This window comes from Oncorhynchus gorbuscha, linkage group LG08, assembly GCF_021184085.1.
Source record: "Oncorhynchus gorbuscha isolate QuinsamMale2020 ecotype Even-year linkage group LG08, OgorEven_v1.0, whole genome shotgun sequence".
In the NCBI taxonomy this organism is placed as follows: Eukaryota; Metazoa; Chordata; class Actinopteri; order Salmoniformes; family Salmonidae; genus Oncorhynchus; species Oncorhynchus gorbuscha.
Window position 1 is genome coordinate 70,472,845 of NC_060180.1, and position 72,089 is coordinate 70,544,933.

The 72,089-nt window shown below is 41.9% G+C and overlaps 3 protein-coding genes across 4 annotated transcripts in view; 1 reads left to right on the forward strand and 2 right to left on the reverse strand.

Annotated features, from left to right (window-relative positions):
- The window catches only part of LOC124042141 (probable G-protein coupled receptor 158), a 118,602-nt gene extending 115,133 nt beyond the window's left edge, over positions 1–3,469 (reverse strand). The window contains exon 1 of the mRNA XM_046360515.1: positions 2,200–3,469. Within this exon, the coding sequence (XP_046216471.1) occupies positions 2,200–3,119 (920 nt within the window). The 5' untranslated portion in view covers positions 3,120–3,469. The remainder of the gene's footprint in view (positions 1–2,199) is intronic.
- Positions 3,470–25,896: 22,427 nt separating this feature from the next.
- LOC124042143 (ras-related protein Rab-18-B-like) lies at positions 25,897–33,066 on the forward strand. Its single transcript, XM_046360518.1, has 7 exons — positions 25,897–26,065; positions 26,602–26,657; positions 26,857–26,918; positions 29,533–29,605; positions 29,953–30,074; positions 30,325–30,391; positions 31,312–33,066. Exons 1-7 carry the CDS (start codon positions 25,998–26,000, stop codon positions 31,482–31,484), a joined length of 621 nt encoding a protein of 206 aa, XP_046216474.1. The 5' UTR covers positions 25,897–25,997; the 3' UTR covers positions 31,485–33,066.
- A 3,912-nt stretch (positions 33,067–36,978) lies between these two features.
- On the reverse strand, positions 36,979–54,393 carry LOC124041031 (homeobox protein Mohawk-like). Of its 2 annotated transcripts, none has more exons than XM_046358191.1 (6): positions 54,052–54,393; positions 53,026–53,185; positions 52,334–52,487; positions 45,748–46,062; positions 38,284–38,317; positions 36,979–37,986 (listed from the first exon to the last, which is right to left on the reverse strand). In XM_046358191.1, exons 1-6 carry the CDS (start codon positions 54,210–54,212, stop codon positions 37,749–37,751), a joined length of 1,062 nt encoding a protein of 353 aa, XP_046214147.1. In that variant the 5' UTR covers positions 54,213–54,393; the 3' UTR covers positions 36,979–37,748. The 2 variants fall into 2 exon arrangements, with proteins under 2 accessions (XP_046214147.1, XP_046214146.1); XM_046358190.1 differs by having other exon boundaries at positions 54,046–54,393.
- Between the last annotated feature and the right edge of the window lie 17,696 nt (positions 54,394–72,089).

A 72,089-nucleotide genomic window follows, 5' to 3' on the forward strand; every position in this document is an offset into this window, starting at 1 on the left:
GGTCTGTATTGGTTTATTTAATCCTTGGGGTGAATAGATTGCTTGGGATGTACATCCAAAGATTTGGCCTACAAACTCTCCTAAAAAGGAAGACACGAGACCGTGCAGAGGGATTCTCTTAGATCTTTGACACGTCTGAACTATAATTGTGAAACTGAATCCACAGGCCTATTCTAAAAGTCATACTGCTGCTAATCATTAGACGACGATGCCACATCCATTTGCGGGAATGTCAAATGAGTTTGAATGCGCCCTCGGGACATTCTGACATTCTGAACAGGAACCAGCTCTTTCAAAACCAATGGAAGCAGTTAATTTCGCAGCCAATTAAAGGTCATCTCACTGATGGCTTTTAATACCAATGTCCTCATAAAACGGGTGTCAGAGAGCAAAGTGAACTTTACAAAATAAAGTATATTGGGCTTGAAATCTGATGTCTTCAAAAGCAGCTCCAAGGTCGATGAATGCTTCCCTCTGTGCATGACGTGGATTTGATTATTTGTGATTGAACCTTGATTTTATTAGAGAGTCATACAGAGACCAAGATCTGTTTTACAGATAAGCACTGAATTACATCAATTACAGAAACACACCTCAAATACCAAACGCAAGTAGAAAAAAAGGGTTGATAGCCTTGATTTTTTTTTGCTAAGCTGGAACCGTACAGTAGCTGTCTGCAACAGCAGGGGTCTTTTTGTATTTTCAGGCTGAACCCTAATCCGATGACCTAGAGAAGGGCCTCTGTTTGATCCCCTTCCGTAGCAGATCTAAACTTGACTGGGTAAGTGTGATCAAGCACCATGGAAGATCAGCTCGGTTAAGAGGTTTCAACAAGAGACTAAAGCAAAGTGTAGGTAACCCGGGACATGGAATACCTGGGAGAGCAGGTATGTGCAATTTAGCCAATCACTGATATTCATAAATCAGCTTCGTTGGTGGTCAGTAGTCAGTTGTGGTGCCTGTTTAGAACTAAATGTTGCTGTACCTGCAGCACTCCATAATAGAGCTCCTGGCTTAGTGATATGGGCTTGGGAATTGTTTTTGGATCAGCTGAGGCAACAGCTTTGAGATGATCTTGCATGTATGCTAAAGGCATGACCAAAACAAACTAAACTTACAGTACGTAGTCTTGCCTAAATGAATAAAGCTCAGGGACAAACTAACATGCTGGAATTATTGTGTAGACACAGGACTTGCATTTAAGTGGGAGTAAAGTGGACTTGAAATTCAAAGTGGTCTTTTATAATTCATTCATGACTAAATAGATGTTTGTACTCACTTGGACCTTGAAATGTGACATATTTGTTGTATTTGCTAATGCACAGACCTACTCACACAGCAAAGACAGCTTTTTTAAACCATGCAGGCAAAGGTTGTTTTTTAAAACTTTCTTAAATGTTTTTTTATTTTATTTTTTACAGCAAACACATTCCTCAAAATTGAAGTGTAGAGGCCTACAGTGTGAATACAATAGACATGAGCCGTTTTCGATGGACAGTAGTGTTGGTTACTCGTGGACAGTATTTTTAATAAAACGTTGAGCAAATACAACCATCGACCCTTTCATTGTTGGTAGGCTCCATGCGCATTAGCGCTGAATTGCCAGAGCAACTACAATGTCAACGAGTTAACAGTCGGTGGTTGTAACCTATGTAATTAAAAAAAGTATGGATTTCACCAAACAAAGAAAGGCACGCAACTACAGAGGACAAAAATAGGTAGCCTACAAGGTAAACATTTCATAATAAAGTATTGACCTTGTGCGAATTGATGTAGTCAGAGCTGAGTTCCACCACAAACTCTGCTCTTCTCCGTTTGTGAAGTTCATCAGAAACTTCCTTCACAATGGAGTTGAGTTTAGTCAGCTAGGTCTGTGGAAACTATCCATACGCATCCGAATAGAGGGTAGCTTTAAAGTCACTTATGTAGATCAAAATACAGTACGGTAAACCACACAACTTTGCTGTGGCGAAGCAGCTTTATCCTACTGTTTGTGTTGACAGGATTTATTTGGGCCCTTTTCCATGCACATGGCCTGATTCAAAGCGCGAGAAGTGCACTATCAGGACTGCAACAACCGAGACAGGCCTACAAAAACATGTTTGATTAGATAAATCTGTCAAATGTAAACCAAAAGTGTTCCTTTCAAACAAACAGTCATGAGTCACAGCCAGGTCCCTTGGTCTATAGACTACTCACCTGAACTCGGGCGCGGAATTTGTCTTCAGACCATAGAACCCTGCAGACAAGGTGAGTAGCCAGTGTGGTACGAAACTCCCATGCTCGCATTCCAGGTAAGGCGCAGACCATTTGATTTGACTTTTGTCGAGAATGTAGCCATTTTGAGTGGCTACTGGGTCTCGGCTCGACGCCCTTCTCTGTATGTACGTTTTTTTTCGGTCCCTGAACTCGTTAAACCACTCAGAATCCGGGCTCCTGCTCTTGAGATGGTGGTGAGCGGAGATGGAAAGGTCCTGGAGAACCACTTCCCCTCCAGTTCTTGTCGCTTGAAGGAAAACATGGGGACTCGGCGTCGGACCATCAGTATGGAATGTAACCACTGCCCTGTGAATTTTGGGGTCCCCCTCGAGAATACTCCGAACCAGTGCGTGGTACCAGTGAATATCCCTCCGAAGGCTGTGCTCTCTTGACCTGTTGGCTTGTAAAATCATGTTCAGAAAGTTGGTTGCGTGCGCCATGGTGTCCAGCACGCTATGGAGAAAATAGTGTGAGGCCACATTGGTTCCACCGCGGAGGCTACTCAACTCATACCTCCGAGAACAGTTGACTTGTTCAAGAGCCGACGAGTCTCCCGTGTGCAGGAAAGCTGTTACCACCCTAGGCAGGTCCTCTTCGATTTTGTGCGCCACAATGGTGCGCTCCGTGAAGGGTCCTGGGTAAGAAGTTGGATGGTGCATCGATTCCTTGTTGATATTTTGAGTGCTGTACATAGTGGGGTTCTTCGATCGTATTTCAGCGTCTTTGTCGTTATCCGACCATTCCACATACCCATAATTAGATCCGAAAACGAATCCCATTTGCAGAAGCAGATGCATAAGAAAAAAAGCCATACCGTGACTGCTTTTACCGACAGAGAGAAGAATCAGTTTGCTCTCCATTGAGCATAACAGAAACCAACCACTTGCGCGCAGTGACTAAATTGATAGGCTAATGGACACCTACTAGGAGATGAATTAGTATCATCCCAATTCAATAGCGTAAGGTGCCATTAAACGATACTATCAAAAGATGTAGGCTACTTGCTCACATGCTCGTCCGTGATAGAGAGACGCTTCCTCAACACCCGTTCACGCTCTGCAACCAAGCGTCAGGCAGATGTTTTTACAGTCAACCAATCATCTTACTGCCAAGACAGGCTTAGTTATTGCAGCGGTGAGCTCCGGTGGTCGCTTTACATGGGTGAGTTAACACTCAAGCCGCCAGTTTCAACCCTCCTAGTGCAGGCTGTAGAATTAGAGTGAAAACAGAGGGGAGGCTGGAGCAAATTGTTTTCAGATTCCCATCCCTCCCAATATCGCATAGGGCACATGAGGTGTATTTGGCTTCGTTTAGACAGGCAGCCCAATTCTGATATTATTTTCCACTAATTGGTCATTTGACCAATCAGATCAGCTCTGAAAAATATCTACTGTGAAAAGATCTGATGTAATTGGTCAAAATACCAATTAGTTGTGAAAAAAATGTCAGACTTGGGCTGCCTGTGTGAATGCAGCCGTAGACAGGCGTGTGTGACTGCTGTTGCTGCCAATCGTCTTTGAGAGGTGGGATAATATGGGTTCCGCGAGCTGCCAGGAGCTGTCCGGTTCTGAAAGTAGTGCGTGGGGAGGGGAAAGAACACGGATTTATGCATGACTGCTAAAGTGAAACGTTCAGGGTTTAAATTGGGCTTTTGTAGGTGATGGATTAGTCCCTATTATTTTTGTATTTTCCATGGTAACTGTCCAGTAGCCTAATGTCCCACAGTTTTAATAATGAGAAAAACGCTTAAGCGTGTAGCTCATTTGGTAGAGCATGGTGCATATAACACCAGAGTTGTAGGTTCTATTCCCACGGGCCGCTAGTATGAATATGCGTTCAATTCTGTAAGTCAACCTGGATGACGGAAATGTTATAGTGTCATGCTTTCTCTGTACCCTAAGAGTATGCCTGCTTATTTGTGTTTCTCAATACAGCTGTGCCTCGTTGTTTTGTGGGCTTTATCAAGAGCCAGTTCCAGGAGAGCTGCCTGCCGCCTGGGGTGACGTGCTGTTACCATGGTGACAGAGGTTACGACCGCATTGGCCCCAAATGCACTGGTCCCAGGTTCAGCTCCACCGAGACAGATAGATAGAATGGAGAACATAGTGTAATGCATTGGACTCATGTACTAATAAAAGGTAATTGGTTATGATTAGCATAGAGCAAAGAAAAATATTCAAAGGATTGAAAATGAATCACTTCAGTAATCGTTTCAGATTACTGTTAAAAGAAAGAAAAGATCCAGTTTGTTTCTATGTTCTATTCATTCAATTTCTATGCTGCTGACTGCAGTAAAGACGACAAGTCAGCATCCTCGTTTCTCACCACCTACACCTTTATCCAAATCCTCCTATAATCACAGATTGCTGTACCCTAGTGATATCATATATATCCATTTCATTTCTATACTGACAGTATTTCCCAGTGCATGCAGACTCCTCATGCCCCTCCATGTAATCTTCCTCTCCTGTAAGCACGACAACCTCTTATGGCCTGATGAATATTTCATGGCCGTCGGGTGCATCTTCTACATGCCTTACGACTGGGGTCTTCCTGACAGCAGCAGCAGCAGCGCTACGAGTAAAGCTTTCACCTTCACTCTCTGGGATGTGTCCCAAATGGCACCCTATTTCCTACAAAGTGTACTTATTTTGACCCCCCCCCTAACCCATAGAGTTTTTTTTATTTTTTATTTTATTTTAAAAGGTGAACTATATAGGGAATAGGGTTCCATTTGAGATGCGGACTCTATGTTCCCAAAGGATTATTTAGACCCCCCCACACACACACACACACAAAAAAACTAAAAACTTCACAACAGATTTCATCCACTGGTGACACGGCTGTTTTTTAGAAGAAATAATTGCAGCAGCTAGTTCTGCAGTATTTGGGGTGAGTTACACAACGCAGTGTGAGGCAATCCTACGCTCAATGGAGTGGGTGCTCCTGATTATACACTCTGAAGATGAGATCTTTACATAATGTATGCAATTGATATGTTTTCCGTGTTCATAAATTATAATACATACTTTTGCAATGCTGACGTCAAAACTGAAAAAAGACCAATCTCAGCCTTAAACCACCAGACTAAAGAGACACTCGCTTTCATGATAGAAATAACATTGGAAAGAACAGGACTTACTGGAACTACCTGCCTCTGACCTGTATTCTACAAAAGGTCATTTTTCAACAACGTTTGAATGTAATTAAAATATGTCATTGAACTATTCAAAGTCAAACACTTAAAAATGATCCATTTCAAAAGCAGTTTTAAAAGTAAGTCAGTCTTATCAGTAGTGGAAATATGCCCCGATCACTTGATCTTATGAGAAGAAAATGTTGAGGTTATGCAGGATTACTGTCACGTCAGCCACTGGGTGTCAAAGACAGACACTGTTTTAATTCTAAACCTAGAATTGATAAGGTGTAGGGCTGTAAACACATCGCAGAGCTAGCTTTTACAGCAAAGGAGACGTCATACTGAGCACGACACACATGATGCAAATCTACATGATGCACATCTACATGATGCAAATCCACATGATGCACATCTACATGATGCAAATCTACATGATGCACATCTACATGATGCAAATCTACATGATGCACATCTACATGATGCAAATCTACATGATGCACATCTACATGATGCAAATCCACATGATGCACATCTACATGATGCAAATCTACATGATGCACATCTACATGATGCAAATCTACATGATGCACATCTACAGCGCCTTCGCAAAGTATTCAGACCCCTTCACTTTTCCCACATTTTGTTACATTATAGTCTTATTCTCATTAATCTGCACACTAAACCCCAAAATGAGACAAAATTTTGCAGTTTAAAACAAATTCTATGCATTTTGCCATGGCTAATGCTGTGTTTTAATGCTCAAACATAATAAAAAATTCAATGAATTCATTGTTTCTGGAATGCTCTAATCTCCCTGCCAAGCTTTTATTTTGGCGATTGTTATTTTTTTATTTTACCAGGTAAGTTGACTGAGAAAATATTCTCATTTACAGCAACGACCTGGGAAATAGTTACAAGGGATGAATGAGCCAATTAGAAGCTAGTTAGTTCGTCATCTCTGGATGCTCTGGACCGTGGATCGTCGCAGGAGGCTCCGGACCGTGGATCGTCGCCATCTCAGGAGTTTCCGGACTGTAGACAGTCTCAGGAGGTTCCAGACTGTAGACAGTCTCAGGAGGTTCCGGACTGTAGACAGTCTCAGGAGGTTCCGGACTGTAGACAGTCTCAGGAGGTTCCGGACTGTAGACAGTCTCAGGAGGTTCCGGACTGTAGACAGTCTCAGGAGGTTCCGGACTTTGAAATGTCACTGAAAGTTCTGGACTGGGAACTGTCGCCGGAAGCTCTGGACTTGGAACTGTACAGTTCGGTACAGTTGGCACAGGACACACCTGACTGGAAAAGCGCACTTGAGGGAGAGTGTGAGGAGTTGGCACAGGACATACTGGGTTGTGAAGGTACACTGGAGACCTGGTGTGTATAGCCGGCATCAATTGTTCCGGAACTTTAACACACGTTTCAGGACGAGTACGAGGAACTGGCACAGGTGACATCGGACATCTAACACGCTCGTCATGGCGAATGCCGTGCATACTAAGCCAAAGCAACAACTCTCTCTTTTCACTCTCCTCCAATTTGATCAACAACTCCTCGAAGGTCTCTAAGTCTCCCCTCAGTTCACTCTCCTCCAATTTGTCCAATAACTCCTCGACAGTCTCTGACTCACCCCTCAACTTCGCCGACTGCTCCATGTGCTCCCCCCAAAAAAATTACTGGGGTTTCTGTGGTCTACCTCCCCGAAGTCGTTGCTGTCCTCTCATGCTCCTAGGCGACTCCGGCCAAGGAAGGCGATCCTGTCCTGCCAGGATTTCCTCCCAAGTCCAGGATCCCTTCCCATCCAGGATCTCTTCCCAAGTCCAGGATACTTCCTCCTCTTGGGCACGCTGCTTGGTCCTTTGTTGGTGGGATCTTCTCGTCAAGCTCGTTATAAATGATGAGACCAAGCCGCAGCGTGAATAGAGTTCCACATCATTTTAATAAAGAGAAACTCACTAAACAAAAACAACAAAAGCACAAACGAAACGTGAAGCTACTGGTGTGCACAAATGCAACTTACTGTAGACAGGATCCCACCACACAAAGGAGTAAATGGCTACCTAAATATGATCCCCAATCAGAGACAACGATAAACAGCTGTCTCTGATTGGGAACCATATCAGGCCAACATAGACATACAAAAACCCAAGACATACAAAAACCCTAGACATACAAAACTAGTGTACCCACCCTAGTCACACCCTGACCTAACCAAAATATATAGAAAACAGAGATATCTAAGGTCAGGGCGTGACTTTAGTTTCCAAAGATTCTATTATAAAAATATATATTCAGTTGAAATCGGAAATTTACATACACCTTAGCCAAATACATTTCAACTCAGTTTTTCACAATTCCTGACATTTAAATCCTAGTCACAATTCCCTGATCACCACTTTATTTTAACTTCTTGACGCTACCCATCCCTGTCGCGGGATCATTTTCGTCAGCTGAATAGCATAGCACCACAGTAAAATAATGATACTAAAAAATATTCATATTCATGAAATCACAAGTGCAATATTGCAAAACACAGTTTAGCCTTTTGTTAATCCATCTGTCGTCTCAGATTTTGAAATTATGCTTTACTACGAAAGCAATCCAAGCGTTTGTGTAAGTTTATCGATAGCATCAGGAAGCTTGGTCACGAAAATCAGAAAAGCAATCAAATTAACCGCTTACCTTTGATGATCTTCGGATGTTTTCACTCACGAGACTCCCAGTTACACAAGAAATGTTCCTTTTGTTCCATAAAGATGATTTTTTTCCCAAAATACCTGTTTGTCGCGTTATGTTCAGAAATCCACAGGAAAGAGCGGTCACGACAACGCAGACGGAAATTCCAAATAGTCTCCATAATGTCCACAGAAACGTGTCAAACGTTTTTTATAATCATTCCTCAGGTTGTTTTTGAAATATATATTCGATAATATATCAACCGAGTGTGTAGGTTTTTCAATAACACCGGGTGGAACAATGGCCGCTTTACTCTGTAGCTTAAAAACTCACTCTGAGAGCCCACACCTATCCACTTACGCAATGTGATCTTTCACGCTCATTTTTCAAAATAAAAGTCTTAAACTATGTCTAAAGACTGTTGACACCTTAGGGAAGCCATAGAAAAATGAATCTGGTTGATATCCCTTTAAATGGAGGATAGGCATGCATAGGAACAGAAAGGTTTCAAAATAAGAGGCACTTCCTGATTGGATTTTCATCAGGGTTTCGTCTGCAATATCAGTTCTGTTATACTCACAGACAATATTGTGACAGTTTTGGAAACTTTAGAGTGTTTTCTATCCTAATCCGTCAATTATATGCATATACTAGCATCTAGTCCTGAGAAATAGGCCATTTACTTTGGGAACGTTATTTTTCCAAACATAAAAATAGTGCCACCGAGCTTCAAGAGGTTGATTGTTAAATGTCAGAATAATAGCAGATAGTATGATTTATTTCAGCTTTGATTTATTTTATCACATTCCCAGTGGGTCAGAAGTTTACATACACTCAAATAGTATTTGGTAGCATTGCCTTTAAAATTGTATAACCTGGGTAAAACATTTTGGGTAGCCTTCCACAAGCTTCCCACAATAAGTTGGGTGAATTTGTGCCCATTCCTCCTGACAGAACTGGTGTAACGGAGTCAGGTTTGTAGGCCTCCTTGCTCACACACGCTTTTTCAGTTCTGCCCACAAATGTTCTATGGGATTGAGGTCAGGGCTTTGTGATGGCCACTCCAATACCATGATTTTGTTGTCCTTAAGCCATTTTGCCACAACTTTGGAAGTGGATTTTTGTTTTCGATTCCGTCTCTCACAGTTGAAGTGTACCTATGATAAAAATGACAGACCTTTACATGCTTTGTAAGTATGAAAACCTGCAAAGTCGTCAGTGTATCAAATACTTGTTCTCCCCACTGTGTATATATATATATATATATATATATATATATATATATATATATATATATATATATATATTTTTTTTTTTTTTTTTTTTTCAGGACGGACAAATGCCTTCTGTATAAACTTAAATGACTGAAACCATACATAAAGTAGGTAGTGGACCTATATATAGTTGGACATATGTCTCTAGCTCTCTCCTCGACTCGGCCGACCGCCCCTTGTACCCCCCTCCAAAAAAACCTTGGGGGTTTCCCTTGGGCTCTGTGTGGCCACGGACCCCGGCGTCGTCGCTGTCCTCCATTACTCCTCGGCGACTCCCGCCAAGGAAGGGTCTCGCATCCACCTAATATTTCCTCCCATGTCCAACTCTCCTTTACCACCTGGGCACGCTGCTTGGTCCTTACTTGGTGGGATATTCTGCCACGTCCGTTGAATAAATAAGTGGACCAAGGCGCAGCGTGAGTAGAATTCCACATCTTTATTATTGCGAAACTTCCCAAAACAACGAAGAATAAACGATCGTGCAGCACGTAGCGCATAGGCACAATTACAAAACAACATCCCACATCGCAGGTGGGAAAAGGGACACACTAAGTATGATCCCCAATGAGAGGCAACGGTCATCAGCTGCCTTCATTTGGGAACCATTCTCACTCCAACATAGAAAATAAAACCTAGAAAACCCCCTGGTCACGCCCTGACCTAAAACACCACAGACAACCCCGAGGGCTCTCTATGGTCAGGGTGTGACAAACGTTTGGACACACCTACTCATTCAAGGGTTTTTCTTTATCTTTTATTTTACATTATAGAATAATAGTGAAGACATCAAAACTATGAAACCACTACTAAAGGACACCAATCAGAAGAAGATACTTGCTTGGGCCAAGAAACACGAGCAATGGACATTAGACCAGTGGAAATGTGTCCTTTGGTCTGATGAGTCAGAATTTGAGATTTTTGCTTCCAACTGCCATGACTTTATGAGCCACAGAGTAGGTGAACAGATGATTTCCGAATGTGTAATTCCCACTGTGAAGCATGGAGGAGGAGGGGGTGCTTTGCTGGTGATACTGTCTGTAATTTATTTAGAATTCAAGGCACACTTAACCAGCATGGCTACCAGAGCATACTGCAGCTTACACCATCCCATCTGGTTTGCGCTTAGTGGGACTGTCATTTGTTTTTCAACAGAACAATGACCCAAAACACACCTCCAGGCTGTGTAAGGGCTATTTTACCAAGAAGGAGAGTGATGGAGTGCTGCATCAGATGACATGGTCTCCACAATCACCCGAACTCAGCCCAAATGAGATGGTTTGGGATGTGTTGGACTGCAGAGTGAAGGAAAAGCAGCCAACAAATGCTCAGCATACGTTGGAACTCCTTCAAGACTGTTGGAAAATGTCACGTCTGCTCCTGCTCCTCCCCACCGGCGTATGACCTCGCCAGAATACTACCCACCAGTCCTGGTATTCATCATTACACACACCTGGCACTCATCATTACACGCACCTGGCACTCATCATTACACACACCTGTGAATCATTATGATTCACACCTGGACTCCATTACCTTAATAATTTCCTCCCATTTATATGGCACTCTCCCAGGTTCACTCACCAATTGGTATTGTTGTGTATCAGCGTTCTGCCTTATGTTAGTGTCGTGTTCTTGGTTTTGTTGTTTTATTCAAACGCCCCCCCCCCATCATTACAGAAAAGCATTCCTCATGAAGCTGGTTGAGAGAATACCAAGAGTGTGCAAAGCTGTCATCAAGGCAAAGGGTGGCTACTTTGAAGAATCGAAAATCAAACATTTGTTTAACACCCTTTTGGTTACTACATGATTCAATATGTGTTATTTCATAGTTTTGTTGTCTTCACTATTATTCTACAATGTAGAAAATAGTAAATATAAAGAAAAACCGTGGAATGAGTAGGTACTTCTAAACCGTGGAATGAGTAGTTACTTCTAAACCGTGGAATGAGTAGGTACTTCTAAACCGTGGAATGAGTAGGTACTTCTAAACCGTGGAATGAGTAGGTACTTCTAAACCGTGGAATGAGTAGGTACTTCTAAACCGTGGAATGAGTAGGTACTTCTAAACCGTGGAATGAGTAGGTACTTCTAAACCGTGGAATGAGTAGGTACTTCTAAACCGTGGAATGAGTAGGTACTACTAAACCGTGGAATGAGTAGGTACTTCTAAACCGTGGAATGAGTAGGTACTTCTAAACCGTGGAATGAGTAGGTACTTCTAAACCGTGGAATGAGTAGGTACTTCTAAACCGTGGAATGAGTAGGTACTTCTAAACCGTGGAATGAGTAGGTACTTCTAAACCGTGGAATGAGTAGGTACTTCTAAACCGTGGAATGAGTAGGTACTTCTAAACCGCGGAATGAGTAGGTACTTCTAAACCGTGGAATGAGTAGGTACTTCTAAACCGCGGAATGAGTAGGTACTTCTAAACCGCGGAATGAGTAGGTACTTCTAAACCGCGGAATGAGTAGGTACTTCTAAACCGCGGAATGAGTAGGTACTTCTAAACCGTGGAATGAGTAGGTACTTCTAAACTGTGGAATGAGTAGGTACTTCTAAACCGTGGAATGAGTAGGTACTTCTAAACCGCGGAATGAGTAGGTACTTCTAAACCGTGGAATGAGTAGGTACTTCTAAACCGCGGAATGAGTAGGTACTTCTAAACCGCGGAATGAGTAGGTACTTCTAAGCCGCGGAATGAGTAGGTACTTCTAAACCGCGGAATGAGTAGGTACTTCTAAACCGCGGAATGAGTAGGTACTTCTAAACCGCGGAATGAGTAGGTACTTCTAAACCGTGGAATGAGTAGGTACTTCTAAACCGTGGAATGAGTAGGTACTTCTAAACCGCGGAATGAGTAGGTACTTCTAAACCGTGGAATGAGTAGGTACTTCTAAACCGTGGAATGAGTAGGTACTTCTAAACCGTGGAATGAGTAGGTACTTCTAAACCGCGGAATGAGTAGGTACTTCTAAACCGAGGAATGAGTAGGTACTTCTAAACCGCGGAATGAGTAGGTACTTCTAAACCGCGGAATGAGTAGGTACTTCTAAACCGCGGAATGAGTAGGTACTTCTAAACCGCGGAATGAGTAGGTACTTCTAAACCGTGGAATGAGTAGGTACTTCTAAACCGTGGAATGAGTAGGTACTTCTAAACCGTTGAATGAGTAGGTACTTCTAAACCGTGGAATGAGTAGGTACTTCTAAACCGTGGAATGAGTAGGTACTTCTAAACCGTGGAATGAGTAGGTACTTCTAAACCGTGGAATGAGTAGGTACTTCTAAACCGTGGAATGAGTAGGTACTTCTAAACCGTGGAATGAGTAGGTACTTCTAAACCGTTGAATGAGTAGATACTTCTAAACTTTTGACTGGTACTGACATTTTCTGATCATTTTCTTGTTTTGCCTTGCTTTGTTCTTCCTTTCAAGTGGAAAATTCCTCCACACCATCAGAGATGCAGAAAACCTTAGCAAGAACACCATCTGTCTGTCACGCTATCCCCCCAAGGTGTACCTTGCTTTTAAGCGACTGCTGAATGTGTTCATTGTATTCCCTGGCCACTTGCCTGTCCAAACCATCAAAAGGGTTTTATGGCATTGCAGGTAAACTAACCCCAACCTATGCAAATCAACAATGGTATCTGTTGTCAAAAGTTTATAGCCTCAATGGACATTATTTTGTAGAATTTCCCAGAGACATTGGTGGATTAGAAGGTACCCACTGTCCCACTACCTCCCCTACTGGACTAAATTGAGGCTCCACTTTCACAGAGTAGATGTTCAGGTACACAATGTAGGCTTCTCTACAATTATACAGCATCTTATTAGGCCTTCAATAATAATGCAGAACTCTAGTCTATTTCATGTGGAATGGCTTCATTTGCAAAAGGCCCATTTTTTAAATAATATATAATATAATAAATAATGCCATTTAGCAGACGCTTTTATCCAAAGCGACTTACAGTCATGTGTGCATACATTCTACGTATGGGTGGTCCCGGGGATCGAACCCACTACCCTGGCGTTACAAGCGCCATGCTCTACCAACTGAGCTACAGAAGGACCACAAAAAATAATAATATATATATTTTATTTATTTGTTCTATCCATCGCTATACTTTTCAGATGATCTGTTACCATCAGGGTCTTGTCACTGACATTGAGCCGAAGTGTCCTGTTTCGGTACATGACTCACACATCTTTAGAGAGTATTACCAAAGATTGGAGTAAGGTGATGATAATATTTACCTAAAAGGTACATTATTTATCGCTGGTAAGCAACTGCCTACACACACACACACACACACACACACACACACACACACACACACACACACACACACACACACACACACACACACACACACACACACACACACACACACACACACACACACACACACACACACACACACACACACACACACACACACACACACACACACACAGAGACTCTCACACAGACTCTCACACACACACAGACTCTCACACAGACACACACAAAGACACACACACACCGAAGCCCATGGTCCACATGTTCCAGGAACACCGTTCTTAATGATTCCCTTTCATATCACTGTCAATCAAATGACTCAAGAAATGTGTAATTTTCGTGAGGAGTATGAGAGGAAGAATACAGGTCAGTTGAAAATAGCGGCCCATCTTCCCACAGATGGCTGTGATGTGGAGTGTTGAGAGGTGCAATAGTGACGTGAGCAGTCTGGCTCGACTAACGTGTGAACAGACAGGTATAAAATCACAGTTTGTTGAAGGAGAAAAGGCCTCCTGAGAACTTGGAAGTGCTAGCACAACATCACAACCCACCCCCTTTCACAGCTGTGACAGATTACCTACCACACACACACGCACACGCACACACACAAGTTTGTTTTACTATCATTCTGGGGACCAAAAAATGTATTCACATTCAAAATCCTATTTTCCTTAACCCCTAAACCTAAACATAACCCCAAACCCTAAAACTAAACCAAACCCTAACTTCTAAACCTCACCCCTAAGCCTAAAATAGCCTTCTTCCTTGTGGGGAATGGCTTTTGCGAGTCTTCCTTGTTTTACTATCCTTTTGAGGACTTCTGGTACCCACAAGGATAGTACAACCAAACCGAAACAGACACACAAACTGACACACACGACAGGCTTATACACACAAAAACACATGCGCACTTGCTCTTTTACTATTTAAACCTGTATAGGACACTGGTAAATACAATTGAAATAAATACTGTTTTGATATGTTGTAGGTTTAAATAGCATTTACCTGTGTCCTGTACAGGTTTAAATAGTATTTACCTGTGTCCTGTACAGGTTTAAATAGTATTTACCTGTGTCCTGCACAGGTTTAAATAGCATTTACCTGTGTCCTGCACAGGTTTAAATAGCATTTACCTGTGTGCTATACAGGTTTAAATAGTATTTACCTGTGTCCTGTACAGGTTTAAATAGTATTTACCTGTGTCCTATACAGGTTTAAATAGCATTTACCTGTGTGCTATACAGGTTTAAATAGCATTTACCAGTGTCCTATACAGGTTTAAATAGTATTTACCTGTGTCCTATACAGGTTTAAATAGTATTTACCTGTGTCCTATACAGGTTTAAATAGTATTTACCTGTGTCCTATACAGGTTTAAATAGCATTTACCAGTGTCCTATACAGGTTTAAATAGTATTTACCTGTGTCCCATGTCTCCACAACATGCAGAGCAACAGTCAAGCCTTTGCTGCTCTCTAGTGGTGATTCTGGCTCCACTATCGTACTCCATGTGTCGCCATTTGAATGGTTTCTTATTTATGAAAGACCTTCATTTATTTGCTTGTTTGATTGTCAAAATCAAATAAGTGTTTCTGATCATTGTAAGGGTTGCAAAATCCCTAGAACCTACAATAAATTCACTGGTTTTCTTGAAATCCCGGTTGGAGGATTCATTGAATCAGGAGTGAATAAGCAGGAAATGCCGACTCATCCAACCAGGATTTCTGAAAATCCAGGACATGTGTTTAAAGTTCCTGGATTTTTGCAACCCTAGTCATCATAATGATATTTTGTTTTGCATTATAAATGAACCCCACAGTGTTGCGAGCATTGTGAAGATATGCTTCTAGTTTACAATATACCATATTATGGAGAACACCGCCATAGTTTTTGAAAAGGCTCAGAAAAGGTTATTGTTTTCTGGCCTCCCGAGTAGCACAGCGGTCTAAGGCGCTAGAGGCGTCACTACAGACCCGGGTTTGATCCCAGGGTATGTTGCATCCGGCTGCAACTGGGAGACCCAACGAGGCGACGCACATTTGGCTCAGCGTCGTAAGGGGAGGTTTTGTCCTGCCAGGATGTCCTTGTCCCATTGCGCTCTAGCGACTCCTTGTGGAGGACCGGGCGCATGCACGCTGACTTCAGTTGCCAGCTGTATGGTGTTTTCTTCCGACACATTGGTGTGGCTGCCTTCCAGGTTAAGTGAGCAGTGTGTCAAGAAGCAGTGCGGCTTGGCGGGGTCCGTACGGGAGTTGCAGCAATGGGACAAGACTGTAACTACCAATTGGATATCACGAGAAAGGAGTATTTAATAAATGTAAAAAAGTTATTATTTTCAAGGAAGCGAAGATCCTTTGATGTCTGCCTAAAAATGCTCCATGTGTTACATAACAGTGTTTTGGCTAGTGTCTTGTTCTACAGTATGATCTACTGGTGGTGACATCACAACGGATGATGCTAACAAGTTGAACAAAATCATAAAGAAAGCTGGTTCTACCATCTGCACCCACCAGGACAATCTAGAGCCCATTCTGGATAAGCAGATCTTCAAGATGCTCAATAGCATAGAGACCAACACCAACCATGGTATCTGCTTGGGGCAATGCAGTTCAATGGCAGACAGATTTATATTAGCTATGAGAAAACGGAATGTTTCCGCAGATCCTTTTTACCTTATGCTATGAGGCTTTATAACATTTTTTATTTTTTTTAAATATCCATTGATGATGTCTTGTTTGTGTATTTATTGGTGTTGTACTGTATGTATTAGCTGGTGCAACAACATTTTCCCTTTAAGGGATTATTAAAGTACTATTTTATCTAAACTGACCCTATAGGATCCTTACAGATTAATCACGCAATACTATACCACCAATGGTTAATTATACAACAACAATATTCTTGTAATAAATGCTTTGTTTCACTGTAAGACAGCATTTGTTGAAATGTGGATTTTGCGAACAGATGTTTTTATTTTCAACACAATACCTTATGTGAGGAAACACATTAATACCCAAAGTCACAACCTGGTCTCAGAGCATTTAGTATTATTCTGTACGTCAATCCGAGACACTCCATTTAGGATGAGATGTTACGTTTCGTATGGTATGTATTAATTTGTGGATGTCCATCATCCATTTCATACGATGTACAATATGTAGAATATGTTACAGATTTGCTAAACGTACAATATGTTAAGAATTTGCAAAACATATATGTTATATATATATATATATATATATATATAGCTATGTTAGCTAGGTGGCTAACACTAATATGAGCTAGCTGGCTAATTTGAGCTAGGCTAGGGGTTAGGGATGGAGTTAGGTTAAAGGATTAATGTTAGGGGAAGGTTTAGCTAAAAAGGTTAAGGTTAGGGTCGTGGTTAGCTAACATGCTAAGTAGTTGCAAAGTAGTTAAAATAAGTAAGTAGTTGAAAAGTTGCTAATGACCTGAAATGCTAAAGTTGTACGTGATGAGATTCAAACATGCAAATTTGGGTTACTCGACGTTCACGTTACCCATCCAACCACCCTCTTTCGTTTTTGCCTTCTGTAACCTTCTGTGTTAAGTAACCATCCCAAACGTAGCATATCATACTAATTTGAGTGTCCCGGATTTCCATTTATTATGTTACGTGTAGTCTATGAGACCAGGCTGAAAGACATAGCAAACATATTGTCTCTTTTAACAGGAAAAATCAAACAAGACTATAGGCCTAATGGCCAACAGCTTGCCTCAGTCACTACCACTCTGCTGGTCATTGTCTCTGTCCTTTCATCTGGACTTTCAAGACAAAACAAGCGCTGTGGAGGCCAGGATAGTGACTCTGCTCATAGTTGAACTGGGTCTCCTCCGTTTTGCATATGATACAACTATTGAGACTGTTTTCTACGTTATTAATGCACTGTTGTGTTTTTTTCTTCAGCGGTGCACAATGTCTGCCCAGAAGTTTTGTAAGCAACTTTATTTGGACTGTTGATGTTCACAATGCATTCTGGGAACAAAAAAGAAGTTGACTGACTTTAGCAAGTACAAACATGAACTAGCAAGAATAAGGCAGTGATCTCTGGGATTCCCTTTCAAAATAAAATACCTGCGATGAAACTGGTACAAAATTATACAAATGGTTGAAATGCATACCAAACGTGGAGTGCCATGCTGAACAGAGTTGTTTTTTAGGCAAATTACAATAATTATTGGTCACTGTTTTACCTCCAGGTGATCTCTCATTAAACCTCCAATACAGGCTAAGATCACACGCACTGTGGTTCTAAATTGCAATCATTATAGGCCAACATATTACCGCTCCTGCTTAAGCTAGGTCATGTTAACTTAAAGCTTGCTAGTTGAGCAGACTATTGCAGATTCATCGGGTTGACAATTATTCCATGCAACTAAAATAAAGTATTTCTTTGTTTACTACGACAAATCTACTCTGGCAATTTACCTTACACATTTTAAACATTGAAAACTCATTAGTGATCACCTACAATTTTTAAATGTTTAGTTTATGTAATCCATTCATTACAACTTGGCTTAATGAAAAATGACTATGGTCATTTCTTCCCAAGAGTGAAAAATATATTATTCCTGAACTGCCCACATTTGAAATTTGAAACTGAATCGAGCCATTCAGGATTGTCTTATATTTTGTATTCAAATAAAAACGTAGTCTAATAAAGTTAATTTCAGTGGCAGAAATTATATTATATAAATTAAATTCTAAAATACAAAATAATAGATCTGATATCAATAATGCCACTGATGTTGAGATACTGCAGTGGCTTAGGTTGCCGGGGCGGCAGGGTAGCCTAGTGGTAGCCTAGTGGACTAGTAACCGAAAGGTTCCAAGTTCAAATCCCTGAGCTGACAAGGTAGTCATGACCCTGTAGTTCTGACCCTGAACAGGCAGTTAACCCACTGTTAAAAAAAAAGAATTTGTTCTTAACTGACCTGCCAAGTACAATAAAGATAAATTAAATGTTTGTTTGATATATACTCCATTATTACTATGAGTATTTTAAATTCATTAATTAAAAGTCTTCTTTTCGACGCTCAAATCGGCCGTCATTCATAAAGGCATCACAGAATATGTGAAAAGTCAGAAGTGGGCTTGCTGGATACCACTGTACCCTAAGCCTGTATGTGCACTAAATAATGATTTTATGATTTTATGGTTTAAAAAAAATCTGATTTATTGACAACCAAACATTGACATTTCATTCTTAAGCAGTCAATATAAAAAAATATATGTATTTTTTAAATCACTTGCGCATCTGAGTTGCAGTTGTGTGGGATTAATTTCATTACTTCTAAGAAAAGAGAAACTAACACCCTGATCTTGGTAATGTTGGCAGTTAAGTATCATGTCACAAGGCGACACCCAAATGCAGACACAGGAGGCAGATGGTTGGAGTCTTACAATGTTTATTAATCCAAAGGGTTAGGCAAGAGAATGGTAAAGGACAGGCAAGAGAATGGTAAAGGACAGGCTAGAGAATGGTAAAGGACAGGCTAGAGAATGGTAAAGGACAGGCAAGAGAATGGTAAAGGACAGGCAAGAGAATGGTAAAGGACAGGCAAGAGAATGGTAAAAGAATGGTAAAGGACAGGCAAAAGAATGGTAAAGGACAGGCAAGAGAATGGTAAAGGACAGGCAAGAGAATGGTCCTGGACAGGCAAGAGAATGGTAAAGGACAGGCAAGAGAATGGTAAAGGACAGGCAAGAGAATGGTAAAGGACAGGCAAGAGAATGGTAAAGGACAGGCAAGAGAATGGTAAAGGACAGGCAAGAGAATGGTAAAGGACAGGCAAAAGGTCAAAACCGGATCAGAGTCCAAGAGGTACAGAAGGGGGAGGCAGTGTAGCCTAGTGGTTAGAGCATTGGACAAGGACCCGAAAGGTTGCAAGCTCAAATCCCCGAGCAGACAAGGTACAAATCTGTCATTCTACCCCTGAACAAGCTATTAACCCACTGTTCCTAGGCCATCATTGAACAAATATAGTTAAATAAAGGTAAAATAGAGTGGCAGGCAGGTGGTAACAGATTCCAGAACAGGCAAGGATCAGAACCAGAAGGACTAGAGTCCTAAAAGGAGAAAAGACATTGCAGGAAAACTGGGAAAACACACTGGTAGGCTTGGACATACAATACTACACAGAGTGACAGGGTCATTGTATCCTTCATGCTGTAGAAGGCCAGAGTACCTGACTTGTGATCCAGGTACACTCCTACTCTGGAGGAGTGAGGACATGATACTTTAGTCTCAATGTTAACCACCACTAAAGCACCGTAAACTCCAGGACTTATCATTGTGGCAAAATCTGTTCTCAGATTTTATTGGTCACATACACATAGCTAGCTTTTGATCCACGCGAATGTGGCATGCTCTGGTGTGACGCACGCCAAAAAAAGACTGCATCTGTAGGAATGGTTTTCTGGACACATATTAGGCCTATAGGTTTAATTCAGATTGGTGCATTTGGACATTTTCTAAGCAACTGCAGTTCTGTACAGGATATCCAGCTATGGAAACCAAAACTCCATAAAGAACTCCATAAAGAACTCCATAGAGAACTCCACAGAGAACTCCATAGAGAACTCCATAGAGAACATAAAGAACTCCATAGAGAACTCCATAAAGAACCCCATAGACAACTCCACAGAAAACTCCATAAATAACTCCATAGAGAACTCCATAGAGAACTCCATAGAGAACTCCATAAAGAACTCCAAAGAGAACTCCATAGATAACATAAATAGCTCCATAGATAACATAGAGAACCCCATAGAGAACTACATAAAGAACTCCATAGAGAACTACATAAAGAACTACATAGAGAACTCAAAAGAGAACTCCATAGAGAACTAAATAGATAACTCTATAGAGAACTCCATAGAGAACTACATAGAGAACTCCATAGAGAACTACATAGAGAACTACATAGAGAACTCCATAGAGAACATAAAGAACTCCCTAGAGAACTCCATAGAGAACATAAGGAACTCCATAGAGAACTACGTAGAGAACTCCATAAAGAACTTCATAGAGAACATAAAGAACTCCATAAAGAACTCCATAGAGAACTACATAGAAAACTCCATAAATAACTCCATAGAGAACATAAAGAACTCCATAAAGAACTCCATAGAGAACTACATAGAAAACTACATAAAGAACTTGATAGAGAACATAAAGAACTCCATAGAGAACTCCATAAACAACTCCATAGAGAACATAGAACTTTAAAGAACTCCATAGAGAACTCCATAAAGAACTCAATAGAGAACTCCATAAAGAACTCCATAGAGAACTACATAAAGAACTCTATAGAGAACTCCATAAACAACTCCATAGAGAACATAGAACATAAAGAACTCCATAGAGAACATAAAAAACTCCATAGAGAACTCAATAAAGAACTCCAGAGAGAACTACATAAATAACTACATAGAGAACTCCATAGAGAACTAAATAGAGAACTCCATAGATAACTACATAGATAACTACATAGAGAACTCCATAGAGAACTCCATAGAGAACATAAAGAACTCCATAAAGAACTCCATAGACAACTCTATAGAGAACTCTATAGAGAACTCCATAAAGAACTCCATAGAGAACTAAATAGAGAACTCTATAGAGAATATAAAGAACTCCATAAAGAACTCCATAGAGAACTAAATAGAGAACTCTATAGAGAATATAAAGAACTCCATAAAGAACTCCATAGAGAACTAAATAGAGAACTCTATAGAGAATATAAAGAACTCCATAAAGAACTCCATAGAGAACTAAATAGAGAACTCTATAGAGAATATAAAGAACTCCATAAAGAACTCCATAGAGAACTAAATAGAGAACTCTATAGAGAATATAAAGAACTCCATAAAATCCCCCCTTAGTATGTTTTGTATTTTAGTATTATTTAACATTTTGGGATCATTTCCACCCACCTGTAGTGGAGATTATTGTCCATTCTTCTGTAAGGATGTTTTCTAGTTACTCTCTCAGCTAAGACACAGCCTCACTCGCATCTTCAAAGCACTGATGAGGATAGGCAATGAGGCTGGGTACGTCTGAATGTGCACTGTGACTGGAGAGAGACTGATAACCCTGGAGAGAAGGGGGGAGAGACTGAGAGAAATGGAGAGTTAGAGGGAGAGAAATAGCCAGGCAGGCACATGAACACAGACAGACAGAATAGATTGAGAGAATGAAAATGTATTTTCAATTCTGAATTATTTTTCATATCACTAGCACCTCTAACAAGGCAGTATAGTTAGCTGAAGGAAATTGATGTGATCATGTGTGTGTGAGACCTGCTCCAGCTCAGCACTTCTACTCCTTAGCTCAGCTATCTCCTTCTCCAGTTGTTCCAGGAGTCTGTCAGCCCAACTCACTTCAGCCTTCTCCTTGTTTCTGACCAGCTCCTTCAGCTCAGAGCACCTTCTCTCAATGGAGCAGATCAGCTCAGTAAAGATCCTCTCTTTGTCCTCCACTTCTGCCTGTGCAGAATGCTTTCAGGACAGAGATAGAGAAGAGAAAGGCTCCATGTTAAGCAGTTCATTCCCTGTAAATTGGAGCCCAGACAGCCTGTTCCGTAGCCTGAAATCAACAACCTGTTTTGTGCTAACATCCATGTTTGGCATGACAAGGAGTGGGAAGCAGTGGAATGTTAGCACAAACATATTGGTATACCCAGGCTACTTGTTCCCCACAGTGGGAGGGGGGCGGTGGGATCGGAGAGTGTGCTTGCTCTCTCACTCTAACCACAATCGCTGTAAATATTGTCAATATTTTGATTAGTGTTATAAAATGTTGATTGTATTGATGAATAACTATCTTAATATTCTAATATGTGGGCTGGATTATTTTAAAAGATAATGAGTAATCTTCAGAGAATATTGATCGTAGATATTCTTTATTCTCTACTGCCACTGAAATTGGTAACTTGTGAATATTAAAATACATAACTCAATTCATAGTTTAATAATTTCATATATCATCATATCCTCATACCATATTACAAATATGACAATTAACATAATTGGCACATCTTATTTATTCAGGACAATCACCAACAGACATATGTTTGTATCTAGCTCTTAGGCAATATGATACCACAATATCACAGAGCTTATTACCTAAACACCCAACATGTCAATGCATGCAAAACATGTCTCAATACTAAACACTGACATGTCTCTCATGACAATCAAATGCCTGACTGGTGTGTTTGTTCTGCTGCCAGGCCTGGCTGACAGGAAAAGGAAATGATGCGTCTCCTCTGGTCCGTAACACTGTCCTCACATTGACAGACTCCACAGCCTGTTGTTCCTTCTGCTCCTTCACTCTCTCCTGGATTCTCTGCTCAACTTCCAGCTGACTCATCCAAATCAAATCAAATGCTATTTGTCACATGCAGATGGTTAGCAGATATCAATGTGAGTGTAGCGAAATGCTTGTGCTTCTAGTTCCAACCATGCAGTAATATCTAACAAGTGATCTAACAATTTCACAACAACTACAATATACACACAAGTATAAAGCAATGAATAAGAATATGTATATATGGATGAGCGATGGCCGAACAGCATAGGCAAGATGCAGTAGATGGTATAGAGTACAGTATATACATATCAGATGAGTAATGTAGGGTATGTAAACATTATATAAAGTGTCATTGTTTAAAGTGGCTAGTGATACATTTATTATATCAAATGTGTTATTATTAAAGTGGCTAGAGATGAGTCAGCATGTTGGCAGCAGCCACTCAATGTTAGTGATGGCTGTTTAACAGTCTGACGGCCTTGAGATTTCAGTCTCTCGGTCCCCTCTTTGATGCACCTGCACTGACTTCACCTTCTGGATGGTAGTGTGGTGAACAGGCAGTGGCTCAGATGGTTGTTGTCCTTGATGATCTTTTTGGCCTTCCTGTGACATCGGGTGGTGTAGGTGTCCTGGAGGGCAGGTAGTTTGCCCCCGGTGATGCGTTGTGCAGACCTCACTACCCTCTGGAGAGCCTTACGGTTGTGCGCGGAGCAGTTGCCGTACCAGGCGGTGATACAGCCCGACAGGATGCTCTCAATTGTGCATCTGTAAAAGTTTGTGAGTGTTTTTGGTAACAAGCCGAATTTCTTCAGCCTCCTGATTTTGAAGAGGCGCTGCTGTGCCTTCTTTACCACACTGTCTGTGTGGGTGGACCATTTCAGTTTGTCCGTGATGTGTATGCCGAGGAACTTGAAACTTTCCACCTTCTCCACTACTGTCCCGTCGATGTGGATGGGGGCTGCTCCCTCTGCTGTTTCCTGAAGTCCACGATCATCTCATTTGTTTTGTTGACATTGGGTGTGAGGATATTTTCCTGACACCACACTCCCAGGGCCCTCACCTCCTCCCTGTAGGCCGTCTCGTCGTTGTTGATAATCAAGCCTACCACTGTAGTGTACTCTGCAAACTTGATGATTGAGTTGGAGGCGTGCATGGCCACGCAGTCATGGGTGAACAGGGAGTACAGGAGAGGGCTGAGAACGCACCCTTGTGGGGCCCCAGTGTTGAGGATCAGTGGGGTGGAGATGTTGTTTCCTACCCTCACCACCTGGGGGTGGTCCGTTAGGAAGTCCAGGACCCAGTTGCACAGGGCGGGGTCGAGACCCAGGGTCTTGAGCTTAATGACGAGTTTGGAGGGTACTATGGTGTTAAATGCTGAGCTGTAGTCGATGATCAGCATTTTTACATAGGTATTCCTCTTGTCCAGATGAGTTAGGGCAGTGTGCAGTGTGATTGCGATTGCGTCGTCTGTGGACCTATTGGGGCGGTAAGAAAATTGGAGTGGGTCTAGGGTGTCAGGTAGAGTGAAGATGATATGGTCCTTGACTAGTCTCTCAAAGCACTTCATGATGGCAGAAGTGAGTGCTACGGGGTGATTGTCATTTAGCTCAGTTACCTTAGCTTTCTTGGGAACAGGAACAATGGTGGCCCTCTTGAAGCATGTGGGAACAGCAGATTGGGATAAGGCTTGATTATGTCCGTAAACACACCAGTCAGCTGGTCTGCGCATGCTCTAAGAACACGGCTAGGGATGCCGTCTGGGCCAGCAGCCCTGCAAGGGTTAACACGTTTAAATGTTTTACTCATGTTGGCTGCAGTGAAGGAGAGCCTGCTGGTTTTGGTAGCCGGCCGTGTCGGTGGCACTGTATTATCCTCAAAGCGAGCAAAGAAGTTGTTTAGTTTGTCTGGGAGTGAGACATCGTGGTCCGAGACGGGGCTGGTTTTCTTTTTGTAGTCCGTGGTTGACTGTAGACCCTGCCACATACCTCTCGTGTCTGAGCCGTTGAATTGTGACGCTACTTTGTCTCTATCCCCAGCTGACTCTATGGAGAACAAAGTCTTTATTGAATAACAATCTTGTTCTTTCAGTATTCTTGTCCGAATGAAATGATGTTATTACCCATGCCCAGCATCTTAGTCCCACTACATCCTTAGTCCCACTTAAAAATAATATCATGATCTACATTGTAAAGGTGATTGATTATCTCTAACCACTTTCACTTTTTATCTTACAAGCACAGCAGCAGGTAAGTAGGTAGCCTAAGCTTGTGCTAGTCGGAACGACTCATAGGAGCAGGAGTCTATCTCCTGTTTCTGTGGTGTGAGGCAGCTTGATGTACAAGTACACCCCCTAGACAGGACACTAGTCTATCTCTTGTTTCCGTAGTGTGAGGCAGCTTGATGTACAAGTACACCCCCTAGACAGGACGCTAGTCTATCTCTTGTTTCTGTAGTGTGAGGCAGCTTGATGTACAAGTACACCCCTTAGACAGAATTTAGTCTATCACAGGACCGTACCCCTCCCCCCTTCTATCTAAACTATAGACTTGTAAAGGGACATTTGTAATGATAATAGGGTTAAATATTAAACAGCATCACATTTTTCTGAATTTACTCTGAGAATGTTTCATATGCATAACTGAACATAGTCATCAAACTGGTTAACCAGGAGGGTCCCCAGGTAAATATGGACCTAAACTATGGTTCCTACACTGTAACAGCAATATGCATGTTCCATAAGAAAAATCCAGGGGTGTATTCACTAGGAACCAAGGTGTGAGACAAATTAATATACTATAATAAATGTTGAAACGTTTCCATATTTTCGATCATGTTTGCCTTCACAATTAATGAAGTGTTCATTGTACACAGTTTACCGGATAGTACTATTATTTTGAAGGAAGAAATAAAAACCAAGAACCGGAAGTGCTTCGTTACTGTTGTAGCGGTCACAACACCGAGCCGAAAATCGCACTGTCAACGTCAGACAAACACCCCCCAAAAATTGATTATAAGACAGCTTAGAAAAACGTTAGAAATATGGACGACGACGTGTTGACAACTTTGAAAATATTGATAATTGGTGAGAGTGGTGTTGGCAAGTCAAGGTAAGATAGTATTTTTTGTTGTTGAAGTTTTGCTCATTACAGGGAGGCTATTTAGCCTAGTAACGTTATCTTGAGCTAACCTTAGCCACACTATGTAACTTTTCTTAGCTAACGCTAGCTGTATAACCAGCTGCATCCGTTTGTCCTTTGAATTGGGAATAAAAATAACTTTCCTACACTTGCTTTTTTATCATCTTACTTGATGATTATTTAAAATATTTGCAGGTAAATTGCTAGCTACGTGTTAGTTATTTATCTTTGTCTCGTAGAACCAGTATCTGCTGGGTAAACGAAACGACGAGTAGCTTTCTGGGTACAGAGGAGATCTTGTCACATCCTTCTCGTTTGCCCAGATACCGGTTGATCTACAAGCTAGCTATCTGGAGCTGGTGGAGTGTGGCAAACCCACCCCAGCCCTTGTTAGTTAGCTAACTAAATAGTTTTCATAGGTTGTGGGCTAGGTAGACTATATCTGGTGTGTCAGTGTTAAAATGCCTGCTCTCAGACGTGGTGTTTCCCTTCTGTATCCCAAACAGTCTTCTCCTGAGATTCACAGATGATACTTTTGACCCAGACCTGGCAGCAACCATAGGTAAGTCCTAAAGGAGTATGCCCCAGTGCACTGTTAATGGGAAGGGGAAAACACAGCATTCCCACTCTTATTAACAGCTGTTTTGACACCTTTGCTAGGCCTATGTGACAGTGGAATATTGTTATGTCTCACACATTAGGCTATTCATATTTATGGGTCACCACTTGAGTCTGCTCCTGCCTCCCTCTTTTTGACACAGGTGTGGATTTCAAAGTAAAAACAATTGCAGTGGATGGGAATAGTGCCAAGCTCGCTATTTGGGTAAGTGTATGAAAATGTAATGTATTATCATTCAAATCTAAGCTCTTCCACTGTAATTAGGTTGATTTTTCTAAGGTGTGGCCAATGTACTCTGTGAAGTGAACATCAGGAAATGCACTTAAAAAAACAAAAACATTTTAACCCCTTTTTCTCCCCAATTTTGTCGTATCCAATTGTTGTAGTAGCTACTATTTTGTCTCATCGCTACAACTCCCGTACGGGCTCGGGAGAGACGAAGGTTGAAAGTCATGCGTCCTCCGATACACAACCCAACCAGCCGTACTGCTTCTTAACACAGCGTGCATCCAACCCGGAAGCCAGCCGCACCAATGTGTCGGGGGTACACCATGCACCTGGCAACCTTGGCTAGCATGCACTGCGCCCGGCCCGCCACAGGAGTCGCTGGTGCGCGATGAGACAAGGACATCCCTACCGACCAAGCCCTCCCTAACCCGGACGACACTAGGCCAATTGTGCATCGCCCCACGGATCTCCCGGTCGCGGCTGGTTACGACAGAGCCTGGGCGTGAACCCAGGGACTCGGGGATGACACAGCTGGCGCTGCAGTACACTGCGCGCCAGCTGTGCCATCCGGGAGGTGGAAATTCACATTCTTAAAGGGATAATCTGCAGTGCAAACAAAAACAACGTTGCCACTTGCCAGTGTTTTGGTAAATAACGGATGGTGAACCAGTATCTGTGTGTTATAGACTTCTCTAATGCCCAGAAAGCTCTGACTCAGATTCTCATTCACCAGCTCTGCAAGCATTCTAATGTAAAAATATGTTTATCACCAAATAAGGAATTTCACTGAGCAGCGATTTTAATTTATGCCGTTACGGCTGGTATGTACTTATAACAAAGGTCAAAATAAGTAATGTACAAGCAACTGAACAATGCCTGTTGTAGTTTTCTGACCTGTGACCTTTCTCGGTTGCAAGTATGTTTAATTTTTTTTTTTAAATGGTTGGAAGTACATGCCAGTTGTAACGGGAGTAAATTAAGATAGTTGCTCAACGAAACTCCATATTTGGTGATAAACATATATTTTGACATTTGTTGAATCAGAGCTTTCTGGGTGTTTTTTATAACGCACAGATACTTGTTCAGGCATGGAGAAATGTATCCACTCAACATCATAGACACAGCTATGGACTGACCATCTATGATATCAAAATTTAGTTTTGAGGCTAAACAGTGTTTAAGGTTGTTTCAGCAGGCACAAAAAAAGGTTTTGAAAATGAATCGATACGCGCATTTTGATTTCGTCTGTCCAAACCAGACGCGAACAACCGACTCTTTTGGGTGCAGGTTCAAAATACATATGAAACATTAATGGACATTTGGCTAACTAGATGTTGCTAGCTCGTTTGACCTGGGGTTGGACATTGGGTTGTTATTTTACCTGAAATGCAAATGGTAATTTTTCTGTTTATTTTATGCAAACATGACTGTCCTTGGGTCCATGTTATTGTACATTCCGATAGGTTACCTCCTAAGTTTCAGAACGTTTGTTCCTTCCCTGCCTCCTGAACACATCCCAAGATGCTCTATTTCAGAAGAACTTCATACAGTGTCTTCAGAAAGTATTCACACCCCTTGACCTTTTTACACATTTTGTGTTACAGCCTGAGTTTTAAATTGATACTTTGTCACTAGCCTACTAAATAATGTCAGTGGAATTATGTGAGTACTTAAGTATTCAACCCATTTGTTATAGCAAGCCTAAATAAGCTCAGGAGTAAACATTTGCTTAGCAAGTCACAATATGTTGCGTGGACTCACTCTGTGTGCAATAATAGTGTTTAAAATGATTTTTGAATGACTACCTCATCTCTGTTTTTTAATTTTACCTTTATTTAACTAGGCAAGTCAGATAAGAACAAATTCTTATTTTCAATGACGGCTTAGGAACAGTGGGTTAACTGCCTGTTTAATTAAAAAAAAAAATAATTACTGTGCAAATATTGTACAATCCAGGTGTGGAAAGCTCTGAGAGACTTACCCAGAAAGACTCACAGCTATAATCACTGCCAAAGGTGGCTCTAACATGTGTTGACTCAGGGGGTTGAATACTTATCTAATCAAGATAGTGTATGTGTAGATGGTTGACAACCATTTATCACCCTGTAACAACAACATGTGGAAGACGTTCAAAGGTGCGACTCCTCCTTTCTGAAGGAAATGTAGAACAGCTTGTTCAAGGATAGAGTTGCAAGCACCATGGGGTTGCACCATGAGATGGTGCTATTGTCTAATGTGTCACATAGAGAAGCTATGACGGCGGAAGTTTGGCCTCCCAAAGTGAAATCCAAGATCCTAGCAGGACCTGGGAAGATTGACATGTTTTAGTATTTACTAAATGTGAAGCTCTTCATAGTCTCATCAAATTTTGATAATTGTGACTCATCAAAAAAAAAAATACAATTTCATAAACTAATTGAAAAGGTTGTTATAATTCCTATCCATAATGCTGCGTGTTGATACTTTCTACGAAGTGAATTCCTCTTGACGCTGGCATGGCATGGGTAACAGTTTCTGTGTTCAGTGCTGAAAATTGACACACTGTTTTCTCTCATTGACGCCGGTTGTTGTTGACTTTTGGGCCTGTTAGGACACAGCAGGACAGGAGAGGTTCCGGACCCTGACGCCCAGCTACTACCGTGGTGCACAGGGAGTCATACTGGGTGAGTGTTTGTTTGACCAACAGTGGTGAACATATATTATCACGTCTGGAGCCGTATACACTAAACATGCTGAACTAGGATCAGGTTCCTCCTGGCCATACGATCTTAGACATTATGATGTCAAATTACAAAGCAGTCATACTCTGAGAAGTCCCTGGTCTCCCAAAAATGAGGTGCCTATTTTAAATACTCCATTCAACTCACATTCTCAATTCTGAACCTCTAGTACTGTGGACCTTCACAGTATGATTTCCGTACCCCCACCCCCCCGCGCTTGTATAACACATTTTAATTGTAGATATGGATAAGCTACAGACACTGTTAATCTCCTCTTTTTTTGCTGTTAGTGTACGATGTCACTAAACGGGACACGTTCACTAGGCTGGAGAACTGGCTGAACGAACTGGAGACGTACTGCACACGGAACGACCTCGTCAAAATGCTGGTTGGGAACAAGATTGATAAGGAGGTGGGTGTCCCAGTGCATTGTGGGTCATGCCTGTCTGGCATGAATCTGTCTTTTCAGCTGCACTTCTCTTATTGTCACCTAGCTGCCATTGTCTCCAGTGTTGGATGCAACAAATGCAACAAATAAAGTCCTATCACTTAGCAATGTTTTGTTGCTGGTATTGTACCTGATGCCGTTACACATCCCACAGGGTAACACCTGTTATGTGAACCCATTGTTAAATTTGACAGTTCAGTTTTTTTTGTTTCAGGAAAACCGTGTAGTTGACCGAAACGAAGGCCTTAAGTTCGCAAGGAAACACTCCATGCTTTTTATTGGTAAGTTCTTGGGTCTTTGTAAAATAGCTGGGCGTCTGAGTACAATAACCCGGATACTCAAGTTAATGGGGTCTACTACTTAAAGATCTCTTTCACCGTTTGGTGAGTAAATACCAGTTGGAGACTAGCTTTTACAACAAGTGTGCAGACTCTTGAATTCGGGCGCAGATGTCATCCTGTAACTCTCCATTTGACATTCCTAATCTCCACTGTCAGCACAACACTGAAGGATGCAGCCCTTCCAGGAGAACTGGAGTACGATCGCAAATCTGCAGTCAATCATCTATCAAACCTCATGTCTACATGTGTTTCTATTTCCCAGCTCCAATCGCCTCCTGAAATTAGGTTATAGCATTTCTGAAGACTTTCCATTTTAGAATGACAAAATAAAAGGGTTTATGGAAAAGGGTCATGTTTTTGTTTCTATGTGCCGTGTAGGCTACACAGTGCCCAGTGTGTGTGTGTGTGTGTGTGTGTGTGTGCGTGTACATACACCTTTTTCTAGATGCGAACATTCATATTTTATGAACGCTGAATGTGTGTATGTCTACACATGTCAATCTAAATTGCCCAAATCAAGATCATCATCCATCATAAGTCAGAAAATCAACAGAGTAAAGATATCTCCTTAGAAAATGACCTTAATGTATGGACTGGGTGACTCAGACATCACTCTCGGGGTGAAGAAATCCATCCCAGTCCGATGTTGTAATGGCACTTGTCATGCACATATTTTGATGCATTAAAAAAATCAGCTACTGGGACTTGAACTGAAATAGTCTGAAAACGTATACCCACTGTCACTTTTGCTCCCATTTTTATTCAAAACAGACCCTAAAATAGTTTTGAAGTGAGTTTTTGTTGTTGTTGCATCCCCCTTAATGCTAATATCACACTAATGTGCCCTTCCACTTTGATAGAGGCCAGTGCTAAAACACGGGATGGCGTCCAGTGTGCCTTCGAGGAGCTGGTGGAGAAGATTCTCCAGACTCCAGGGCTTTGGGAAAGCAACGCCCAGCCACGGGGCGTTCAGCTGGGGGACCAGGAGCAGCGCGGGGCTGGAGGCTGTGGAGGATATTGTTCCGTACTGTAAACCTGGAACCAACCCAAACGGCATACTGGAAACCAGAACCTGAGAAGGATATTAAGAGTCCGTTAATATACTGTGTGTGTGTTTTATATACTGAGTCACGGTAAAGGGTTCACATCTGCACTTTCCGATGTCTCGGTACAAAGGGACTTTGCGGTTTGCACTCTTCCTGTAACGCCAGCCAGTTGTCACAGTGCGTCGTGTTGAGAACACAGTTGATTTTCATCACGTGTAAAATATCACGCTAAAGGAGGTACATTTTGTTTTATCGTATCAAGTTTGTTGAACCACACCAAGTCACTTGTAACTCTTGTCGAACACAGGATGGTGAAACGGGGTCTTCTCTACACTATATTTAATACCTTCTGCTACACGTTTATGCAATACGTTATGAATAGGATCATTGCGTCATGTCAAGTACCTACCAAGTTATACCGCAGTTATAACCTTCGCTATTTATGTCGTTTTCTACTGGATGAGTAGATCTGCATGCCTTAACTATGGTTACCGTAGGACCAATAGATGAAGGTAGAGTCCTTCGATGTGGGGTGGGGCTTCAGACCTTCCACGCGCCTTCACTTTGTCCTAGCTAGTGTTTTGTAGGTCTATAACCCCCCCCCCTCCTCCCCATAAGCACTTCGTAACAGCTGACAGGCATTCATCACCACGCATTGTGCGCCTAGCCATAGACAGACATCCATTTAACGTGGAAGAAGAGTGTACACTTCAAACGTATCCATCCCACTGGTTGACAACCAATTGTCATTTATTTTTTATCCTCTTCCATTTTATTTACTTGGTGATTTCTCTATTCCAAGCTGTTAAATATTTTATATTTTCTTCCACTTTTTATTTCCTGATGTGGGAACATGCATGCAATGTTTTACGTCTTCGTAAACCACAGTCCATGTGGCATTGATATAGCCTAGTGGTGTGCTTATCCATAGCTGTTACTGGCTCAAATGTTGAAGGGGGAAAAAAGTTACCAGTTTATTAAAGCTATTGCAAAATAAAGTGTTTTTTTTTTCTTTTAAAAAAAAAAAAATCTACTTGCTTTCATTCTGACCTAGCTGGCCCTTCAATCAATCAATCAATCAATCAATCAATCAAGCCTTCATATTATATAATGGGTGTTAGTTCAAGCATGCTTATGGATGTTCAGTGTATCCCGTGGTCTGGAAAAGGGATGCATTTACATGGATCAGCCCAATAGGTTTCTCTCATGCCTGTCTTGTTAAATGGTCCACTCCGTAACATATTACACACAGTCATGTGACACCACACGTACATGCAAAAACTCATTGTCAAGACAGATTGGAAACTGTATATCTGTAGCAAGATATACAGTATGTTTGCATGTTTTGCTATTTGAATTTTAAATAATGATCCTGTATATTTGTTGTATCTTCAGTTTTTGTCTGACTTTTTATTTTTTAAGTGGGCTTGTTTTCCATCTATGAATCACCTTATGAATATCTATACCATAACATTCAAATGACACTTGTAAGTGGTGTTGTGCTCGGTCATGACATGGACATTTTGTATTATTTCAAACTGAAATAAAAGACGACGGGAAGAAGAGGAATGTTCTGGTTTTGAGTTTGCTGTTCGAGTTGCCTCCAGAGCACTATTTCTCTACTGCAATAGGCTATTTTTTACGAGCTGAATGTTTGTGGGGAATGCGCGTACCGGTATTCTTTAACTATTTGTTTTCTTATGATAATCATAGCTTTAATACAGTCCAAAGGTCCTTTTAGTTGTTGAACTGTATTGAATGTCAATGTTAGCTATACCTAACCAAACTACAGTATTTATACTGAGTCCAAAAAATTAAGAGCACCTTCCTGATATTGAGTTGCAACCCCCCCCTGAACAGCATGAATTCATCAGGGCATGGACTCTACAAGGTATCAAAAGTGTTCCACAGGGATGCTGGCCCATGTGTCAAGTTGGCTGGATGTCCTTTAGGTGGTGGACCATTCTTGACACACACGGGACAAATCAGAATGTTATTTGATTTGAAACTGTTGAGCAAGAAATCCAGCAGCGTTGCAGTTCTTGGCACAATCCCGGTGCACCTGGCACCTACTTCCATACCCTGTTCAAAGGCACTTAAATATTTTGTCTTGCCCATTCACCCTGAATGGCACACGTACACAATCCATGTCTCCAGACTTAAACATCCTTCTTTAACATGTCTCCTCCTCTTCATCTACACTGATTGAAGTGGATTTGCTTGCTGTTTGGGGTTTTAGGCTGGGTTTCTGTACAGCACTTTGAGATATTACCTGATGTACGAAGGGCTATATAAATACATTTGATTTGATTTGATTTAACAAGTGACACCAATAAGGGATCATAGACTGACCAGGTGAAAGCTATGTCATGGAAAGAGCAGTGTTCATAATGTTTTGTCCACTCATTGGATAGATGTGAGAAACTTTCCTGATAAACTTCTACAGATCTAGCTCAACAGGCAAGACTTTGAACACACTACTCATGATGTCACCAAAGCATGTGAAAGGGACCAGTGGAAAATGCTACTAAGCTATGTTTTAGGGTATTGTCTCTGAGCCCAATTTATGATTATGTGCGTATGTTCAGTGTCAGGAGAATGTCCCCAAAATGCATCATGATAAGTCCACTCTGTCAGATGGCCAATACAGTGATAAAAAAAAAGAAGTTTAACTAGCAGATGTATGGTTGTGCAGCCTTAAAACTCATTCTATAAGAACGAGACATAAGTGGTTTCTGAGCAAAAAAAACCAAAATTCATCATTTTTAGTAAGGTATAGCCTAGTGGGATAGGATTAGCAAGAGAAGTTGAACATGTTTCACATTTATTTAATCAAATGTATTATTTCAAAAGTATTTGCACTGCTATGTTGTGATAATATTTATACCTAGGATACAAATACAGTCTTTAAAAAGTGAATATAACAAGTCACTGAGAATTTTTGAGAATTGAGAATTTTTCTTAAATAGTCAATCGTCAAAAATGTAATCAAATATATCTCACGGTTACAATAAAGAAATGCACACATTGACCCCCTCAATATCATTTTTTTATCGCTCAAACATTACAATCCGATAGAAATACTATAAGGCAGGAAGTGGTGAATGAATGAGACTTGTTAACCATGTAGTATGCAGTTCCTTCAGACCCCTTTGACTTATTCCATATGTTGTCGTGTTACAGCCTGAATTCAAAATATATTACATCCATTTTTTTCTCTCTCTCACCCATCTACACACAATAGCCAATAATGCCAAAGTGAAAACATGTTTTTGGAAATGTAAATAAAGATATCACATTTACATAAGTATTCACACCCCTGAGTCAATCGCGTTTTAGAAGCACCTTTGGCTATGATTACTGCTTTGAGTCATCTGGGGTATGTCTGTATCAGCTTTGAGTCATCTGGGGTATGTCTGTATCAACTTTGCACATCTGAATTTGGGGATTTTCCTCCCATTCTTCCTTGGAGATTTTTCTCAAGCTCTGTTAAATTAGATGGGAAGTGTCAGTGAACAGCAATCTTCAAATCTTTCCACAGATTTTCAATGGGATTGAAGTTTGGGCTTTGGCTGGGTCACTCAAGGACTTTCACATTCTTGTTCTGAAGCCATTCCAGCATTGCTTCATTGCTTTGGCTGTATGCTTGCTGTCATTGTCCTGTTGGAACGTAAATCTTCAACCCAGTCTAAGGTCATCTGCACTCTGAAGCAGGTTCTCATCAAGGATTTTCCTGTATTTGGGACTATTCATTTATAGTTGTTTTTTTCATTCTTACCAGTCTCCCAAGTCCCTGCCACTGAAAATCATCCCCATAGAATAATGCTACCACCACCATGCTTCACAGTAGGGATGGTGTTAGACGGGTGATGAGCTGTGCCTGTTTTTTTCCAGGCATTTTGCTTTCAGGCCAGAGCAATTTTTGTCTTATGATCTCTTGTCTTTCACATGCCTTTTTTGCAAACTCCAGGTGTGCTGTCATGTGCCTTTTTCTCAATAGTGGCTTCCATCTGGCCACTTTCCCATAAAGCCTAGATTGTTGAAATGTTGTAGAGACTGTTGTCCTTTTGGCAGGTTCTCCCATCTCAGGCAAGGAACTCTGTAGTTCTGTCAGAGTGGTCATTGGGTTCTTGGTCACCTCCCTGACCAAGGTCCTTCTTGCTTGGTTGTCCAGCCAGCTCTAGGCAGATTCTGGGTTGTTTCATATTTTTTCAATTTCCCAATGGTAGACACCACTGTGCTCTTGGAGATTTTTGACATTCTAGAAATTGTTTTATACCCTTCCCCAGATACAGTACATGCCTCATCACAATTCTATCTGGGAGATCTACGGACAGGTCCTTGGACTTCATGATATAGTTTCTGCTTTTACATGCACTGTCAACTGTGAGACCTTATATATAAAGGGGTGTTTCTTTCTAAGTCATGTCCAACCAGTTAAATTGGCCACAGGTAGACTCCCAAGTTGTAATGAGATCTCAAAGGAAATTGATCAAAGGAAATTGGATGCACCTGAGCTCAATTTGAAGTGTCTTATGTGTCTTATAACTTATGTAAATTAGATTTCTGAGTTTCATTTGTAGACATTTAAAAAAAAATATATTTTATCTTTGTCATTATTGTGTGTAGATGGGTGAGAGAAAAATAAATAATATTTAATACGTTTTGTATTCAGGCTGTAACACAACAAAATGTGGAATAAGTCAATGGGTATGAATACATTCTGAAGGAACTGTTGGTTATCTGGTAGGTGGAACTGTCCGTCTTGGAAGAAAAAGCCAGAAGCATTCCAAAGAAGCAAGAATCAGGTTGGCACAACATTGTCTCTGCTCCACTTTTCAGCATATTTAAAGTCATGTGGTTACTTGGACGTGCTTCAGTTCGACTAGTGGCTAGCCAAAGTCGGCTAGGCTAACCAAACGAGTGTGCTCGTAAACTCACTGAAGACCTTCGCTTGAAAAATGAGAAAATAGTACTGTTTGTCCATTTTGAGAAGCTGTAGCCAATATATACTTCCTAAAAAGAGTCAGAATGAATCTAAGATACAGTAACTCAAGAAATCGGTCATTGATTTTGCCGTGGAGATCGTAGCCACGCAATTACTAAGATGTTTGGTGCTGTATTTCTCAATGAAAAATGTGCATGAAAACAAGTCGTCTCTCTCGTTGAATGACAACAAAGACTATTAAAGAATCCCTACAGTTGACCAATCACGGAAGAAGGTGCGAAAACTTTGAGTCCTAAACTTCAGTTGGCCTCTATAAAAATTGTTTTTTTTAAATGTGCCCGAAAATCTGAAAAAACACTTACTGGAGTCCAACACAAACAAAAATGTCACAAAATGGCGTATAATGTATATACAAACTCTTTCGAACCTGTTAGTCTGGGAAGCATGCGGACGCCTTTACTCCATACCCAGACCATGAGGTGAGACTACCAAAGGGGGGTTCACCTCATGGTGAAAACTGATGAAAACTGGTCTTTAGTATTGAAAAAATCCTCAGTTCTATTTTTGCTCTGAAATGTGCTACTATATTCTATCATGACTTCGATGCCACATTATTTTACAATACTGCTACAACGCTATTTATCTAATATTTGGGGCATCAGGTAGCCTAGTGGTTAGAACGTTGGGCCACTAACCGAAAGGTTGCTAGATTGGATCCCCGAGTTGACAAGGTAAAAGCAATCTGTCACATTCTACCCTTGAACAAGGCAGTTTACCCACTGTTCCCTGGTTGGCCGTCATTGTAAATAAGAATTTGTTCTTAACTGACATGCCAAGTTAAATAAAGGTTAAATAAAAAAATATTTACATTTACATCAAGGTAGCAATTTGTCCTTTCAGATTCCTCTCACATCAAAATCATCAAAATCGAAAATGTTGAAACACTTTGACAGAGTAGGTAACTTTGCTAAGTTGGTCAACACTGTTTTTTTACTGCAGTCCCTCTACACTTGTGTTAAGTCTTGAAAATCGCATTTTATTTTATTTTTTACCACAATTTAATATTGTAGGTTGTAAAAACGCATAATATGAATTACAGGTTGCCTTTTGTAATTCAAATTGATTCAAGTGACCAGATTGGCCATGGTCCAGACGGTGTAGGTTGAAGATGCCCCTAGACGCTGATCTTGGTTCTGTTTTGCATTTTCCTCGCTAATTAGTAAGGATAGGATTGGAGGAGGAGAAGCTGATCCTAGATCTGCGCCTAGAGGGAAATAGTGTCTAGAAATCGAGTGATCAGTGTCTAGACCACTTTGACAGTCTTTATCTCGGAGATGTGAGAAGACTTCTGGATGATGCAACTGGTAGGGGTGGGCCCTGTGGCGCAGCTGGTGGTGGAGGAGGGCCCTGTGGCACAGCTGGTGGTGGTGGGCCCTGTGGCGCAGCTCTGCCCCTGGGCCAAGTTAGACAGAGCCATGGCAGCGTGGATCTCCCTCCACTCTGCCACCTCCCTCCGCTGGCCTCTTTCACTCTTCCCATCACTGCAAAAGACATAAAGGAGAGCCCAGGCGGAGATTTAAAGACTGTATGGTACACTCCCCAGGATGAAATCGTCATACACAACAGGGAGACTTTCTACCTACAGACGACAGAAATGCATCTGCCTAGACTGCCATTATTTGCTCCTCCCAATGTGGGCATGCCAGAAGTGAAAGCCACATTATTACATGTCAATGAATGATTTGAAAAATGAATATGTCTGCATCCTTGTGCAGCTAGAAGTCTTTTACTCACTTTAAAGACATGCAGACGTAGAAGAGTTCCATAAACAAACATACCTGTCACATCTAGTTGATGCAAAGTCCATCATGTCTGAAAAACAGAGAGACAAAAAAAATACTCAATTAAATGTATTGTGCAGAAAAGTATGGAAACTGGAGACGGGAGTTTTCCAGAACCTGTACTTCACATATATGTATTTTCATATCTGTGTGACTGTCTACGTTGTGTTTTCCAATATTTACGTGTGTGTGTGTGTTTTGTATGCAGCACAGTATTTGCGTGTGTGTGTGTGTGCGCATTACAGTATTTGCATGTGTGTGTGTGTGTATGTGTGTGTGTGTGTGTGTGTGTTTGCTTTACACTATTTGCATGTGTGTGTGTGAACTTTAACTGCCCCAGAGGGCCTTAACTCACTGAAGTACTCTAGTCTAGCTGCTCTTAGGCACTCCGGCCAAAACAAATGCAATTATGTTTCTCCTCTGCCTTTGAGATGGAAAAATCCAATATCTGTGTGGTGTCATGAACACAGACGCTGTGTTTCCAGGTCGCCAGAGTTCGTTTGACTGTTATTTGGCTTTTTTTATTTTATTCCTTCCTCTGCCTTTGTTTCAACTGCAGTACATCCAAGATCATAGGAATGTGCATTAGAGTATTGTGTGAATAATGCGACATGTAATACTCCCTCTATGGATCTTTAGTGGCAGGGTCTCTCCTTCTGAGTGTGTTTGGTTCCTGTCATGTCCTAAACTGATTCAGTCACCTTAAGTCAGTGTATTGATGGCTATCTCACCTTGGGTTCTTTGGATTTGAAGTGCTTTTAGAACGGTGTCGTTGAACAGATGGAACGGTGTCGTTGAACAGAGAACGGTGTCGTTGAACAGATGGAACGGTGTCGTTGAACAGAGAACAGTGTCGTTGAACAGAGAACAGTGTCGTTGAACAGATGGAACGGTGTCGTTGAACAGATGGAACGGTGTCGTTGAACAGATGGAATGGTGTCGTTGAACAGAGAACAGTGTCGTTGAACAGAGAACAGTGTCGTTGAACAGATGGAATGGTGTCGTTGAACAGATGGAACGGTGTCGTTGAACAGATGGAATGGTGTCGTTGAACAGAGAACGGTGTCGTTGAACAGAGAACGGTGTCGTTGAACAGAGAACAGTGTCATTGAACAGAGAACAGTGTCGTTGAACAGATGGAACGGTGTCGTTGAACAGAGAACGGTGTCGTTGAACAGAGAACAGTGTCATTGAACAGATGGAATGGTGTCGTTGAACAGATGGAGCAGTGTCGTTGAACAGATGGAACGGTGTCGTTGAACAGATGGAACGGTGTCGTTGAACAGATGGAACGGTGTCGTTGAACAGATGGAATGGTGTCGTTGAACAGAGAACAGTGTCATTGAACAGAGAACAGTGTCGTTGAACAGATGGAGCAGTGTCGTTGAACAGATGGAACGGTGTCGTTGAACAGATGGAATGGTGTCGTTGAACAGATGGAACGGTGTCATTGAACAGATGGAATGGTGTCGTTGAACAGAGAACAGTGTCATTGAACAGAGAACAGTGTCGTTGAACAGATGGAGCGGTGTCGTTGAACAGATGGAACGGTGTCGTTGAACAGATGGAACGGTGTCGTTGAACAGATGGAATGGTGTCGTTGAACAGAGAACAGTGTCGTTGAACAGATGGAATGGTGTCGTTGAAAAGATGGAACGGTGTCGTTGAACAGATGGAACGGTGTCGTTGAAAAGATGGAACAGTGTCGTTGAACAGAGAACGGTGTCATTGAACAGATGGAACGGTGTCGTTGAACAGATGGAACGGTGTCGTTGCCAGGGGTGTATTCATTACGGAAACTTTTACAGTTTAAAAACCAAACGGAAGCAAACAGAGCAAAACAAGAGTTTCTGTTGGACAAATTCAGGTACATAGATCACTCCACGTTCCATTTGTTTCCGTTTTGCAACAGAATTGGTGTAATGAATACGTTCCAGGTTGAAACTTAAATCTTACGGAAAATATGAGCTCAAATGTTGGATTTTCAATCTACCAAACACACTTTGTGTACTGTTTGGGTGTTATCATACATTTTGATGATATAGTTTATATATAAATGCGTAAGAAATAGTGTGTAATTTGCATGTTTGCACACACATTTTTCATGTGAACACAGCAGAACGGGCTCTCTGTTATGTTGAGTCGAGTCAGGCGAGTCAAGAGCCATGTTTCTTCAGGGAGCTATGAGCAAGAAAATTAGAGGCCAATTGCGAGCACACAAAATGCAGCTTTCAAAACGCACTGCCTGAAACATCTCAGACTCCGATTTCTATAGCAAGGTCCAGGCCAAAATCAACTACAGCTAGATAATAAATCGTCTGGCCTCTTTCACATTTTGCTACTGAATGTCTCTAATCTTTTTTGGTCGTTTTGACATTTCATTTTACCAAGGAAAATAGTAATTATTCTGGAAAACTCAGCACTAAATCAAAATGTACATGTACAGTTGAAGTCGGAAGTTTACGTACACATAGGTTGGAGTCATGAAAACTTGTTTTTCAATCACTCCACAAATGTCTTGTTAACAAACTATAGTTTTGGGAAGTTGGTTAGGACATCTACTTCGTGCATGACACAAGGCATTTTTCCAACAATTGTTTACAGACAGATTATTTCACTTATAATTCACTGTATCACAATTCCAGTGGGTCAGAAGTTTACATACACTAAGTTGACTGTGCCTTTAAACAGCTTGGAAAATTCCAGAAAATGATGTCATGGCTTTAGAAGCTTCTGATAGGCTAATTGACATCATTTGAGTCAATTGGAGGTGTTCTATGTGTACCTGTGGATGTATTTCAAGTCCTACCTTAAAACTCAGTGCCTCTTTGCTTGACATCAAGGGAAAATCTAAAGAAATCAGCCAAGACCTCAGAAACAAATTGTAGACATCTACAAGTCTCGTTCATCAAACGCCTGAAGGTACCACGTTCCTCTGTACAAACAATAGCACGCAAGTATAAACACCATGGGACCACACAGCCATCATACCGCTCAGGAAGGAGAGATGTTCTGTCTCCTAGAGATGAACGTACTTCGGTGCAAAAAGTGGAAATCAATCCCAGAACAACAGCAAAGGACCTTGTGAAGATGCTGGAGGAAACTGGCATAAAAGTATCTATATCTACAGTAAAACGAGTCCTATATCGACATAACCTAAAAGGCCATTCAGCAAGGAAGAAGCCACTGTTTCAAAACCGCCATCAAACAAGCCAGACTACGGTTTGTAACTGCACAGGGGGACAAATATCATACTTTTGGGAGAAATGTCCTCTGGCCTGATGAAACAAGAATAGAACTGTTTGGCCGTAATGACCAACGTTATGTTTGGCGGAAAAAGTGGGAGGCTTGCATGCCGTGAAGCATGGGGGTGGCAGCATCATGTTGTGGGGGTGCTTTGCTGCAGGAGGAACTGGTGCACTTCACAAAATAGATGGGATCATAAGGTAGGAAAATTATGTGGATATATTGAAGCAACATCTCAAAATGTCAGTCAGAAAGTTAAAGCTTCGTCACAAATGGGTCTTCCAAATGGACAATGACCCCAAGCATAATTCCAAAGTTGTGGCAAAATGGTTTAAGGACAACAGAGTCAAGGTATTTGAGTGGCCATCACAAAGCCCTGACCTCCATCCTATAGAACATTTGTGGGCAGAACTGTTCAAGTGTGTGTGAGCAAGGAGGCCTAGAAACCTGACTCCGTTACATCAGCTCTGTCAGGAGGAAAGGGCCAAAATTCACCCAATTTATCGTGGGAAGCTTGTGGAAGGCTTTCCGAAATGTTTGACCCAAGATAAACATTTACATTTACATTGCTACCAAATACTAATTGAGTGTATGTAAACTTCTGACCCACTGGGAATGTGATGAAAGAAATAAAAGCTGAAATAAATCACTCTCTACTATTATTCTGACATTTCACATTCTTAAAATAAAGTGGTGATCCTCACTGGCCTAAAACAGGGCATTTTTACTAGGATTAACTGTCAGGAATTGTGAAAAACTGAGTTTAAATGTATTTGGCTACGATGTATCTAAACTTCCGACTTCAACTGTAAATCATTATGGGCAAATTGAACTGTGCTTTTTTTTTGTCTCTGCGCTCTTTATATTTTACAATAATTCTGGATTTGTTTTCCTGAAATTGTGTTTTTTTTACAAGACCTGTAAAAAGCATGTTAGTGCCTCTCAGACCAATTCTGATCTGGGAAACTGACTACAACAAATACAAAATACCTTGGCAGACTCTGAAAATAAAATGTAAATTCTGGTCATGGAAGTCCACTTAGTTCATGAACTCCTAAAGTCATTTTGCACAATCCTGGTCTTCAAGGGGATGCAGGAGCTGCTAGTTTTCACATCCCCTCAAAAGTTAGTCAGACATTGATTGGCAGTGGAGATGACAAATCATCTGGTTCTAAAAATCTAAATCAGTTGCCGATTGAGAGACATGGAAACCAAGCCACCAAGATTTAGAACTTTTTGAACAAAAGTTAATTTCCTGCAATTCTACTCATTTTGACATGGAGCGTAGAGAAAATGTTTATCTTTTAAAGCAAGTTTGCTGCAATTCTACTCATTTTGACATGGAGCGTAGAGAAAATGTTTATCTTTTAAAGCAAGTTTGTTGCAATTCTACTCATTTTACCATGTGGCAGAAAGAAAGATTAGCAGTTTTACTGCAATTCTACAGAAAGAAAGATTAGCAGTTTTACTAATTTCCTGCAATTCTACACATTTTGACATGGAGCGTAGAGAAAATGTTTCTCTTTTAAAGCAAGTTTGTTGCAATTCTACTCATTTTACCATGTGGCAGAAAGAAAGATTAGCAGTTTTACTAATTTCCTGCAATTCTACACATTTTGCCATAGAGTGGAGGCAAATGTTTGCAGTTTTTAATATGATAACTGACAATCAATGGGCCCCACCCTGGTCGGTAATTCGACCATGTTTACTACAAGTTTAGATAACTTGCTAATCTAAAATGTTTTTGCTGACATGGGCTAATTGAGTGACTGTTGATGCACAACCACATTTCTACATTGAACCTGGTGTATTCTATTATTCTAACACCTCAACAGTAAGTTGAGACCCCGACTGAGTTCCTAATTTTTTTGAACAATATTCTATTTACAGTACCAGTCAAAAGTTTGGACGCACCTACTCATTTCTTTATTTTGACTATTTTGTGCAAATAAAGCGTGTTTGATGACCTGCCGTCATTTTGGACAACCCAGAAACAGCACTAATTAGCATAGGCATATTGACTAGTTTACTTTTTCCACTCCCACGCCAAGCAGCCCCTAAATGCTCCAGGGACACAAACAGTTACAGTGTGCCTGTGACATCTGAAATCTTTCTTGTTTTCTGAATTTTATATTTTCTTTTGGAAGCCTACCCTAAAACTAAGTATTTTGTGACTTAATTCAGTAAAAACTTCCTGTGATATAAACTGTTATGTTTTTATTGAACAATTTAAGTCACAATTCTGAGATAAACAAATAGAAACTATACTGTCAACTCTGAGTGTGAATACAGTGGTTCCAACTTCCATGGAGAATTCTGTGGTGATTTAGTGACAGGGACCAAGCAGAAACACTCTGAAACGTCTCACCTTGGGGACAATAAAATATCAGATATACTGTAATTGACCCTGTAATTGACTACGCATTCTAGAATATGGATAATGGAATTCACTGATCTGGATTTTTTAAAGTAAGGGATTTAAATGTCAGCATAAATTCCTATTAGCTGTTGCTTTGGTTCCAGGACCTTTTGTGGAGTTTAGAGTTGTCTACCTGATTAAGGGCAGTTCTCCTAACTTCAGGTCAACCTGATTAAGGGCAGTTCTCCTAACTTCAAGTCAACCTGATTTTAAGGGCAGTTCTCCTAACTTCAGGTCAACCTGATTAAGGGAAGTTCCCCTAACTTCTGGTCAACCTGATTAAGGGAAGTTCTCCTAACCTCAGGTCAACCTGATTAAGGGGAGTTCCCCTAACTTCAGGTCAACCTGATTAAGGGAAGTTCTCCTAACTTCAGGCCAACCTGATTAAGGGGAGTTCCCCTAACTTCAGGTCAACCTGATTAAGGGCAGTTCCCCTAACTTCAGGTCAACCTGATTAAGAGCAGTTCTCCTAACTTCAGGTCAGCCTGATTAAGGGCAGTTCTCCTAACTTCAGGTCAACCTGATTAAGGGCAGTTCTTCTAACTTCAGGTCAACCTGATTTTAAGGGCAGTTCTCCTAACTTCAGGTCAACCTGATTAAGGGCAGTTCTCCTAACTTCTGGTCAACCTGATTAAGGGCAGTTCTCCTAACTTCAGGTCAACCTGATTAAGGGCAGTTCTTCTAACTTCAGGTCAACCTGATTTTAAGGGCAGTTCTCCTAACTTCAGGTCAACCTGATTAAGGGCAGTTCTCCTAACTTCAGGTCAACCTGATTAAGGGCAGTTCTTCTAACTTCAGGTCAACCTGATTTTAAGGGCAGTTCTCCTAACTTCAGGTCAACCTGATTAAGGGCAGTTCTCATAACTTCAAGTTTTTTGTTTATTTTTAATTTTTATTTCACCTTTATTTAACCAGGTAGGCTAGTTGAGAACAAGTTCTCATTTACAACTGCGACCTGGCCAAGATAAAGCAAAGCAGTGTGACAGACAAGAGTTACACATGGAGTAAACAATAAACAAGCCAATGACACAGTAGACGTCAACCACAGTAGACGTCAAGCCTTTTTGTGTCTTGTTAAAGCTTTCAACATTGACAGATAAGACCAACTCAAGCAACAGAGGTTTTGGCCAACCTAAAATGGCAAACGTTAACCCGACAAGCATTTCACTCTGCAAATCTGTGCACCCAACCAATAAACTTGATTAGAAGTAAACTAGTTGGTTAGTGTTATGCCAAGCAAGTGAACCCACGACTGTGTTCAGTCGATGTAAACATACAGTGGCAGGAACAAGTATATGAACCCTTTGGAATGACCTGGATTTCTGCATAAATTGGTCATAAAATTTGATCTGATCTTAATTTAAGTCACAACAATAGACAAACACCGTGTGCTTAAACTAATAACACACAAATTGTTGTATTTTTCTTGTCTACATTGAATACATAATTTAAACAAACATTCACAGTGTAGGTTAGAAAAAGTATGTGAACCCCTATGCTAATGACTTCTCCAAAAGCTAATTGGAGTCAGGAGTCAGCTAACCTGGAGTTCAATCAATGAGACGAGATTGGAGATGTTGGTTAGAGGTGCCCTGCCCTCAAATGTTATGACCAATTTATGCAGAAACCCAGGTATTTCCAAAGGGTTCACATACTTTTTCTTGCCACTGTACATTAGCTGGTATGTCTGCGTATGCCATGTCTTAGGTCGTACTTATGGCAGTGTTTTGTAGACTTTATGGTTGGAGTATTCAAGTAAAGTGTCACAATATAATGAGGAATGTGTGATCTCTTACACATAGGGTAGACAAAGCGTGTCTCTGCCTCGGAGGAAGAGGGCGAGACAAGGTCATCGTCACACTCGTTGGAGCTGAACGATCCTGAGTGGTTCCTGCGGCGGGACTTTGTGACGTCATCAGTGGTCGCCATTACGTGTCGTAGGGTGTCGTTAAGGTACCGTTTCAGCAAGCTGCTCTTGTACTTGGGCGGTGGAGAGATGTAGTCGTCACTGTAGGCGGGATCAGTCCTTTTCTCCTGTTTGATGACACTCTTGAGGGAGGGCCTGGAGATCTCTGATTGATTTGCTGGAGTTTGTAAGGGACATTCGTCGTCTGCAACATGGGGGTAAACAAAAAAACATTGGCCTCGATCAATTGGTCTCCAAAAGAGCCTGAATAGGTTTAATATTGTAGATAGACTGTAGATAGACTGTAGATTCCATCAACGTAATTGTCTGCATTATTGTCAATTTCCTTATATATTTTTATGTAAATATATACACACATGCATATATATATATATATATATATATATATATATATATATATATATATATATATATACACATATACACATATACACATGTCAAGTTCCTCGGCGTACACATCACTGAAGAACTGAAATATTCCACCCACACAGACAGTGTGGTGAAGAAGGCACAATTTGGCTTGGCACCTAAAACCCTCACAAACATTTACTGATGCACAATTGAGAGCATCCTGTCGGGCTGTATCACCCCCAGGTACAGCAACTGCACCGCCCACAAACACAGGGCTATCCAGAGGGTGGTGTGGTCTGCCCAACGCATCCCCGGGGGCAATCTCCCTGCCCTCCAGGACACCTACAGCACCCAATGTCACGGGAAATCCAAAAAGATCATCAAGGACAACAATTCCCGAGCCACTGCCTGTTCACCCCGCTATCATCCAGAAGGCGAGGTCAGTACAGGTGCATCAAAGCTGGGACCGAGAGACTGAAAAGCAACTTCTATCTCAAGGCCATCAGACTGTTAAATAGCCATCACTAGGACATTAGAGGCTGCTGCCCTATATACATTTACATTTAAGTCATTTAGCAGACGCTCTTATCCAGAGCGACTTACAAATTAGTGCATTCACCTTATGACATCCAGTGGAACAGCCACTTTACAATAGTGCATCTAAATATTTTAAGGGGGGAGGGGGTGAGAAGGATTACTTTATCCTATCCTAAGTATTCCTTAAAGAGGTGGGGTTTCAGGTGTCTCCGGAAGGTGGTGATTGACTCCGCTGTCCTGGCGTCGTGAGGGAGTTTGTTCCACCATTGGGGAGCCAGAGCAGCGAACAGTTTTGACTGGGCTGAGCGGGAACTGTACTTCCTCAGTGGTAGGGAGACGAGCAGGCCAGAGGTGGATGAACGCAGTGCCCTTATTTGGGTGTAGGGCCTGATCAGAGCCTGGAGGTACTGAGGTGCCGTTCCCCTCACAGCTCCGTAGGCAAGCACCATGGTCTTGTAGCGGATGCGAGCTTCAACTGGAAGCCAGTGGAGAGAGCGGAGGAGCGGGGTGACGTGAGAGAACTTGGGAAGGTTGAACACTAGACGGGCTGTGGCGTTCTGGATGAGTTGTAGGGGTTTAATGGCACAGGCAGGGAGCCCAGCCAACAGCGAGTTGCAGTAATCCAGACGGGAGATGACAAGTGCCTGGATTAGGACCTGCGCCGCTTCCTGTGTGAGGCAGGGTCGTACTCTGCGGATGTTGTAGAGCATGAACCTACAGGAACGTGCCACCGTCTTGATGTTAGTTGAGAACGACAGGGTGTTGTCCAGGATCACGCCAAGGTTCTTAGCGCTCTGGGAGGAGGACACAATGGAGTTGTCAACCGTGATGGCGAGATCATGGAACGGGCAGTCCTTCCCGGGAGGAAGAGCAGCTCCGTCTTGCCGAAGTTCAGCTTGAGGTGGTGATCCGTCATCCACACTGATATGTCTGCCAGACATGCAGAGATGCGATTCGCCACCTGGTCATCAGAAGGGGGAAAGGAGAAGATTAATTGTGTGTCGTCTGCATAGCAATGATAGGAGAGACCATGTGAGGTTATGACAGAGCCAAGTGACTTGGTGTATAGCGAGAATAGGAGAGGGCCTAGAACAGAGCCCTGGGGGACACCAGTGGTGAGAGCGCGTGGTGAGGAGACAGATTCTCGCCACGCCACCTGGTAGGAGCGACCTGTCAGGTAGGACGCAATCCAAGCGTGGGCCGCGCCAGAGATGCCCAACTCGGAGAGGGTGGAGAGGAGGATCTGATGGTTCACAGTATCGAAGGCAGCCGATAGGTCTAGAAGGATGAGAGCAGAGGAGAGAGAGTTAGCTTTAGCGGTGCGGAGCGCCTCCGTGATACAGAGAAGAGCAGTCTCAGTTGAATGACTAGTCTTGAAACCTGACTGATTTGGATCAAGAAGGTCATTCTGAGAGAGATAGCGGGAGAGCTGACCAAGGACGGCATGTTCAAGAGTTTTGGAGAGAAAAGAAAGAAGGGATACTGGTCTGTAGTTGTTAACATCGGAGGGATCGAGTGTAGGTTTTTTCAGAAGGGGTGCAACTCTCGCTCTCTTGAAGACGGAAGGGACGTAGCCAGCGGTCAGGGATAAGTTGATGAGCGAGGTGAGGTAAGGGAGAAGGTCTCCGGAAATGGTCTGGAGAAGAGAGGAGGGGATAGGGTCGAGCGGGCAGGTTGTTGGGCGGCCGGCCGTCACAAGACGCGAGATTTCATCTGGAGAGAGAGGGGAGAAAGAGGTCAGAGCACAGGGTAGGGCAGTGTGAGCAGAACCAGCAGTGTCGTTTGACTTAGCAAACGAGGATCGGATGTCGTCGACCTTCTTTTCAAAATGGTTGACGAAGTCATCTGCAGAGAGGGAGGAGGGGGGGGAGGGGGAGGAGGATTCAGGAGGGAGGAGAAGGTGGCAAAGAGCTTCCTAGGGTTAGAGGCAGATGCTTGAAATTTAGAGTGGTAGAAAGTGGTTTTAGCAGCAGAGACAGAGGAGGAAAATGTAGAGAGGAGGGAGCGAAAGGATGCCAGGTCCGCAGGGAGGCGAGTTTTCCTCCATTTCCGCTCGGCTGCCCGGAGCCCTGTTCTGTGAGCTCGCAATGAGTCGTCAAGCCACGGAGCGGGAGGGGAGGACCGAGCCGGCCTGGAAGATATATACATAGACTTGAAATCACTGGCCACTTTAATAATGGAATACTAGTCACTTTAATAATTTTACATATCTTGCATTACTCATCTTAAATGTATATACTGTATTCTATCCTATTCAACTGTATCTTAGTCTATGCCGCTCTGACATTGCTTGCCCAATATTTATATATTCTTAATTCCATTACTTTACTTTAGATTTGTGTGTATTGTTGTAAAATTGTTAGATATTACTTGTTAGATATTACTGCACTGTTAGAGCTAGAAACACAAGCTTTTCGCTACACCTGCAATAACATCTGCTAAACACATTTATGTGACAAATATGATTTGATTTGATATTTTTAAAATATATTTTCGTTTATTATTTTCCCCTATCATAACCTATATACATTTTATGGACACAGTGTATTTTACATTAGTTATCTTGTTGTTTTGTTATTTAGTATATTTGACATTTTGAGTAAAAGTATGTTGATTACTCATAGGACATAGGACCCATTACACCCACCCTTCAGCTCCACTCAACCCCTCACATCGATCCACTCAACCCCTCTCATCGATCCACTCAACCCCTCTCATCGCTCCACTTAACCCCTCTCATCGACCCACTCAACCCCTCTCATCGACCCACTCAACCCCTCTCATCGATCCACTCAACCCCTCTCATCGCTCCACTCAACCCCTCTCATTGCTCCACTCAACCCCTCTCATCGACCCACTCAACCCCTCTCATCGATCCACTCAACCCCTCTCATCGATCCACTCAACCCCTCTCATCGCTCCACTCAACCCCTCTCATTGCTCCACTCAACCCCTCTCATCGACCCACTCAACCCCTCTCATCGATCCACTCAACCCCTCTCATCGCTCCACTCAACCCCTCTCATCGACCCACTCAATCCCTCTCATCGACCCACTCAACCCCTCTCATCGCTCCACTCAACCCCTCTCATCGACCCACTCAACCCCTCTCATCGCTCCACTCAACCCCTCTGATCGATCCACTCAACCCCTCTCATCGCTCCACTCAAACCCCTCTCATCGATCCACTCAACCCCTCTCATCGCTCCACTCAACCCCTCTCATCAACCCACTCAATCCCTCTCATCGACCCACTCAACCCCTCTCATTGCTACACTCAACCCCTCTCATCGACCCACTCAACCCCTCTCATCGACCCACTCAACCCCTCTCATCGCTCCACTCAACCCCTCTCATCGCTCCACTCAACCCCTCTCATCGACCCACTCAACCCCTCTTATCGACCCACTCAACCCCTCTCATCGCTCCACTCAACCCCTCTCATCGACCCACTCAACACCTCTCATCGACCCACTCAACCCCTCTCATCGCTCCACTCAACCCCTCTCATCGACCCACTCAACCCCTCTTATCGACCCACTCAACCCCTCTCATCGACCCACTCAACCCCTCTCATCGCTCCACTCAACCCCTCTGATCGATCCACTCAACCCCTCTCATCGCTCCACTCAAACCCCTCTCATCGATCCACTCAACCCCTCTCATCGCTCCACTCAACCCCTCTCATCGACCCACTCAACCCCTCTTATCGACCCACTCAACCCCTCTCATCGACCCACTCAACCCCTCTCATCGCTCCACTCAACCCCTCTCATCGACCCACTCAACCCCTCTTATCGACCCACTCAACCCCTCTCATCGCTCCACTCAACCCCTCTCATCGACCCACTCAACACCTCTCATCGACCCACTCAACCCCTCTCATCGCTCCACTCAACCCCTCTCATCGACCCACTCAACCCCTCTCATCGACCCACTCAACACCTCTCATCGACCCACTCAACCCCTCTCATCGCTCCACTCAACCCCTCTCATCGCTCCACTCAACCCCTCTCATCGACCCACTCAACCCCTCTCATCGACCCACTCAACCCCTCTCATCGCTCCACTCAACCCCTCTCATCGCTCCACTCAACCCCTCTCATCGACCCACTCAACCCCTCTTATCGACCCACTCAACCCCTCTCATCGCTCCACTCAACCCCTCTCATCGACCCACTCAACACCTCTCATCGACCCACTCAACCCCTCTCATCGCTCCACTCAACCCCTCTCATCGACCCACTCAACCCCTCTTATCGACCCACTCAACCCCTCTCATCGACCCACTCAACCCCTCTCATCGCTCCACTCAACCCCTCTCATCGCTCCACTCAACCCCTCTCATCGCTCCACTCAACCCCTCTTATCGACCCACTCAACCCCTCTCATCGGCCCACTCAACCCCTCTCATCGACCCACTCAACCCCTCTCATCGACCCACTCAACCCCTCTCATCGCTCCACTCAACCCCTCTCATCGCTCCACTCAACCCCTCTCATCGCTCCACTCAACCCCTCTCATCGCTCCACTCAACCCCTCTCATCGGCCCACTCAACCCCTCTCATCGACCCACTCAACCCCTCTCATCGACCCACTCAACCCCTCTCATCGGCCCACTCAACCCCTCTCATCGGCCCACTCAACCCCTCTCATCGACCCACTCAACCCCTCTTATCGACCCACTCAACCCCTCTCATCGACCCACTCAACCCCTCTCATTGACCCCCCAACACCATCCAGTTTTTATTTTTATTTGCCACATATTTTTCAACTGTGCTGTGAAAGTTCTGAACCTTTTTATTCTCATAGTTTACAGATTGTAAATTAAAGATAATTATTAGTATTATTATATTATTGATCGACTGACTATGACTTTTCAATTGGTACATTGAAAAATCTCTTTCCAACTATTCCAACTATTTTGCTATCTATATGGCACAGCTGTCCATTTTTTGGTCCTTAAATTAAACTGGTATATTTTTTTATTTATCACAATTTTCTTTAACCAATTTCGGGCTTTAAAACCAGGGCCGACAGACAAAGTTCCTTACTTTTCCCACCTTCCACTTGCCTCTTCCATTTTTGCGGTCTCACGTTAATTTTTAAATTTACTCTCTGCGGACACAAAGAAACTCTGGTCTTTATTTATTTTATTTTGTACCTTTTCTTTAACTCTGCGTTGTTGGAAAAGGACCCGTGAAATAAGCATTTCACTCTTAGTCTACAGCTGTTGTCTACGAAGCATGTGACAAATAACATTTTATTTGTTGAAAGGTAATCAACTCTATTACTTATTAACAAAATTACTCAGAGACAGTTGTTTTTGTATAACAGTATTGGCCAGTGTTAATTGTCAACTTTTTACAGAGTTACAGAAACTCTTTAAAAGTGTTAAATCCCTAACACTTTCTTAAGTAAAACATTAACTCTGTGTGGTACGGGACATTAGTTTATGAGTGTTACAATGAACACTTTTAGAGTTGATTTCACACTTGCAGTGTTGATATGTGTATTTGTTGGAACTACATCCCCAGCTCTAATCTCGCTGAGTCTGCCCCTCTTACCCTCAGAGTTGGTGTCATCACTGCTGACACTAAGTCTCTCAGCGTTGCCCTGAACGTATTTGTTGTAGAGTTTGATACGTAGAGCCCAACTCAGGTCTGGCTGTCTCACTGTGTTCTTCAGCCTCCGCCGGGCATTGGCAAACCAGTTTGAGACCTGCAGCATAAAGAGAAAGAGAAATTCAGGAACTTCAACTTGTCAACAAATATGTTTTTCACTGACTGGTTTCTACTTTTACTTCCATGGTTCATCCACATGATCCATGAATGACTAACATACCTCAGTTCCCCTGTACTAACGTAACATCTCAGTTCCCCTGTACTAAAGTAACGTCTCAGTTCCCCTGTACTAAAGTAACGTCTCAGTTCCCCTGTACTAAAGTAACGTCTCAGTTCCCCTGTACTAAAGTAACGTCTCAGTTCCCCTGTACTAAAGTAACGTCTCAGTTCCCCTGTACTAACGTAACGTCTCAGTTCCCCTGTACTAAAGTCACGTCTCAGTTCCCCTGTACTAAAGTCACGTCTCAGTTCCCCTGTACTAAAGTCACGTCTCAGTTCCCCTGTACTAAAGTCACGTCTCAGTTCCCCTGTACTAAAGTAACGTCTCAGTTCCCCTGTACTAAAGTCACGTCTCAGTTCCCCTGTACTAAAGTCACGTCTCAGTTCCCCTGTACTAAAGTCACGTCTCTGCTCACCTGTACTAAAGTCATGTGGGACCCCAGGGCGAGCAGGGTCTTCTCTGTCTTGGTGGGGTAGGGGTTGTCCCTGTGTTGGTACAGCCACTGCTTCAGCGGCCTCGCCATGTCCTGAAGTGCCTGCCGCTTGTAGCGAACTTTGACCCCACCCAGACTAGCCCTGTGTTGAGGTGATATATGATATAAAAATGGATCATTCTCTGACGGGAGATGAGTTGTCATCATGTCATAGTTATTGCAAGGATAGGGTTGCTATACCTGATGGTTCAGGTACGGACTAGGACCAGAATACAACCTGGGCATTATTTACACTGGCAACAAACCAAAAAATATCCATACAGGTCTCCACACCGGCCCGTTTTTTTCTTGAGGCCCACATTATTAGCCAAATAATGATTGTTTTGTACAAAACCCCAATGTTCTGTAGACAGGCAAACTGGGCAAAAAAATGACCAGCCCATCTGGCATCAACATGATAGAAATCCTAAATAGTCTTTTATACCAATCAAATCATAATGAGCAACTTTTACTGTAATACAGTCATCGTTAATGTTTTCACTTTCAGTAATAAATCATGCCTGACTATGTATTGTTGGTTACATGATCCATAGGTGTCACTGTTGGGCTGTGGAAGCTACCGAAAGTTGGCTCTCAGTGATGGGAATATGTGGGTCAGGTTCCTTAATAATTAAAGAAGTGTTCTTGTTCTGCAGATATAACCTGGTTCTCCTAATCAATTCAAACGTTTGATCATGGTATCTATTTCCCCTCAATCTGAATAAGTAATATTATTATATATCTATCTCAATTTTATTTTACATATATTTTTGCAGCGTTACATATTACAAACAATTTTATATATATTCAATAAAATATCAACACTGTCTTTTGTATTAAAAAAAATACAAATATAGGACTGCAATGAAGACTTTTGAAAATGCATCTCATCAATGTGGGTTTTACTTTTACCTTTAGTAAGTTGTGCTGTATTTGACAAAAAATAAGAGAAAATGTGCTTACCCGTACCTCCTGTCTACAACAAGGTTGTCTTCTATTGCATCTTGGCACAGTAAGTCTATATGCTGTTCATCTGTTACCAGACAGTCCACATTGCATCTCTCCTCCTCACTCCTGTGTTCCTCCAAAATCTTGTACTGATTTGACCTCTGGACAACTATCTTGTTCATCTTTCGAATTGCTCGTTTTATCCAAACAACATCAGGCGCAACTGCAGAAGTTCAAGTGCGAATAGATGCAGTAACTTCCCATCCACACTGTGATGTATGTGAGCAGAGGAAGTAACCCAAAGTCTCGGTGCGCTCAGAACTTAAGCCAATCGAGCCAAACGACAGCCCATCTGGAGGAGCCCGTTGCAACTAGCCCTTTAGGAATCAGTCACTGATGCCAGTCTTGACTTTACCAATGAGAGGGTGTCGTCTGTAGAGTGGAGGATGGATGAACATGTGGAAGCTGCTTAGGCTTCTTTGGGGAATTCAAGTAACCTGCTTTCTTGGGTCTAACTGGCTGTCTCTAGCTCTTTTCAGCATCCAATTACAAGTCAAGAGATCTCTCTGCTCGGTGGAGGGAGCTGCTCATTTTATTCCAGTAGTACCAAGGCTAGTGATGAATACCATGTAACAAGAGCTGTATTCCAGTAGTACCAAGACTAGAGATGAATACCATGTAACAAGAGCTGTATTCCAGTAGTACCAAGACTAGAGATGAATACCATGTAACAAGAGCTGTATTCCAGTAGTACCAAGACTAGAGATGAATACCATGTAACAAGAGCTGTATTCTAGTAGTACCAAGACTAGAGATGAATACCATGTAACAAGAGCTGTATTCCAGTAGTACCAAGACTAGAGATGAATACCATGTAACAAGAGCTGTATTCCAGTAGTACCAAGACTAGAGATGAATACCATGTAACAAGAGCTGTATTCCAGTAGTACCAAGACTAGAGATGAATACCATGTAACAAGAGCTGTATTGTGATGGGGACCGTGACGAGGATCAGCACATTTTAGGCACTTCACTCTTGAGCTTTTTATTTACATTTGTAAGAGATCCCAATGTTCTGATGCTTTAGTTGTCTGACACATGCATCCAATATATATTTATATATATTTATAAATATTTATATATAATTATATATATATATATGTTGCTGCATTCAAATATGGCCGCACTGTACCTATAGATGCACGTTAGAGCTAATGCTAAAAATACATTCTCATAAACCATAAGTCCGATTGAGTCCGGATTTGGTATACGGACTCAATGAATTAGCCTCTAATAAATTAGCCTCTAATAAATTAGTGTCACGCCTTGGTCATTGTATTTTGTGTTTTCATTATATATTTGGTCAGGCCAGGGTGTGACATGGGTTTATGTTATGTTTATGTTTATGTCATTCATTAAAGAACATGAGTAACAACCACGCTGCATTTCGGTCCGACTCTCTTTCGACAAACGAAGAACGCCGTTACAATTAGCATCTAATAAATTAGCCTCTAATGAAGTTAAGAATGCCTTCAGTCGTCTGACACATGCACCCGATATTTACTTCGCTTTTTTTCACCAAGGGATCCTGTAAATGTATAGGTGTAATGACATGGTTTCTAATGCCCACTGAAACCGCTGTGTTTTATATGACCTCTTACCGGGTCTGTAACTGACGGTCAACGTAGATCCTTCTAAGAGTGAGTTAGTTCGGTTAGGGATTCAAAAGGAAGACAGTAGAAAACAAACCCTAATTGCACTAGTAACAACTTAACAGTAACATGTGACAGTCCCACAGTAATTACATAGCAACAGAGATGAGCGGTTGTTGTAAGACTAATAGGCGATTGTTCCTAATTCCAACTTGTAACTAAAGTACTATTTAACCGCGGTGTTACTACACAGGACAGAGTAACTTCAAATGTAAAGTAATACCAGACATTTGAAAATTAATATTTTGTTTTACAATATACAATATCAGTGCACCCCAACCTAAACGAGAGAGAGAGAGAGAGAGAGAGAGAGAGAGAGAGAGAGAGAGAGAGAGAGAGAGAGAGAGAGAGAGAGAGAGAGAGAGAAAAAGAGATAAAGAGAGAGAGAGAGAGAGAGAGAGAGAGAGAGAGAGAGAGAGAGAGAGAGAGAGAGAGAGAGAGAGAGGGTGGTGGAGAGGTGAGACAGAGAGAGGGTGGTTGGAGAGAGAGAGGGGTAGAGAGAGACCAGAGAGAGGGTGGCGAGAGGTCAGAAAGAGAGAGAGGGTGGGGGATGGAGAGAGAGGAGGGGGGAGAGAGAGAGACAGAGAGAGAGAGAGAGAGAGAGAGAGAGAGAGAGAGAGAGAGAGAGAGAGAGAGAGAGAGAGAGAGAGAGAGAGAGAGAGAGAGAGAAATGTGAGCAATGTGAGCAATGAAATGAAACAGCACTTTAATCGATAGTCAACTGTGGGAATGATAAAAACTAACTCTGACAAAAGGCTTTTGACTGTTGCTTTATGAAACTTTTCAGGCTCTGTGCCCAGTACAATCCCTCCAATGAAACACAGTCAAATATGTGCCTTCAAATACTCCCCAACACAAGGAGAGAATGTGTTGTTCTCAATTTCGAGTCTATATCGCAGACAGTGCATACCTTCTACTGCAGTTTTACTTCGATAATATTCACTGAAAAAATATATAAACGCAACATGTAAAGTGTTTGGTCCCATGTTTCAGTTGTGGTATACCAAGAAGATGATTAAACAGCTTGATCATTACACAGGTGCACCTTGTCCTGGAGACAATAAAAGGCCACTCTAAAATGTGCAGTTTTGTCACACAACACGATGCAACAGATGTCTCAGGTTTTGAGGGAGCATGCAATTGGCATGCTGACTGCAGGAATGTCCACAAGAACTGTTGCCAGAGAATTCAATGTTAATTGCTCTACCATAAGCCAGGGTGGGCATTCTAGTTTCTTTATTTCTATGTTTTCTGTTTCTATGTTTTTGGACGGGTATTGTTCTCAATCAGGGACAACTTTCTATCGTTGTCTCTGATTGGGAATCATATTTAGGCAGCCTGTTTTGCCACCTTAGTTGTGGGTAGTTGTCTTTGTTAGTGGCCTGTATAGCCGAATTAAGCTTCATGGTCGTTTCCGTATTCTTAGTTTTGTTGGTGACATTTATAAATAAAAAAGAATGCTGCACCTTGGTCCGGTCATTTCCCCCCTGACGACGATTGTGACAGCGATGGGGTAATGGTATGGGCAGGCATAAGCTACGGACAACGAACACAATTGCATTTTATCGTTGGCAATTTGAATGCACAGTGATACCGTGATACTTAATACTTATTTTCCACCATAATTTGCAAATGAATTCATAAAAAATCCTACAATGTGATTTTCTGGATTTTTTTTTTCTCGTTTTGTCTGTCATAGTTGAAAATTACAGGCCTCATCTTTTTAAGTGGGAGAACTTGCACAATTGGTGGCTGACTAAATACTTTTTTGCCCCACTGTATCTGTATTCCCAGCCATGTGAAATCCATAGATTAGGGCCTAATGAATTTATTTCAATTGACTGATTTCCTCATATGAACTGTAACTCGGTCAAATCGTATTACCAAAACAACGTCACTGTCTGCGTACTACTTGTCCTACTACAGCTGACGTTAAACGGCTGCTTCGTAACACACGTCATAATATAGGTACACTAATGTACTCTTCCCGTGACGCTCAACCACACACAACATTCAGCAGCAACAGAAGTTCGGTTTAATCGTCTCAAAGCTGAAAAACACATGCAGCTTCTCCCAACAGGTTCCATGAATTCCACAAATGCATTCCTTAGCGGTGGTGCGAGAATATTTCAGCACATGGTATCACAGCTCATAAAGTCATGTCCCTCAGTGATGCATTACACGGCTCTTTCTTCATTCAGTAGCTTGGGGACCTGTAGAATAAAAAACAGTGGGTTATTGACTTTGTCTCATTTAGGTAGCTTGGGGATGTTATCTTCTACAATTAAAAAAAAATGGATCAGGTTGGTTTCTCTACTTTCTCGAACCGCCGGTATGTTCTAAGTGCGTTTCAGACCTATCTTGTTCCATTGTTGTGTCAACAGTGCATTGAAGGGAATTCTAAAAATGAATTGAGATGAAACATGTCCAATTGCCCTCTATTCTTGCCCTCTATTCTTGCTGTGAAATCTATTGCTTTAGTATGTGTATATTAGATTCCCGGGGGGTCCAAACAGGGTTAATTTGTTATGGCTGCAATCCCAATACCGGGATCGATATGACAACTACCAGTGAAAATAGAGGGCGCCAAATTCAAACCACAGAAATCTCATAATTACAATTCCTAAAACATACATGTGTCTTATATCATTTTAAAGCTATTCTCGTTGTTTATCCCACCAAAGTGTCCGATTTCAAGTAGGCTTTTTAGCGAAAGCACTACAAACGATTATGTTTAGGTCTCCACCAAACCATAATAAGCACAGCCATTTTCCAGCGAAATATAGCATTCACAAAAACCAGAAGTAAAGAAAATTAATCACTAACCTTGAATTATCTTCATCAGATGAAACTCATAGAAATTCATGTTACACAATACATGCATGTTTTGTTTGATAAAGTTCATATTTATATCAAAAAATCTGGGTCAGATTTCCACAAAAGTTTACGGAAAAGCAACACATGCAATAATTTGAGACGGCGCTCAGAACAGAAGCCAAATTAGCCGCCATGTTGGAGTCAACAGAAACCAGATAATACATGATAAATGTTTCCTTACCTTTGATGAACTTCATCAGAATGCAGTCCTAGGAATCCCAGGTCCACAATAAATGCTTGATTTATTTGAAAATGTCCGTTATTTATGTCCAATTAGCTACTTTGGTTAGCGCGTTTGGTAAACAATTCCAAAGTCACAAAGCGCGTCCACTATAATGTGACGAAATGTCCAAAAGTTCCGTAACAGTCAGTAGAAACATGTCAAACGATGTACTGAATCAATCTTTAGAATGTTGTTTACATAGATCTTGAATAATGTTCCAACCGGAGAATTAGAACGCGCATAGTGAATGCATGGTCAACTCGTGGCAGTGGTAATTATTTCCTGTGTCATTCGACACCCCTTCACATTAGAGTCATCAGACAAAGTTCAATTGACTGTTGACATCTAGTGGAAGGCGTAGGAAGTGAAAACTCATCCATATCTCGCTGTAATTTCAATGAGAGCTTGGTTGAAGATCTGCAACCCCCAGAAAAAAACCAAGAAGTGGAATTTCTCAGATTTCTATATGAGTTCTGTTATACTCACAGATATAATTCAAACAGTTTTAGAAACTTCCGAGGTGTTTTCTATCCAATACTAATAATAATATGCATATATATATATATATATATATATATATATATATATATATATATATATATATATATATATATATATAGCAACTGAGACTGAGGAGATGGCCGTTTACAATGGGCACCTTTTCATCCAAGCTACTCAATACTGCCCCTGCAGCCATAAAAAGTTAAAACAATTACATCAGAATAAAACACAACAAAGACTACATTATAAATAACACAATGCATCAAACAAGACATAATTGCATTATTACTATCTTATTACAAATTAACAATATAGAATCCACAATAACACAATACCACACAGCATTTAGTGGGTGTGTGTAGAGTGTATGTGTTAGTATGTGTGTGTGTAGAGGGCGTGTGTGTGTGTGTGTGTGTGTGTGTGTGTGTGTGTGTGTGTGTGTGTGTGTGTGTGTGTGTGTGTGTGTGTGTGTGTGTGTGTGTGTGTGTGTGTGTGTATATGTGTATATGTGTTTGTGTGTGTGCCATCATGTGGGGTTGGCAGGGTAGCCTAGTGGTTTGAGCGTTGGACTAGTAACCGAAAGGTTGCAAGTTTAAATCCCCGAGCTGAAAAGGTACAAATCTGTCATTCTGCCCCTGAACAGGCAGTTAACCCACTGTTCCTAGGCTGTCATTGAAAATAAGAATTTGTTCTTAACTGACTTGCCTAGTTAAATAAAGGTTAAAAAAATATGTTTGTGTGTATATATATACATATGGGTTTTGTATACATTTACAAAAAGTTCTAAAAAAGTTCTAAAAAACTGTTTTTGCTTTGTTAGTATGTGGTATTGTGTGAGGGGGAAAAAGAAATGTAATCAATTTTAGAATATGGCTGTAACGTAACAAAATGTGGAAAAAGTCAAAGGGTCTGAATACTTTCCGAATGCGCTCATATAATTAGCCTCTAATGAATTTGAGAATGATTAGTTGCTGCATTCAATGTCGGCTATGCTACACCATTAGATGGCACCATATCCCACCAGGACTATAAGAACTGAACCGATGGACATGGTGCCATGAAATTTGTGTATGTAAACCTTATGTATATGAAGCTGTGTGAATTTAAACTCACTGCAACTTTAGTTGGCTGCACCAGACCAGTTGGTGGCACTATAGATGTCATTGGGACCAGTGGCACCATAGGATGCTAGAGCGATAATTATTGATCAGGTGAACTTTGTCTCATACGAATGAATATCAGATTTAAATGATGCAAAGAAAAATGTAAAATATATTGTATAGTAGATCTGTATAAACACACATTGTTGCCCTATTATGTGGCCTGAGCATAGTGAAAAATGTATATTTTATTTGGGAAAATTAAAAAACGGAAGTCCTGCTGCTTGCACAGTTACCGTATTACAGCTGTCTATTCACATGTTCTGGAACTCTTTTGGAATGTGCCGTGTACCAACTGCGATTTATTGAAACAAACATATTTAGACAAAATAAAGTCTAATACACTAATGCTGATTTTTTTTACAAGTCTAATCATAAACCATTGGTCAAATTGACCCCAGAAATGGTATATAAAGTCAATACATTAAGTAATGACTTTAAGATTGATGACCTGCTGCATCCAAACATAACCAACTTACCGCACTAGACTAAACCTCACTTGCGTCATCCTTGTGGTTTTGAGAGATAAACATGGTCATGTTTTCGTTGATTGAACATAAAGATTGATAGTTCCTACATGATGGAGTTCTTACTTTGTTATCCAACTGATCTTGTGTCCTTTCTGTCATCCTGTGAACCCCGTTCATGGCTGCTCAAAGCTAGATTTACGATTTGTATCCTTAAATACATTTTTTACATATGACATTTTAGTAATTTAGCAGAGCGACTTACAGTTAGTGCATTCATCTTAAGATAGTTAGGTGGGACGACCACATGACATTGTATACTTTTAGCTTGGTAAATATTGTTAGTGTATATTTAATTGTAAATTTAACTTTTAAGTTGTGAATCGATTTTATTGTGCAAATCGATGGTTATTATAATCAGTGTACTTTATAAGGCTCATACATGTTTATAACAAGTTATAAAGCAGTATACCTGGATGCTTTAAATAAAGTGTTACCCTGGACATTCCTTCATTGTACTTCTTTAAAATGGACCATACGTGAACTGCGAGCCACTGTAAACACAGAATAGAAGGATTTTCATTGAATCGTTACACTCTTTTCAATACAATTGTGGTCCTTCTGTAGCTCAGTTGGTAGAGCATGGCGCTTGTAACGCCAGGGTAGTGGGTTCGATCCCCGGGACCACCCATACGTAGAATGTATGCACACATCACTGTAAGTCGCTTTGGATAAAAGCGTCTGCTAAATGGCATATATTATTATTATTATATATTATATATTATGATGTCAGAGGGTGCCTGCGGATGCTCAGTGCGATTATAAAATGATATTGCCACGCTGGATGGATCCATGGCTGGTGTCTTGCAGCAAGGCTGCCACAGACAGTGTCCTAAAGTCTACATCAATTGGACGGTCGGCAAGAATTTGAATAATAAACCATAATCAAATCAGTTAGCCGTTGAAAATGTCCTGCAGTAAGCCTGTAACAAATTTCCCTAGTTTACGTTAACACATCATTGCCCATGGAAATAGTTACCATGTTTCCCTCCTAAAGCGCCAGGATTGATATGACCTTTGAATAAAGCCTTCCTCTTGTAATTTCCCCTTCTCTTTGAAAATTCTACTCCAAATTCTCCGTTGTGTGAATATACCTACACAGAGGCCCTCCGCTCATGCACCCTCAGACCCTACCTGTCTGTCATCTCCAAAATGAACCCACTCATACTGTTAAACAACTTGGACCATGCTGTTTTGCATAAATGCTTATTAACTGTGATTGTTACTGAAAGTGCTGAAAACAGATTCATAATATGTTGTATTTGTAAAATGTTTGCTAATATTTTTTTATTTGAATGCCTCTGGACAATTCAGACATATGTTCATCAAACAATCAAATACTAACTTACTAAATTACTAACTCCTAAGTGAGTATGACTAATAGCCTGCTGTAAAGTAACGTCTGTGATTTGGTCTTCTCAGTCTAATGCCATCTCGTTTCCTTAGTGAGTTCTCTAATAACTCTCTAGAGCCTGAATCCCCAGGAAACACATTACTACTTTCACTTTTCATCATGCCGGTTTCCTCTTGAAGACATGATGGACACATTTACGCTCTTTCACACCCAATTGACAGTATGGTCCAGAAGAGGATGGAAATTCCCCTGATTTAAGGAAAGCATCCGTTAAATCGATTTCCAGAAATATTTACTGGGCGTGTTGTGTGCTTTATGCCATTCTGCTAAATTAGCTGTGAAATCCTGTAATTATCACTGTATATGGTGATGTTTGTCAATGATGTGTCACTAATGACCATTTTCAAGGCATTATTTCACATCCTCTGTAATCGAGGACCTTTTTTTATCCACACTTTTGCAACGTTTAAATCATATGGTTGCTTTAACTTTACACATTAACAGACACCTTCTAATTACAGTAATCTTTACAATCCTTTCACATTCAACCACTCCTACCACAGCGTCCTTACAATTCAATTGCTATTACAAGATTTGACACTGACCCAACAGATGCAATGAATTTGCTTCATGCATATCCATCCATGTTTCCTTGCTAACGTTTCCCTGTCTAAATAACGTCTTCAATTCATTTAGTTTCACCAAAATTAAGTGTTGACTACACTTTTGCGCACTGTTTTCTTGTTTTATATGTGGTGAGGGTCTGTGTAATATTTGCTCTGGGATACATTGCGAGTTTAATTGAGGTAGTGCAGCTGTCAAAGTAATTACACGCTCCTGTTTGTAACTTGGCAGGGAGAAGGTCTGTGTGGCCACAAGCTTTTGGACATGTGTAATGTTTCGACCCTTGTTGCCAATGTAGAAATGCCAACTTCAAGAAAAGAAAATCAGGCACACAGGCGATAGCCACGCGATAGCACTGTTTATGTCTATGTAAGTACTATGTTCAGACAGGAGGCATAGGGATCTGCATTCCTATAGAGCCGTGCTCTGTGACTAACCTGAAGCTGGACTAGTTATTTCACACTGCACACATACAGTACATAACCATAATATTATTTTACATTTAGCCTAATGAATCAGAGAATGTACTGCATTATTTGTTCTGCTTTGTCTGTTTCCCTTTACAGTTCTGTACTCCTTCCACGGGTGTGACCGTGTTCCATGACATATCCTCTGTTTTGGCAGGAGAGTCTTAGTCCAATTTAAAGGGGCAATCTACGATTCAAACAGCAACAAAGTGGTCACCCAGCCACCTTTTTGGGTGGTAAACAGCTGAGAAATGGGGCTGGATAAATGTAACCCCTCTCAATGTTGACAACAGTTGGAGGCCATCTACAATTTATCAGTCGTATTTATGAATGTTTTATTATTTTTTACTTATGAAGGATAGAATGGATGCATATTGCACTCTCCCTGCATTTAATCAGTCTCTCTTGGCTGATTCCCACTATAGGGCCAAGCCAACCCTAGTAGCTGTACTAACCTGGCCTGGCTAGGCATCCCTCAAAGTTGCTGGAACCGAGCTGGAAAGGACAATGTGAAAATAAAATATCAGAGCCAGCTGCAGTACGGTTCAGGTCCCATCCTAGATTGTGAATCAGACATGTAATGTCCAGGTTCAGCACAAGGTCTCTGTGTTCTGTTCATTCCACAGGAGTCCACTGAGGCTCCTCAGTCGCAAGCTTTTCCAGCTCCTCCCTCAGATCTTGGAATTGCCATGGCGTCCTCGCCATTTGCAACCTTCTCCAATAGGTGGCCTTACTGGCTGTCCATGGCTTCTGCCGAGAAAATCACATGGTTTCTTCTTCTGCCGAGCCTATCATATCTTCAAATTATTAACCCTTATTTTACCAGGTAAGTTGACTGAACACATTCTCATTTACATTAACGACCTGAGGAATAGTTACAGGGGAGAGGAGGGGGGATGAATGAGCCAATTGGAAGCTGGGGATTATTAGTTGGCCATGATGGTATGAAGGCCAGATGGGAATTTAGCCGGGACACCGGGGTTAACACCCCTACTCTTACGATAAGTGCCATGGGTTCTATGGTGACCACAGAGAGTCAGGACACCGGGGTTAACACCCCTACTCTTACGATAAGTGCCATGGGTTCTATGGTGACCACAGAGAGTCAGGACACCGGGGTTAACACCCCTACTCTTACGATAAGTGCCATGGGTTCTATGGTGACCACAGAGAGTCAGGACACCGGGGTTAACACCCCTACTCTTACGATAAGTGCCATGGGTTCTATGGTGACCACAGAGAGTCAGGACACCGGGGTTAACACCCCTACTCTTACGATAAGTGCCATGGGTTCTATGGTGACCACAGAGAGTCAGGACACCGGGGTTAACACCCCTACTCTTACGATAAGTGCCATGGGTTCTATGGTGACCACAGAGAGTCAGGACACCGGGGTTAACACCCCTACTCTTACGATAAGTGCCATGGGTTCTATGGTGACCACAGAGAGTCAGGACACCGGGGTTAACACCCCTACTCTTACGATAAGTGCCATGGGTTCTATGGTGACCACAGAGAGTCAGGACACCGGGGTTAACACCCCTACTCTTACGATAAGTGCCATGGGTTCTATGGTGACCACAGAGAGTCAGGACACCGGGGTTAACACCCCTACTCTTACGATAAGTGCCATGGGTTCTATGGTGACCACAGAGAGTCAGGACACCGGGGTTAACACCCCTACTCTTACGATAAGTGCCATGGGTTCTATGGTGACCACAGAGAGTCAGGACACCGGGGTTAACACCCCTACTCTTACGATAAGTGCCATGGGTTCTATGGTGACCACAGAGAGTCAGGACACCGGGGTTAACACCCCTACTCTTACGATAAGTGCCATGGGTTCTATGGTGACCACAGAGAGTCAGGACACCGGGGTTAACACCCCTACTCTTACGATAAGTGCCATGGGTTCTATGGTGACCACAGAGAGTCAGGACACCGGGGTTAACACCCCTACTCTTACGATAAGTGCCATGGGTTCTATGGTGACCACAGAGAGTCAGGACACCGGGGTTAACACCCCTACTCTTACGATAAGTGCCATGGGTTCTATGGTGACCACAGAGAGTCAGGACACCGGGGTTAACACCCCTACTCTTACGATAAGTGCCATGGGTTCTATGGTGACCACAGAGAGTCAGGACACCCGTTAAACGTCCCATCCGAAAGACGTAAAGAAGCTACGCTTCGATTCATCTCTTCTCCGGCCTGGGTCTGGCCACAATACTTCGTCCACATCACAAGATACGTTTTCTCTTCCCAAACATCGAGGGAAGTATCTCCTAGCATGGAGTATCCAACCTTGGACAGAGACAACCTCTATGTCCCCACATGCGTCCTCCATTGCCTGGAGAAGCGGCATGCAGGCATAGGGTTGGCGATCATACACTTTCCAGTGCCAGGCTGAGAAGAATTCCTCTATGGGATTTAAGAAAAGGTGAATATCGGGGTAGGTACAAAACTACAAATTGTGGATGGGTGGCAAACCAGTTTTGGACCAGAACAGCCCGGTGAAAACTAACATTGTCCCATAAAACCACAAATCTAGCAGGCTCCTGATCTGGATCAGGGACAAGCATTGTGTAAATTGCATCCAGAAAAGTTGAGCATATGGCCGGTGTTGTACGGACCCAGTGTGGCATTGTGATGGAGGACCCTGTTTTGAGTGATGGCAGCACACATAGTTATATTACCCCCACGCTGTCCAGGGACATTGGTAATTGCCCTCTGTCCTATTACATTTCTTCCGCGCGCCTGGTTTTGGTGAGGTTGAAGCCAACCTCATCCACATAAATAAATTCATGGCGAATTACATGGGCATCCAGCTCCAATACTCTCTGTAACAGACAAAAGGATATACAGATGAGTAAATATGGTCTGAAGTACTGGAAGTAGTGTTGCATACATACCTCTTACAAAGTCATGTCGCATATTCTTGACTCTGTCAGAGTTTCTCTTAAATGGCACCTTGTAAAGTTGTTTCATCGTCACTCGGTGCCGTTGGAGGATGCCTTGTATGGTCGACAGGCTTACAGCATTGATGTTGTTAAATATGGTGTCATTATTCAAGATATGCTCTCTTATCTCTCGAATCCTAATTGCATTGTTGGCCAAAACCATATTTTTAATTGCAGTCTCTTGTACATCTGTAAACAAGTGTCCTCGTCCTCCATGATGTCTTTGCCTTTCCACTCTGTACAGAATTCAAACACAGTATGTGTTCAGCATAGGAACTGTAAACAATGTACAAAAACATGTAGTACAGCATTATAACCAACCTCATTCATTCAATGCAGTGCAGTAAATGGATGGCTTAGAGTTACCAACCTCATTCATTCAATGCAGTGCAGTAAATGGATGGCTTAGAGTTACAAATGTTTAAGCAATACTATGTAGTCATATGCATTTTACAGTACATTACTGTAGTGCTAAATTATGGACGCCACTGTAAATCGACTCAAGTTGGGCTGGACTCTCAGTCTCACTCTCAGTCCAGCCTCTCTCATGGTCAAACCGTGATTGATCACATGATCAACAAGTGTTGCCCTAATCTAATCAGAGATGCCTCTCTAGTTTGCGGACGACACAACAGTGGTAGGCTTGATTACCAGCAACGACGAGACGGCCTACAGGGAGGAGGTGAGGGCCCTCGGAGTGTGGTGTCAGGAAAATAACCTCACACTCAACGTCAACAAAACTAAGGAGATGATTGTGGACTTCAGGAAACAGCAGAGGGAACACCCCCCTATCCACATCGATGGAACAGTAGTGGAGAGGGTAGCTAGTTTTAAGTTCCTCGGCATACACATCACAGACAAACTGAATTGGTCCACTCACACTGACAGCGTCGTGAAGAAGCGCAGCAGCGCCTATTCAACCTCAGGAGGCTGAAGAAATTCGGCTTGTCACCAAAAGCACTCACAAACTTCTACAGATGCACAATCGAGAGCATCCTGGCGGGCTGTATCACCGCCTGGTACGGCAACTGCTCCGCCCTCAACCGTAAGGCTCTCCAGAGGGTAGTGAGGACTGCACAACGCATCACCGGGGGCAAACTACCTGCCCTCCAGGACACCTACACCACCCGTTGTTACAGGAAGGCCATAAAGATCATCAAGGACATCAACCACCCGAACCACTGCCTGTTCACCCCGCTATCATCCAGAAGGCGAGGTCAGTACAGGTGCATCAAAGCTGGGACCGAGAGACTGAAAAACAGCTTCTATCTCAAGGCCATCAGACTGTTAAACAGCCACCACTAACACTGAGTGGCTGCTGCCAACACACTGTCATTGACACTGACCCAACTCCAGCCATTTTAATAATGGGAATTGATGGGAAATGATGTAAATATATCACTAGCCACTTTAAACAATGCTACCTTATATAATGTTACTTACCCTACATTATTCATCTCATATGCATATGTATATACTGTACTCTACATCATCGACTGCATCCTTATGTAACACATGTATCACTAGCCACTTTAACTATGCCACTTTGTTTACTTTGTCTACACACTCATCTCATATGTATATACTGTACTCGATACCATCTACTGTATGCTGCTCTGTACCATCACTCATTCATATATCCTTATGTACATGTTCCTTATCCCCTTACACTGTGTATAAGACAGTAGTTTTGGAATTGTTAGTTAGATTACTTGTTGGTTATCACTGCATTGTCGGAACTAGAAGCACAAGCATTTCGCTACACTCGCATTAACATCTGCTAACCATGTGTATGTGACAAATAAAATAAAATTTGAAATTTGATTTGATTTGACCTCTCCTTCCTTCTCTTCTTTCCCCTCGTCCTCTTCTTCCTCTTCCTCTCCCTCCTACACCTCTCGCTCTCTGTCCATTGTTGGCATCCATTGTTCAAAACAGGTAATCTGACCTTTGACCTATTTATAGGCCTATACTACAATAAAGCAGTGAGTGGTTGGTGATCAGTTAAGCTATTAGTGTTTGCATATGTGAGGAGTGTGTGTGTGACCTGGTGAATAAGTGTAGCATTTTGATTGGTTGAGTTTGGAAAAGGAAAGCAAGTCACTTCCTGTTAGATTATTGTGTTTTAGGTAGATATATATAATATATGCCATTTAGCAGACGCTTTTATCCAAAGCAACTTAAAGTCATGTGTGCATACATTCTACGTATGGATGGTCCCGGGAATCGAACCCACTACCCTGGCGTTACAAGCGCCATGCTCTACCAACTGAGCTACAGAAGGACCACAGAGAATTGTGTGTAGAGAATTGTGTCTAGTGTTTTGAAAAAAGTGTTTATGCAATTGACAACTGAGTCAAAGGCTGAGAAATAGCTTATGGTTTTGGGATATTTGGTGTGTAGTTTTGCACTTTTAGTGAGAGGTTTCAAAAATCGTGTGACATGAAAAGATTTTGTGTGTAAGCAGTTGGAAAAAACTGTAAAGCACCAGAAGCACACACATTTGGCCCTATGTCCAATAAATAAGACCAATACATCTCTATCAAATGAATTAGCTCCTTGACCTGTCATTTACTGGTCTCGGATTGTGATTGGCCTGCTGGCCTCTCACTCACATGACGCTGCAACGTCCAGAAGCACACCTTGTCCACCAATTGTCTCGTAGTAGTTCCCTTTGTGCTCCCCACACTCTAGAAACCTGAGATACAGGTATTTTGGTATTTTGGTATTTTATTATAATCCCCATTAGCTGTTGCAAAAGCAAAAAGCAGCAGTTACTCTTCCTGGGGTCCACACAAAAACACCAAACATAATACAGAATGACATAATACAGAACATCATTAGACAAGAACGGCTCAAGGACAGAACTGCATACATTAAATATGGGACACTATTTCAAATTGAGACAAACATTCAACTTAGAAGGGATACTTTTATGCTAAATGGCTGACATTGACCTGATTGACAAAAATGATAATGTTGTAAAAGTGGCTCCTTGTCCATAGAGAGTCCATAGTCCTTGTCCATAGACAACAACAAAATATGTCAAATCGCTGAACTATTCCTTTAACTTCTTGACGCTACCCATCCCTTAACTTACCTTTTAAGGTTTAATAATATGTCATTCCTGATTAGGAAAACCTCTATCTTCCTGACGCTTGCTACCAGTTTTGAGTTTGAATGAACTATCAACCCTTATACTTGCGTGCTACAGTGCCAGTTGTAACTAAAAGAGGATGGGAAAATGGGAATCCGTCCCAGGGAACACCACATTCCCCCTCCGTTGTTGATTTCCTGTCCTGGTTCAGGATTAGGGAGAGTAATGCCATGAAAACATTGGAATATCAGGATCACTGCTCCTCTTTGACTAACACACAGCAGAGGCCTGACTGTTCCAAAAATATTGGAATGGTAGCGTTTTGTCTAATCTCCCATGTTGCACTTTAAATGGGAACCACCTGTGTGTTTTAATTTTCAAAAACTGGAGGCCCGAATGTGTCTTATCCAAGTATTTTGTGAAATGGAACAAATAATCTTTCCCTTCACGTGGTAGCATTGCACCTAGCATACAATTATGCACTGTTGGTTAAACCAGTTAAAAATAATTGAAAATGTAATCTATGTAATCCCAGGAAGTAATTATTTATCATGAGAGGGCAATAAACAATAACTAATAAGGCTGCATTCTCTGAGAAATGTTAAAATCCCACCTTTCTGGTAGTTAGTTATAAATTGCTGAAACAAAACTGTATGAATAAGGCTTGAAGTTATTTATATGCTTTCTAAATATAGTATAATCACATTTTAAAACGATTAACTCTAAGATTGCACCGACATATTTGTATGTTTTCTAAAGAGAGAGAGAGAGTGAGAGAGAGACACACACACTCCACTGCCCTATCTGATTCATAGTAAAAATGAGCTTGTCTATTCTGGAAATTTATAGCACCAAGAATTTACTTTGGAAGAGAGAGAGAGAGAGAGAGAGAGAGAGAGAGAGAGAGAGAGAGAGAGAGAGAGAGAGAGAGAGAGAGAGAGAGAGAGAGAGAGAGAGAGAGAGAGAGAGAGAGAGAGAGAGAGAGAGAGAGAGAGAGAGAGCGAAAAGAGTGTGTGTCTGTATCCGCTAATAAATATCTAAATGAAAACCATAGCAGATAAACATGGCTCATACATCTCCCTCCCCACTGATGACTTCTGGCTATGGATGGAGTCTACATGACATGGCATTAAACAGAAACTGTTGGATAGAGTGGAGTCCAACTCAATTACAGGGTGAAGTCTGGATTCAAACTTTTTTTTCATTTTTTCATCCCTTATGTCTGGATGAATAGCTCGCCTGTCATTATCTGTAATCTTATTCACAAGTCCAGCCAAGAACTGGGTTCAAATAGTAATTGTTTTCTTGCAGAAACTGCACTTTGATTGAGCTTGTCTGGCACAATGGAACCAACGGGATAGTCCCAAAAGTGCAAACACAGCCATCTAGCGCCCCCAGACGGGCTCAAAAGTAAATTATTCTGTCTGTATGTGACACAAAAGACCGCCTGTCCTCTATCTGGTTACGACCGGGCCAATAAAGATGACATAGCAAAGCCTTTGCCTGAACTTTCTAGTGGTTAGAGTGTTGGACTAGTAACCGAAAGGTTGCAAGTTCGAATCCCCGAGCTGACAAGGTACAAATCTGTCGTTCTGCCCCTGAACAGGCAGTTAACCTGTTCCTAGGCCGTCCACTGTTCCTAGGTCGTCATTGAAAATAAGAATTTGTTCTTAACTGACTTGTCTAGTAAAATAAAGGTAAAATAAAATAAATAAATAAAAAAAAACATAAGGAGAGACATGGTAAAAGATACGACGACCAGAATAGCTTCAGGCCGTAGGAAAACTCTGAAGGTGGTCTCGTCAGTACAGTATGTCATCTGTCTCAGAATGTTTACATTAGTATGAAGGGAGAGAAAGCGAGTGCTTTTGGATCTGACCAGAGCTAAAACTATACACCTAGTGTACAAAACATTAGGAACACCTTCCTAGTATTGAGTTGTATGCCCCTTGACACTCAGTACAGCCTCAATTCTTTGTGGCAATGCACGGACTCCACATCCCACAGGGATGCTGGCCCATGACGACTCCAATGCTTCCCACAGTGGTGTCAAGTTTGCTGGATGTCTTTTGGGTGGTGGACCATTGTTGATGCACACGGGAAACTGTTGAGTGTGAATAACCCAGCAGCGTTGCAGTTCTTGACACACTGAAACCGGTGCGCCTGGCACCTACTACCATACCCCGTTCAAAGGCACTTAAATCTTGTCTTGCCCATTCACCCTCTGAATGGCCCACATACCCAATCCATATTTAAATTGTTTCTAGGCTTAAAAATCCTTATTTAACCTGTTTCCTCCCCTTCATCTATACTGATTGAAGTCAATTTAAGAAGTGACATCAATAAGGGATAATAGCTTTCACCTGGATAGTCCATATCGTGGAAAAAGCAGGTTGTCCTTAATGTTTGGTCCACTCTGTCATGTATTGTCTTATATTGTCTTGTCATTTTGCTTTTCCCTCTGTTCATTTTCCCCCTGCTGGTCTTTTTAGGTTCGTTCCCCTTTTTCTCTCTCCCTTCCTCTCTCTCTTCTCTCGATCGTTCCGTTCCTGCTCCC

What these genes read in the sequence shown, in the direction of transcription:
- LOC124041031 (XM_046358190.1), bottom strand. Translation starts at nt 54,212, where the DNA reads ATGAACAAGATAGTTGTCCAGAGGTCAAATCAGTACAAGATTTTGGAG. An exon ending in GTTGTAGACAGGAGGTACGG is followed by an intron (nt 53,186 to 54,045) that starts GTAAGCACATTT and finishes ACCTCAACACAG; the next exon opens with GGCTAGTCTGGGTGGGGTCA. An exon ending in ACGCTTTGTCTACCCTATGT is followed by an intron (nt 38,318 to 45,747) that starts GTAAGAGATCAC and finishes TCTGTTTTTCAG; the next exon opens with ACATGATGGACTTTGCATCA.
- LOC124042143 (XM_046360518.1), top strand. Translation starts at nt 25,998, where the DNA reads ATGGACGACGACGTGTTGACAACTTTGAAAATATTGATAATTGGTGAG. An exon ending in TGCACAGGGAGTCATACTGG is followed by an intron (nt 29,606 to 29,952) that starts GTGAGTGTTTGT and finishes TTTTGCTGTTAG; the next exon opens with TGTACGATGTCACTAAACGG. An exon ending in ACACTCCATGCTTTTTATTG is followed by an intron (nt 30,392 to 31,311) that starts GTAAGTTCTTGG and finishes CCACTTTGATAG; the next exon opens with AGGCCAGTGCTAAAACACGG.